This window comes from Saccopteryx leptura, chromosome 3, assembly GCF_036850995.1.
Source record: "Saccopteryx leptura isolate mSacLep1 chromosome 3, mSacLep1_pri_phased_curated, whole genome shotgun sequence".
Lineage (NCBI taxonomy): Eukaryota > Metazoa > Chordata > Mammalia > Chiroptera > Emballonuridae > Saccopteryx > Saccopteryx leptura.
Genome location: NC_089505.1, coordinates 106,829,480 through 106,890,427, shown reverse-complemented (window position 1 = coordinate 106,890,427; position 60,948 = coordinate 106,829,480). Strand labels below are relative to the sequence as shown.

The following is a 60,948-nucleotide window of genomic DNA, read 5'->3' as shown; positions in this document are numbered from 1 at the left end:
GATTAATAAAATTATATGTTTCAAGTGTACAATTCTATAGTACAGTGTGTCCGTAAAATCATGGTACACTTTTGACCGGTCACAGGAAAGCAACAAAAGACGATAGAAATGTGAAATCTGCACCAAATAAAAGGAAAACCCTCCCAGTTTCTGTAGGATGAGGTGGCAGCATGTGAACATGCGCAGATGATGACGTAACACCCTATATACAGCGGAGCAGCCCACGGCCATGCCAGTCGAGATGTGGACAGTACAGAGGAAAGTTCAGTGTGTTCTGTGGCTCGCTAAATTCAAATCTGTGACCAAAGTGCAATGTGAACATCGGCGCGTTTATAACAAAGCGCCACCACATAGGAAGAACATTACTCAGTGGGATAAGCAGTTGAAGGAAACCAGCAGTTTGGTGGAGAAACCCTGTTCTGGTAGGCCATCAGTCAGTGACGAGTCTGTAGAGGCTATACGGGATAGCTACCTAAGGAGCCCTAAAAAATCTGTGTGTGAGCCCACATCGAACTACACTGAATAGGTATGAAACTGGGAGAGTTTTCCTTTTATTTGGTGCAGATTTCACATTTCTATCGTCTTTTGTTGCTTTCCTGTGACCGGTCAAAAGTGCACCATGACTTTATGGACACACTGTATATCATCTTTATATTGTATTGTGTGTTCACCACCCCAAGTCCAGTCTCCTTCCATCACCATTTATCCCCCCTTTACTATCTTCTATCTCCCCCCACCCCCAAGGATGTGTTTAAATTTTATCCTAAGAGTTATAGGAAGCCTCTGGAGAAATTTAATCCCAGGGATAACATCTGATTTACATTTAAGACAATCACTCTGGCTGCTCCATGAAGAATAGAGTGTGGTGGAAAGAATGAAAGCAGAGAGTTGGGTCAGGAGGCTACTGTAACGATCCAGGCCACAGATGATGGCATCTTACTAGGCAATAGTGCAAACAGGGAGAAAGGAGCAGATGTGGGTCTATTTTTGAACTCAAGCAAATGGAGGTGGGATCCTGTATGGAGAAATGGAGGCCACACAAGAATGCCCCTAGGTTTTTCGGCCTGAGAGACTTTGTGGATTTTCTGAGATGAAGGAGAGGAATGGGTTTTAGGAAAAATATCAAAGAGAACTCATACAAGGCAGGCTGGGATATATAGCACAGTGACAGTAGCAAATACAAAGAGAGGCAGGCAAGAGACTGGCTAACTCTGGAGCTGGGGAGAATGTGAGAGTGTTAGGTGGATGATGAGATTGGAACTGAGCTCTGAGGTGCTAGCAATTAGAGGGAGGCTCATCCAGTGAAAGGAGTGGTTTGAGCAGAACTCTGGACAAACGCAGGTGCAATAAGCTCATTTTTCAAGTCTCTACATATTTGTTTCCCACAGTGGAGGAAACTGAGATTCAGAGAGGTGAACTTGCCCAAGGTCATACAGTTAGAAAGCAGTAAAATCAAGATTCCCACTCCATGCCTGACCTGTGGTGGCACAGAGGCTAAGCGTCGACCTAGAATGCAGAGGTCGCTAGTTTGAAACCCTGGGCTTGCCCTGTCAAGGCACACACCCAAAGCAACTATGAGTTGATACTTCCTGTTCCTCCCCACCACCCCACTTCACCCGACCTCCCGCTTTTCTCTCTCTCTCTCAAATCAATAAATTAAAAAAGAAAAAGAAAAAAGGATCCTCATTACAAAGCAAGAGTGCTAAGTGGTAAAACTAAATATAGGAGTACAAGAGTGGAACAAAGACGGGCTGTAAGACCTAAGATAGGAAAGGTGAGGTTGGTGAGGTTGGGCCAGACTATGAAGGGCTTGAAATGTCAGAATGAATAGGTTGGGGCTTATGTTGTAGGTATTAATGAAGAGGAGGAGCCATTGTAAACTGTCCAGTGGGCAAGTAGAAGAATCAGCACTTTGATTTTGGAAAGTGCCTGGCTACATAGATGGGCTGGAAGGATAACACCTCATTAACACTATTCACTTGAAAAAAAATTCAGGGTCATGCATTGTGGTAGGTACTGGGGATATAATAATAAGCAAACCCAGACACGATCTGTGCCCATACAGAAGAATTTAACAAATTAATGAGATAAGTGTGAAAGCAAGTGTAGAGCCTGAACCCCCAAGTGGCAAGTAAGTCCACAACTATGAAGCCACTTGGTAACCAGGATTTGATATATATATATATATTTAAGGGACCAGTGAAGACTTCCCTGCTAAGAACTTGACACCCATTTGTGATCCCTGGAAAAATAAATGAAGACACCTACTAAGAAGGGCTCTTGGTGGCTAACTGGGATCAAATACAAAAGCAGAGCCTAACAGCCATTTCTGTACAAGGACCTCTTATGCAAACTGCACTGAACTGCTCACCTGCACTTCTTTTTGCCCTTATAAAGGTTTCCTGGAATCCTACTTCAACCAATAAGATTGAGGGTTTCTCTATCCAATCAGAGCTGTGTAGCTCTGGGCAATGAGACTGGCTCTTCTGACTAATCAGAACAGTGCCTTTTGGGCCAATCAAACAGTGAAGCTTTGGAGCCCTCATTTGCATGGGGACAGACCTATCAGGGACCAAGGGCAGAGACTTTGGGCAGGCTAAGCAGCTCCTCTCTGGCTCTGGGGGTACACTTCCTCTTTCCATCTGAGAAGGAGGATAGTGTCTCCCTGGCTGAACTGAAACACCACATATGTCTTCCAGAGCATAGTGAAGCAAACCTGTGTGACATAGAGCAGAACACTGAGGAATAGAACAGAGCTGTCTGGCCAGATAGGGGTCTAGGCCCAGGGCTGCCTGGCCCCATTTTGCAATTTTCACAGCTCTACTGGATTGCAGTTGAGCTATTTTGTACTGAATAAAGTTTCCTTTTTCACTACATCCCAAATTGGGGATTCTTGCTGGTGTTGAATTGGTGTCAACAATTGCCCAGACCATGGACCATCAGTTGACACACTGACCCAGTTCTAGGCTACACTCTGCCTCTGGCCCACTGTGAAATATGGCAAGTCACTGCCTCTTTGGACCTGTTTCCCCACTTATGAAACAAGAGTCTGGGCTCTGGCTGGTTTGCCCAGTGATAAGAGTGTCAGACTGGCACGTGGATGTCTCAGGTTTGATTCTGGTCAGAGCACACAGGAGAAGCGACCATCTGCTTCTCAACCCCTCCCCTCTCCCTTCTCTCTCTCTCTCTCTCTCTCTCTCTTCTCTCACAGCCATGGCTCAGTTGGAGCAAGTTGGCCTGGGACGTTGAGGATGGCTCCATAGTCTTGCTTAGTCGCTAAAACAGCTCGGTTGCTGAACAACGGAGCAAAGACCCCAGATAGGCAGAGCATTGCCTGGTAGGGGGCTTGCTGGGTGGATCCCTGTCCCAGTAGAGCCTGAGCTCCACGAGCTCTACGTAGATCAGGTGTTCCAGATTCAACTTGCTCACACAGTGGGGCACTTCTGCTTATCAGCAGGGCTGGCAGCCTCTTGGAGACTACTCCTGAGGCAGCTATGAGGATTCTACTTATCAGTGCTGAGACCAACTGCCACCGGAGGAAAAACATGACCGGCACACAATTTAGTTACAAGAATCACACAAGCAGTTTATTACTTACAAATCCTTTTGGTGTTCCTGGGTACAAGTTAAGGGGGTCTGGTCGGAGCAGCATGGAGACAGTCCATGTTCAACGTTAAGAGTCTGGGCAGCCCTGGCCGGTTGGCTCAGCAGTAGAGCGTCGGCCTGGTGTGCGGGGGACCCGGGTTCGATTCCCGGCCAGGGCACATAGGAGAAGCACCCATTTGCTTCTCCACCCCCACCCCCTCCTTCCTCTCTGTCTCTCTCTTCCCCTCCCACAGCCAAGGCTCCATTGGAGCAAAGATGGCCCGGGCGCTGGGGATGGCTCCTTGGCCTCTGCCCCAGGTGCTAGAGTGGCTCTGGTCTCGGCAGAGCGACGCCCCCTGGTGGGCCGAGCGTCGCCCCCTGGTGGGCGTGCCGGGTGGATCCTGGTCGGGCGCATGCAGGAGTCTGTCTGACTGTCTCTCCCCGTTTCTAGCTTCAGAAAAATACCAAAAAAAAAAAAAAAAAAAAAAGAGTCTGGGCGACTACCACAGCAGAGGGGTCACTTAGCTTTAATATCTTTTCTGGCCTACACCTTCTAGCAGTTGTCAATCTATAGGATTATCACCTCAAACCCCCTTTTTGGGAGTTCCTCGAAGGGAGCCCTTTTTATGTTAATCTACTGAAATGTTACATCAAGCTACTTTTAAGGTGTTTCTAGGGAAGCTTCTTGTTTGTTAACCTACAGAGTTATGACATCAAGTCACTTTTTATCTATATATAACTTCACACACACACACACACACACAACTGGACCCTGCACAAAAGGCAGAGTCTGTTTATCATATCTGAACACGCTATATTAATTCCTATCCAGATGGCATAATTTTATTCAATTTCCTTAACTGCTTCTAATATTATATCCTAATTATTTCTATATATCTTCCACATTTTCCTATATTTCTATATATTTAATGACTATAACATTATATTACTGCAACAATCCCAGGAGTCTGTCTCTCTGCCTCCTCAACTCTCAAGAAAAATTTGAGAGAAATAAGAGTCTCTATATAAACTAATTCTCCTCTCCCACTAGGACAGTTGGGGATTTTCCTCTCCAAAGACCATCAATCCCACTCCAAAGCTAGTAATTGTCCCTGGTGTCTTGACATTAGAGTGAAATATATACTTCCACCGTTGCCTTTATCCTGTGCAGGAGGCCTCTTCGTTGTCACGGTAACTGCCTAGGCACACCTCCGGCGGAAACTTGGATGGACGACAGCAACTAGGCCACTATCATGTGTCCATTTGCCAGGTTAAAACATGGCCACTGCCGCAACACCCCACCTAAGTTTGTCATTAAACACCTGGGGCTGACCTCTACCGCAGGAAAGGAAGCAATAACCGCCCTCAACATAAAGCAAAACTTCCCAAAACCCCATGGGTTCCTTAGCTCCGCCCACCTCGCCGGAAGTACCCGACCAGCGCCCTATAGCGTCACTTCCATTGACCCCTGCCCCCAGGATTGATAGACGCACCTTCCAGTCAAAAACGTGTCTGTCTCCAGGCCTAGGCGGGGGCGGGCTTGAAACCCGAAAGCCCAGCCCCTGGCCGATTGTGACGTCAGAGTCGCCATGGATAGACATCCCTACGCGGAGGTGAGTGTGTGAGGGGCAGGCGAATACAAGCAGGAGCCTCGCCAAGTCCAGGCCCAGACCCTGACTTTGCTTTCTCTACGGTTTCTCCGTGCCCTTCTCACGCTACAGTCGGTTCAGCGAGGTCTAGCGCGGTGAGAAGGGCGAAGGGATGGTCGGTCGCGCCCGTCTCAACGTCAGTCAGGACTACACGTCTGGGATGTCGTGTCGCGCGCCCTTTGACGTTGCGCACGCGAGGATTTGGGGACCTTGTACCCCACAGACTCAGACTCAGGCTGGGTTTGGCCTGGGCCCCATGCTTTTCGCAAGGCTCCCTCAGGGTCCCCGGGCGGGATCATCAACGCCGACAGAACGTTTAGAGCACTGGTCCGTCGGTATCATTTGGCGAGTCGTATAAAAAGTACATCCCTGACGTACTGCATGCGAAAAATCAGGAGTCTGGTTTTAGCAGGCTTCACAAGTGACCTTGTTTCACTACTTAGTCCAACACCTCCATTTCAGGCAGGAAAAAAATGAAACACAGAGAAGACACAACGTATCTGAAGTCACCAGGCAGTGAGGCAGCAGACCCTGGGGCTCTCAGCAAATGCTGCTCTTCCACTTGCAAACCCATCTAATTTCCAGCCAAGAACCCCACAGTAGGATGATACTGTGGCTGGAATCTTTTGTTGGATGGTAGAATGGTTGAATGATTAGGTACAGTTTGTTGTCATAGGAAGGTTCACAACTTGGCTCCATCACTTAAAAGTTTTGAACCCCTGAGCAAGGAAGTTATTTTGCCTTTCTGAGTGGAAGTTTCCTCCTTTATAAAATAGGGACAAATAATAGGGTCTCCAGAGCTGTTATGAAGAGTCACGAAGTGATGCTTGTAAGCTATTTGGTACTACTAAGTGTAACAGGTGTTACCTTTTAGTATTTTGATTTTTACTAGACTCTTAGATTGGGGTCCCCAAACTTTTTACACAGGGGGCCAGTTCACTGTCCCTCAGACCGTTGAAAGGCCGCCACATACAGTGCTCCTCTCTCACTGACCACCAGTGAAAGAGGTGCCCCTTCCGGAAGTGCGGGGGGGGGGCGGCGGCGAGTAAATGGCCTCAGGGGGCCCCTTGCGGCTTGCGGGGCCCAGGCCGTAGTTTGGGGACGCTTGTAAGGTCAGTGCTGGAAGGGCCTTCAAAATATCCCTTCAGCCTCACCAGGCGGTGGCGCAGTGGATAGAGCATTGGACTGGGATGCAGAGGACCCGGGTTCGAGACCCCGAGGTCGCCAGCTTGAGCGCGGGCTTATCTGGTTTGAGCAAAAGCTCACCAGCTTGGACCCAAGGTCGCTGGCTCCAGCAAGGGGTTACTCGGTCTGCTGAAGGCCTGCGGTCAAGGCACATATGAGAAAGCAATCAATGAACAACTAAGGTGTTGCAATGCGCAATGAAAAAACTAATGATTGATGCTTCTCATCTCTCTCTGTTCCTGTCTGTCTCTGTCTATCCCTCTCTCTGACTCACTCTCAAAAAAAATAGTCCCTTCATTTTAAAAGGAAGAAATGAGCCCAGAAGGTTCCAGAGTTATCCAACATCACACTAATTTAGGAGATAAAACCCACGTGGGAGAAATTGTTAAACAAGATCATATGAGATAGTACAAAGTGCCCAACTGAGTATAGTTAATATAACAAAAGTCCAAGAACCCTCTGGGAGAGTGCAGCTGCGGCGAGTTTTTGTATTTGAATTTTCATTATTTCAATCATGGAGGCCCAGTAGACATGCTAGCAGGGACTATTACCCCCATTTTGTAATCGAGGGACCACCCCAAGGAGGTTAAGTGCTCAAGGTCATATATAGTAAGTGAGGGGAAGAGGGCAGGACTGAACTTAAACTCCTTTCATTGCATACTTCGCAGAGGTAGGAAAAAGAGAGGCTAGCATGGGCTGGAGTTAGGAGGAGGTATAACCTAGCAACGTTTCCCAAGCTCTGTTCCATTTTCTGAGTCTTGTGAGATGTTAATAGGTATTGCTAATAGAAGAGGATTCTGTGGTTAAACAAGTTTGGGGAGTACTCTGTTAAATAGAGCTGAATAAGTTCACAGGGCATCTCAGAATTCTTAATTTGTTAATATACATTGTAGCCTGACCAGGCTGTGGCGCAGTGGATAGAGCGTCCGACTGGGATGCGGAGGACCCAGTTCGAGACCCCGAGGTCGCCAGCTTGAGCGCAGGTTCATCTGGTTTGAGCAAAGCTCACCAGCTTGGACCCAAGGTTGCTGGCTCGAGCAAGGGGTTACTCCGTCTGCTGAAGGCCCCCAGTCAAGGCACATATGAGAAAGCAATCAATGAACAACTAAGGTGTTGCAACGAAAAACTAATGATTGATGCTTCTCATCTCTCTTCGTTCCTGTCTGTCTGTCCCTATCTATCCCTCTCTCTGACTCTCTCTCTGTCTCTGTAAAAAAAAAATAAACACACACACACACATTGTAAGTATGCCAGAGAGGGCTAGAATATGCGGTACAGTGGTCCCTTGTCTATCGCAGGGGTTAGGTTCCAGAACCACCTGCAATAGGCAAAAATCTGCGAAGTAGTGATCTTATATTTTATTTCGATTTAAAATTCTTTATATTTTTTATATAGTTTTTGAATTTTTAGGCTAGAAAATGCTTATTTTACTGCAAAAATAATTAAAATGATAAATATATAAAATACTTATATACTGCAAAATCCCACAATGTAGCGAAAAAATCGTGATACAAAATTAGATATATACAGTTTGAAAATCCACGATACAGTGAGACTGCGAAAAGTGAACTGGGATGTGGCGAGGGATGACTGTTATTTCTTAACCTTATTTAACCATGGGATCTCCCACCTCTTTTTTTTTTACATATTTTATTTATTCACTTTTTTTTTAGAGAGAGAAAAAGAGGAAAGAGATAGAACAGGGGAAAGAGCAGGAAGCATCGATTCCCATATGTACCTTGACCAGGCAAGCCTGAGGTTTAGAATCGGCAGCCTCATTATTCCAGGTCGACGCTTTATCTGCTGCGCCACCATAGGTCAGGCATCTTTTTTTTTTTTTTTTTTAATGTCTGGTCAGTTTTTAGATAACACTAGCGTTCCTGAAAGAGTTTGGGTAAACATTGCCATAGTGTAGTGTTTCTCAGTGGATGATCTGCATCAGAATCACCTAGGAGCTTGTTAAAAAAACAAACTTCGGGGTTCCACCTTAGACCTGTTCACCTAGAAAGGGCCCTACGTTTTAATAAGCTTTTGGAGGTAGTTTCTATGTGTCCTAGAAGAAGTGAGATAGAAATTAAGAACCTGGACTTCCAGGTTAGACTGAATTAGGCCAGAATACCTAATCTACTACTAAATAGTTTTATACCCTTGAACAAATTATCTAAGGGCTTAGAGGTTCAGTTTTCTACTTTTAAAAGGAGAGAACTAACACTTCATTGGGCTGAAATGAGGATGAAATAGAAAACCGATAGGAGCTTAGCACACTGCTAATACATAGTGTGTGCCAGTGCATGAAGGCATAACTCTTGCTGCTGCAGTTGCTGTTATCATGCCATGCAGCCTGGGCTTATGCTCAGTGAAATATTGGGAAGTACAGAGAGAAGCATGTCTAGAATAGAAGAAGAAATGAGTTTGTTCTTCCATTATACTCTTGTCTACCTGTTCAGCTCCTGGTCTGTGGTGTCCCAAGAAAGGAAATGGGTTGTTTTTAAAGCATTCAAAGGCTTAGCACAGTGGTTCTCAAAGTGTGTGCCAGGGTGCACTAGTGCGCCCTAGAAGATTTCCAGGTGTGCTCTGTGGTATTCCAGAGAAATATGTGCCTGTTGGGGACCAAAAATTCAACAGGGGTTTTGGAGTTTAGATTTCTGGGGGACAGAGGTGTGGGGAATTGGCTATAAGCTGACAGTTGGCCCAACCCCCCACCTCACTTGCCTGATTAGGTTGCAAAAGGCTGTTAAGCTGTGGTGCTGGATTGTTTACACTACCCCCTCATGTTCCCCAGAAAGACTGGAGGCAAGTTTCTTCTATCCTTTGTTTGGTGTAAAGTTAAGATGATATGTATGCTAGGGGTTTTCTGAACTCAACACAATTAAGAGTAAAAAGAGAGGAATTCTTCAATGTATTGATGAGGAAATGAGAGTTTGCCTTTCAGATATATGCCCAAACATTGAAGAAATCACTAGGACACATCAGGCTCATGTTTCTCATAAACACAAGAATGAAAAAACTTAACACATTCACGCCAGGACCTGCCAAATTTACTAAATCTTACTAAGAATGTATCTATAATATATATAAATATATAAAGAGATAACTTTTTTGTCATTTTTTAAATTTTTTAACCCCTCTTTTTTACAAATTCTAAAAAGCATAACTCAAAAAATGTAACATAAAAATGCTTTTAATGTCAATAAATTTAATTTTGTCATATTTATTTTGTTTAATTACCATAAAAGCACGCTTGGACTTTATATTTTTTTCTTTAATATTTGACTTAATTATTATAACATATTTCTCAGAAATTTGCATATAGTGCGCCTACAATTATTTGTAGGATTTTAAATGTGCCCCGACTTCAAAAAGTTTGGGAGTCACTGGCTTAGTGTTACCTCCCTTCCACCTAGTACGTAGCCCTGGAGGATTCCAGCTTATTAGGAGTCAAAACTAGTTTTCCACTGCCTCTGGCCCCAGGGTACTCAAGCATGGACTGGGAAGTTAGAGTAGTAAAACTCAAGTATCCTTTGGTCCTGGGGAGGAGCCAGCCTGATTGGTTTCAACACTTAAGAGCTTAGTCTCTGAGGCCAGAGAGATTTCAAATCTCTGTTCTGCCATTTCCTTGTAGAAATTTCTTGGAAAAGTCTGAGGCTTAGTTTTTCCTTTTTTTTTTTTAATTTATATTTTTCTGAAGTAAGAAGCAGGGAGACAGAGAGACAGACTTTTCCGCATGCTCCCGACCAGGATCCACTCAGCAAGCCCATTAGGGGGCGATGCTCTGCCCATCTGGGGCGTTGCAACTGGAGCCATTCTAGTGCCTGATGAATCGAACCTGGGACTTCCACACGCCAGGCCAACGCTCTACCACTGAACCAACCGGCCAGGGCTTAGTTTCCCTTTCTTTAAAACGGGATTATAAGAGTACCCACCTCAAGTTACTGTAAAGATTTAAACAAGACAGTCCATGTAAAGTTCTTGATATAGTGTTTTGGCATATAGTAAACTAGAAAGCCCGGCGGTCATACGAAATGACCGCTGTTCTAGATATTATAAATTGTAATTAAAATAATTTGTGCAAAGGTGTCTGCTAATTCAAACTGAATTACCCAGGGCAGGCGGCGAGGACGCCCCTTTGCTTAGTGCCCCACGGGGTTTCCTAAGTAGAGTGCAATGAAGGAAACCACTGGCGGTACATTTCTTAAGAGCCACCGCTAGCTCAATAAATAAAGGTGATTTAAATAATAAAATGTTAATTCACATGTCAAAGATCTCTTTGTACACAACATTTCTTGTGTAGATATTTCCATCATTTTTAAGCTCGCCTTGCAGAGGACCATCAATTATTTTTAATTTTACGTCCGTTCTTTCATGAACTCTTGAACAGGCAACATAAAGTTGACCGTGTCCAAATGCAGGCTCAGGTAAAAAAATGCCAACACGCTTAAGCGTTTGGCCCTGAGACTTATTGATGGTCATAGCAAAGGCAAGTTTTACAGGAAATTGTCTACGTCTCAATTGAAACGGCAACCCTATTTGAGATGGAGCCAAATCAATTCTTGGAATGACATGTATTTCACCTTTAGAGGAGCCAAAGACTTAGCTATTATGACATTATTTTTCAATTGGAGAACCTCTAGTCTTGTACCATTGCAAAGACCCCTTCTGGTGTTAAGATTTCTTAACAGCATAATAATTGTTCCAGTCTTTAACCTCAATTTGTGAGGTGGCATGCCAGAAGGCGGGACTATTTGAATGCCATGGCAACTTCACCCCATTGGCTAGTACAGTTACGCAAGCAACCAATAAGCTATCAGCGACAAACAGACACTTAAGCCGCATATAATAGAGATACTCTCAAATGGAAGAGGGATGCAGATATGTAAATTGTAGAGTCAGTGTGATAAGTATTAAATGGTAATCAGTGTAAGGTACTAGGATAGCACAGGAGGGATACCTAACTCAACCACTGGGGAAGGAAGATTTCTTAAAGGAGATGACATTTAAACCCAAAATTGAATCTCCAGTAGGAGTTAGCTGAGTGAAGAAAGGAATGGTATTCCTGTAAAGGAAATAGTATGCACAATGACTAGGAAGCAAATGAGAGAGCCCAATATTTTGGAGGACTTTAAGAAGATCAGTCCACATGCTGTAAAGAGGGGAAAGGTAAGATGAGGTGAGAAGGGTAAGCAGAGATCAGAAGCCTTTTTGAGGAGTGTGGACTTCGGCCTAAGAATAATGAGGGAATTGCTAAGAGTTTTCTTCCATTTGTGCTTTGGAGCTATTACCATGGGGCGCTGTGAAAATGGGTTGAAGCAGGAGAGACTGGAGGCAGGGAGAGCTGTTTCAAAGCTATTGAACTAATTTAGGTTAGAGAGAACAGTGACCTGGTGAAAATGGTTTGAGAAGCATTTGGGAGGCAGAGTTGATTAAACTTGGTGCCTAATTGAGGTTTCGGAGAGGAGGAAAGGGAAGGTGCCCAAGAGGGCACTAGGGTATCTCATCCACTGAGGGGAACGCAGAGAGGAATAGATTTGGAGGGAAGGTCTGGGAGGTTGTTGGATATGTGGGTCTGCAGCTTATGTCAGATTATGCTGGAGGGAAACATTTGGAATGTCAGCACAGACATGGTAATTGAGATTTTGGGACAGTTCTTGGCTCACTGTTTATTGGCTACAGGTTTCTAGCCTTTAAATATTTTAGGAGGCTTTGCTGGTGAATGTGTGAACCACTTTTTCTTTTTTTTTTTTGACCGAGACAGACAAACAGAGAGAGGGACAGATAGGGACAGACAGACAGGAAGGGAGAGAGATGAGAAGCATCAATTCTTCATTGTGGCACCTTAGTTGTTCATTGATTACTTTCTCATATGTGCCTTGACTGGGGGGCTACAGCAGAGCAAGTGACCCCTTCCTTGCTCAAGCCAGCAACCATGGGGTCATGTCTGTGATCCCATGCTTCAAGCCAGTGACCCCGCACTCAAGCTGGTGAGCCAGTGCTCAAGCTGGCAACCTCAGTGTTTTGAACCTGGGTCCTCTGCGTCCCAGTCCGACACTTTATCCATTGCGCCACCACTGCCTGGTCAGGTCTCTGTCTTGTGATTGTTTAATCCTTTTGTATGGGCTCTAGCCTCCTCCAGCAGGCATTTGAGGGATAGCTCTGACCAAGCAAAGGCTTGTCTTGGCAATGCAGTCTACTCTCTTCCCCATCAGGACTCAGTGTGGACAAACCTTTGACCCCTTCGAGCTTCACAAGGGTTTTGGAAGTAAAAGAATGAGCTCTCAGAACCAAAAGAAAATATAGGACTTTCTGAGTGGATTATTTAGGATGGGGTGAGTTCCCCCCCACCTGCAGGAATACAGCCAGAGTCCAACATTGACTGAGGTTGGACTGTAGAGTCTTTGGGATCTCTTACAATACTGTGGCTCTCAAATTGGGTCTAGAAACTGGGTTGAAAAAAAGAGTAGTTCTTCTGAGTCTCAGTCTCAGTCTCCCTGATTTCTGCGCTTGAAGCCTCTGAAGAACACTAATCCAACCCTTCTCCCTTCAAACCTTTCTGTAGAAATCGTGTGTGTGTGTGTGTGTGTGTGTGTATGTGTGTATGTGTGTATTTGACAGATATCATTTATGACACTCCCTGGCACCAGCACATGCTAGATTATAGGAAATGCGGTTGAGAATAGGCTAGAGGCCAGAGACCCCTTTGGGCAAAAGCCCAGCGCTGGGACAAAGTCTAGGGGTTCTCTGATGTTCTTGCTGAAAACAGCAAAGCAGGATTCTATGAGCATGAAGTTAACCTGAGGAGTCAACATGTTTCTTGCCCTTCCCTTCACTCCCCCCACCCCCAAAACTCCTCCTGTTGTTTGTTCCCCCTAATAAATATCTGAGCAAGACTGTGGTGGGCTGGGCTGTCTGTCCTCTGGATTCTCTGTGAGAGGTCTGGGTGGTCTCGGTGCAGCTCATCTGGTCTCCGAGTTATTGTCGATTATGCGACAAGTGGTGCCCTGAGTGAGGAGCAGACCAACCTCCCAAAGCCTTGCAAAGGAAAAGAATGTTTGTTCATCCTGGTAAGGGACACGAGTGGCAGAGGACAAGCCCCTGTATGCTCGTGGTGAGGTCTTAATAGAGATCAGATCAGGGGATTCCCCTCCCTTTCCCCACTTCTCCTTCATTTGCCCTCTAGCATGGGAAATTTCCTTTCCTTGGAGCATCGTAATCAATCACAAGCTCCAGCTGCGGGGCCTCTTGCAGGCTGAGCAATGGTGAGGGATAGAAACCTTACAGCTCTCTTGCTAATGATTTGTCAACAATGCCCTAGGTACCCCAAGGAAGGCAGTCTTGATCTTGAGGACTAGGAAAGGGTCAGGCGATGGTTGCGGAATTCCATTGGCCCGGTTACAGTATAACATTTCATTGATTGGAATTCCTACTGGCTAGCACTTCGCCCAGTCCCGATGAACCTTTGGCACCCAGTAAGTCTAACACCCTCCCCCCAATTCTCCCTTTTTGCCTCCACCCCCTGAAGAAAGTATGGTCGAGAAGTGCTTGCGGAAAGGACCTGAAAGGGAAGGCGAAATTACACAGGCTTTTCCCATTGTTAGAACTCCAGGACAACCGGATTGACATGAGAGTCTCCCTTTTCAAGTCTACAAAGAGTTTCACAAAAGTCTAACTGAAAATGGGTTGCAAAGCTTCTTTACTAAAGGCATGTTAGAAGCCATTGGTACAAGTTATGAGATGACCCCATGGGACTAATGAGCTTAATAAGAACTGTCTTAACAACTGCACAATTTAGCTTCAAGACTTATCAGGATGCTGCTAAGCACTTGGCCATGCAAAATTTAGGAGCTGGCATTCCTATTGGTATTGATATGTTAACTGGACCCATTTGCTCCCAGTCTTCAATGTCCAGGCTCCTTTCACGAGGATACCAAGGACGCTGTTGCCAAATAACTAGGAGTAAATCAGTGAGTTGTTTGTCTGGTACTCTACAGCCAGCTGCTCATAAAAGGCCCTGTAGTTGGAGCTTATGATTTTGCTGCTCAGGGGTCAGGGAATTCCTCACAATGGTCAGGGGAAAGAAACAAGGAAAGGGAGGGATAAAATGGGGAGTCTCCTGGTCTGAAACCTATTGACCTTGCCGCAGATGTTCAGAGGCTATTCTTCCATCACCTGTGTCCCACTTACCAGGGTGGATTGGGCGTCCTTCCCCTTTTCCAGGTTTTGGGAGGTCATTTCGTTCTCGTTCCTCACGTGGGGCACCACTTGTCGTGAAGACAGTAACTAGTCAGAGATGAGATGGAGTGGAATGCGCTGAGGGACCTAGGGGAGACCTCCTCACTGTCCCTCATCCTGGTTTCATGAGAATGGCCGGACCTCCAGTCCCTATGGGTATTGATTGATACAAATAGAAGCAGAGACAAGAATGAGGAAGTCAGGAAGGGGGAACTTCTTAGAGCAGATAAAAAGGCAAGGGAAGTAGCTCATCTAGCCCACATATTGATTAATCAGAATGCTGATTCTATCCCTAGAACGTGCTGTGTTCGTGTACTGTGTGCAGTACTCTCCGCCGGTGACGCCGCTGTGGCTTTTGCCTTAGGGCACAGAACTGTGTCCCTGTTCTGTGTTCCTATTCAGGGCCGTTATATTTGTTTACTTCGAATTTTTTAAACATTTCTTCCACAGGATTGCCACAGCTGAAAAACATTTCTGTCTTCCCGTGGACAAACCAAAACCATTAGTTTTGTATCGGGACCCTGTTGCAGGTCCTGATTGGAAGGGGCCCGTTGAGTTGCTTACTTGGGGGAGAGGATATGCTGCTTTTTTTGTCACTTACAGGTCCTGTGTGGATTCCTGACTGATATGTTAAACCGTGCCATGAGTCAGCATCAACCCAGCGGGGACCCCCTACCACCAAATACCCAGCAGCTGGTACCCGAACAGAGCACTCCCCCAGACATGAAAGCCTCACGGAAGAAGAGGAAGCGGGAGCCTCTGTCCTCAACCGCTAATGCCTCCAAACTTACTTGGGGCAGTTTGAAGAGCCTGACCAGCCAGGCTGAGATGGTACTGCAGAGCACCAGGACTCCCGCCACCCCAGAAACCCTCTTTCTTTCTATGCTTTCCGTTATTACCCTTGAGTCGCAAGCAGGAAAGGTAAAACTTTTACTTACCCTTTTGCTCTTTATTTACAGTAAGTTCACTTCAGCCTTTAACTTACTGGGCTCATATTCTAAATCCTATATTTGTGAAAGGCAGAAAACGTGGGGCTAGTGTGTTCCAAAAGGAAATTTTATTTGAAAAGCACCTGGGTGCAGGCAGACTAAGACCAGCACCAAGGGAGGGATAGGGCAGGGTTTATGTGGACTTGGGCAAGGGAAGCTGAGGCTGCTGCTTCTGACTCAACTGTCCCTTATCAGCATCTAGCTGCAAGGGAGGTCTGAGCCAGATTACTAAGTAAGCAAGTCCTTTTTCCCCCTTCAGGCCTGCGTTGTTGTTAAGATGGTGGCTGAGTAGCCATTTTACCTATCATTTTGATGTTATTGCCTGGGAGAACCCTGAACCTCCTATTTCTTCCAGTGACTCCCAAATTACGGGGGCTTCATGACTTCCCTCCTCAGGGCCTCTCTGCAGTTGTGGAGATACTTGTGGTTAAGAAGGCTATCATAGTGGGTGGTATAAGATCCCCCAAGCTTGTTTTTTTTTCTCTCTCAGAGGAGCTTCCTCTATGTTTACAGAATCGCTCCTCTCCCGAGAATGGAAATTCTTCTTATCAGTGTATTCCTTTTCCTCCATAATGGTGCATGAACTACATTTATCATAATTTAACAGACGAGGGGCCTCTCACCACCAAGTATTTGTTCAAGCAATTGGTGTTCAGGGTACCCCATAGCAGGGAAGAAATCACTCAAAGACTCATGTTCCTATCTGTCTCCATCCTTGGCTTTCTTTCAAAGATGCTACAGATGTGAGTTGAACAATGTGTCATTCTGTGAATTTTTCCACAGTTCCCTTAGTTGGCAGTAGAACACTGAACAATTGGGGACCTCAAGATCTATTAGTCCAGCCCTCCAGTCACTCCTGGAATTGGAATATGCCTTGTCATTCATTATATTAATGGGTGTCCTTTATGGAACCCAGGTTTTGGGGGCTCCTCTTGAGGCTCCTTTGCATTTACCTAGGGAAGTCAATCTTTTCCCGCCTTAGAAAATATGTATGTAGGGCTGTTCTACCTTTCTCCCCTAGAATCTTATGATGTGGACAGTACAGTTCCACTACATGGGTAACTAATGATAGCATCACTCAAATTATTATATGTACTTATATTTTTCATATGACCTCTAACCCTCCAAATCTTACCACTGTCAACTTCACCTCTGTTGTGGAGCGACGTAGGGAACGTTTTAATACCACATTTTTCACTAACGTTACTTGGATTACTCCCTGCATATCACACCATAATGTACTACCCTCTACATAACCCACTTGTATAAAATCTGCCAGTGCTCACAGGCCTGGGTTCCCGTTAACCTTACCAGGCTATGGATGAGTAATTCTGCCCCTGAGCAAGTCACTTGGGCTGGTGAGAAGGTGCAGGTAAAAGGGTTGTGCAAATCCTAGCTGCCTCTATTGTTGCTGCCACAGCTCCAGCAGCCACGGCTGCTACCACTGCGGTGGCGCTTTCCACTCAGTTCAGACTGCCCAGCATGGTAACCAGCACCGTCAGGTTACTTCGGAACTTCTTAGCACAAACTGAACAAGAAATCCTACAAAGGCTAGATGCTTTAGAGGCCACTGTTCTCTGGATTGGAGAAAGGCAACAAGCTATGTGCGATCATCAGCGGCTTGTTTGTGACACCGAATTCCATACTGTGTGTGTCACCCCTGTTCCCTTTAATTCCATGAAATCTTGGGAAATACTCAGAGCGCCAACTTCATGGCGCCTTTCGTTCCCCTTTGGGACAGCACATACGTGATGTCCAAGTTAAACTACAAAAACAAATGCTACAACTCAAGCAAGAGGCACAAAATTTAACTTTTTTTTTTCTTCTGTATTTTTCTGAAGCTGGAAAGGGGGAGAGACAGTCAGACAGACTCCCGCATGTGCCCGACTGGGATCTACCTGGTACGCCCATGGGGGGGGCGCTCTGCCCACCAGGGGGCGATGCTCTGCCCCTCCGGGGTGTCGCTCCGTTGCGACCAGAGCCACTCCAGCGCCTGGGGCAGAGGCTGAGGAGCCATCCCCAGCGCCCAGGCCATCTTTGCTCCACTGGAGCCTTGGCTGCGGGAGGGGAAGAGAGAGACAGAGAGGAAGGAGAGGGAGAGGGGTGGAGAAGCAGATAGGTGCTTCTCCTGTGTGCCCTGGCCGGGAATCGAACCCGGGACCTCTGCACGCCAGGCTGACGCTCTACCACTGAGCCAACCGGCCAGGGCCACAAAACTTAACTCTTGCCCAGCTTGAAGGTATCACTCACTGGTTAGATCCCCATAATTGGTTTTCAGGTCTTAATCTATGCCTTTGGCTTTTTATAGTAGATGCCCACTCATTTATTGAGTGAACACACAGAAGAGGGTAATGTAGTAGAGTCATCAGGTGGACCCAGATGAATACCAACTCACCTATTCTAGCTGCATCATCACAGGCACTAGATTAAACTCTACACGGTAAAATGGAAACAATAGCACGTACATGACTGAGGATCAGTGAGAGCCAGTTGAACTAGAAGCGTTGAGCAGAGCTTCAATAAAATGTTAATTGCCCCCTCCCCACAATATGTCTGTGATGCTTTGGAAACCATGGTTACCGGACTCTTCCAGCCTTTTCTTTTCTTCTTTCATGATCTTATATTTATCGGCATGAAATGCTCTTGGAGCAACTCTCAAAAATGTTGGCAGCATGGAATAGTGACAGGTGTCCCCAAACTACAGCCCGCGGGCCGCATGCAGCCCCCTGAGGCCATTTATCCGGCCCCTGCCGCACTTCCGGAAGGGGCACCTCTTTCATTGGTGGTCAGTGAGAGGAGCACTGTATGTGGCAGCCCTCCAGCGGTCTGAGGGACAGTGAACTGGCTCCCTGTGTAAAAAGTTTGGGGACCCCTGGAACCTGGAATCAGGGACTTTGGTTTTCATTTCTGATTCAGACCTCTATTAACAACTCTGATGCTGGGACCGTCTTTCCCGGCCTGGATTTTGCCTCAGTTGGTGGCTCCCCTTCCTTCGTGTTCTTGTGCAGCTAGAAACCTGCGTCATTCCAAGCATTTCCCTTTCTTCCCTCCTCTCACCTCCCTCCCTTTAGCTCTTCCCTAACCTAATTAGTTGCCAAGTCATGTCTAGTCTATCTGAAATAGCTTCAGAATCTGTCCTGTTCTCTTCCCCCTCCAGGTCTGCTGTCTGGTTCAGGGCCTGCTGGCCCAAGGCGTAGCCTCCTGCCTCCCCCACTAGCTCATCCTCCACACCGCCACTGCTTAATGCTTTAAACAAGGCTCTGATCATGTTTCTCCCCTATTAGAAACCCTTCTATGGTGCTGTTTCCTCCAGCATAAAGCCCAAACTCTTTTGAGTGGTATTCATTTGTTTAGATATTTATGGAGGCTTGCAGGTGCCAGACACTGTGCTAAACCCTGGGGCACTGTGATGAATGAGGCCAAGTGTCAGCCCCTCAGGAGCTCACTGTTAGGTGGTGGAGACCATACTATGCTGGGGTCCCCAAACTTTTTACACAGGGGGCAGTTCACTGTCCCTCAGACCGTTGGAGGGCCGCCACATACAGTGCTCCTCTCACTGACCACCAATGAAAGAGGTGCCCCTTCCAGAAGTGTGGCGGGCCGGATAAATGGCCTCAGGGGGCAGGCCGTAGTTTGGGGACGCCTGAGACAGAAACTAAGACACCAGTTATTCACCAGCTAACAAATGCATCAGGAGAGGTGCTTGGACAGGGAGTATGTAATGAGCCTGCCATTCTGAACTCCTGCCTCTGCCCCCTGCATTTTAGCCTATTCCTTGACCACTCCAAGCTTGCTCATAGGTCTGGTGCCTTTGTCTCTCTTCTTCCTTCTGTCTGGAATGTCCTTCTTTGTCTTCCTTTTTTTTTTTACAGAGACAGAGAGAGAGTCAGACAGGAATGGAGAGAGATGAGAAGCATTAATCATCAGTTTTTCCTTGTGACACCTTAGTTGTTCATTGACTGCTTTCTCATACGTGCCTTGACTGCAGGCCTTCAGCAGACTGAGTAACCCCTTGCTCGAGCCAGCGACCCTGGGGCTGGCTCAAACCAGATGAGCCCCCGCTCAAGCTGACGAGTTCGGGGTCTCGAACCTGGGTCCTTCCGCATCCCAGTCAGACGCTCTATCCACTGCGCCACCACCTGGTCAGGCTTTGACTTCCTTTTGGAGAAGCCTATGCATCCTTCACTACTGGCTCCAATATTATTCCTGCCTCCTCCAGGAAGCCTTCCTTGACCCACTTCATGCATTTGTTATATTATTGCTCATTTATCATTCAACAGACAACAAATTCCTCTGCCCATGCCTCCTTGATAGCATTTAAGTAGATTTTTCTGATAGCACTGATCAGACTGTATTGTAATTACCTGTGGGCTCCTCGAGGTCAGACCCTATTTAGTTTTGTGCCTCCAGGCCTACCACAGAGCGTAGGACAATACTGTTGCTTTGTAAATGCTAGCTGAATAAAGTCTTTTAACAGTTGTGCACCTCAGGTTCTTCATCTGAGAATGGGCCTATAGTTTTCTTCCTTTTTTCTGTTAAGAGGATTGTTGACAGGATTCTGCCAGTAGCACTTGTGTGCATATGAAAGTGCTTTGTAGATTGTGCATGAAGGCGTTAATGCAGGATGGAAAGGAAGGGGTTTAGTTGCTGCCAGGGTGCACCAGGCCTCTAGAATGTGATAGGGAAGGCCAAAAGACCTGTCTGTCAGCACCTGCTTTGTTGTTCATAGGACTTATTGTGGAGTAGCTGCAAGAAGACTTGGTGTTCAGCCTGTTCTTTGGGTGTGCCCAGACTCTGCAGAATCCCCACCCCCTTTCTGTCCTGCGCTGGAGTCCTGTTTTCTATTGCTCTGGGAAAAAACTATGGCAGGAGGCAGTGGGAGTCCTTGGGCGTGGGTGTGGGTGTGGGTGGGAAGTGATCAGGCTCCATCTCCAGCTCCAGCTCAGTGTGACCTGAACAAGTCCCTTCCCCTCTCTAGGCCTAATTCCTTATCTGTAAGCCGAAGGGGTTAAGTTAGGTGAGTGGCCTCCTGGGCACCTCTTCCATCGTGCCTCTCCAAGTTCCTTGGGAATCTTTTTTCATTCTTCTAAGTCTCAGCTCAGCTCAGATGCTGCTCTCTTACGAAAACCCTCTCTCTCCTTTGTGATCCCATGGTACATGGCCTCTGCATCCATTTTAAACACCGGTTTCCTTATGCTGTTTTGTTAGGTGGCACAGAGAGTGTTTCCATACCTCTCCTATTAACTGAGCTCCTTCAGAACTATTCCCTCTTCTCTCTGTGCCTTCTCCAACCCTGAGGTTACCTGGCTTGGGGCTTTTCTGGTAATAATATCATAATAACAGTAGCTGCTGTGATTTATTGTGGATTTCCTTTATGCCAGACACTATTGGGAGAACTATTTTTCTTACGTTAATGGTTTCAGACTATCTTTGAGTCAGTGAGGGTTCTGCTGAGCTCCCTCACAATCTAGCCAGGGAGGGGCCCTCAGGTGGTGCTCTGAACCCTCCACCTTGCTTCAGCCAGAGAAACTTTCTGAAACCATTTTTTAAATTTTTGTTTTATCAAAAGATGGCTTTAGCTCAAAATTAAGCCAATAAAATTCTGCATTTATTTCTTATAATCTGCAGAACCGTTCATTGAGGAAGGAATTATTATATTTTACTTATAAGGAAAGAGGCTTAAAGTGATTAAGCTGCTGTCCCATGGTTGTGAACTCAGCTGGCAAGAGCAGAGTTTTGAATTGAGATGTGCCTATTACTTCATTGTCTGTGAAGGGGTCTCACATCTAGCTCTGGCAGCTCCTAGCAGAAGAGCTCCCATGATGCCGAGCGGGGAAGGTGGAAGGGCCTGCTTCCTGTGCTCCCTCAAGAAGCCTCCCTTCCTCAAGCAGGCAGAGCCTTGTTAGATAAAGTGTGAATTTGTTCTTAGCCCTGAGGATAACTGTCCCAGAAATTATGAAACACAATAAAAAGAGAAAGTCCAAGCTGTCAGTGGCTACACCATTGGTGTGCCTTGCAGGTTGAGCTGGACTAGAACACGTCTAGGTGTTAACCACCCTCACGGCTCTCAGAGCTTGGCCCAGCTACTCTCTGTGCCCTCAAGCTCAGCCTCTCTACAGATGTGTTGGGGCTGTGCTCTGCAGGGCCTTTTGCGGGCTATTTAGGGAGTTGGCGCTGAACACCCTGAGCCTCAGGGATCCCTGGCCAGAGGCATGGGGATATGGACAAGAACGGCGTGCTCCTCTGTGTGCTCTAATGTACAGATGGCCTGGGCTTAGCAGACAGAAGACCTGGATTCTGGCATCAGCCCTTCCACACAGTCGTGATTTTTCTAGACTTGAGTTTCATGCTCTGTAGAACGGTGCTGTTATTAATGTGTATTGAGTGCTTACTCTGTGCTGAGATCTGTGTGGAAGTGCTTCATGTGACTGGTCTTATTTCATTTACATACCAACCTAGGCAGGGACTACTGTTATTTCAATAGATGGGATTCAGCCGGGTCACACTGGTTTGGTAGAACTGATAACTAATTTTTTGTTGAGTTTGGCAAACTGGTTGTTAAAATGGCACCTGTAATCAGGGTTCTCTTTAAGGTGGGCACCTGGGCAGCTACCCAGTGTGGAAATCACAAATTTACATTCCTTACTCTTCTTTTAACATTCATCTGCGCAACAGCATATTATAAGTGCCTGTAGTAATGTTCATTCCGTCCAGAGGTGAAAAGAATTGCAAGTGAGGACGCCAATCAAGAAGCAATAATGGAAATATCTTAAATAACAGTTTTATTGGGTTTTTTGTCATATATTTAATATTTTAAAACTCATAACATAATCTAGTTGTGTGTACCTGTTTTATTGTTCTTATTTAAGTATCAAGTGCATGAAATAATAACTACCTCTCATTATATCGTCTTTTTATACTTAAAACGGTCGTTAGGGTGGAGAACTGGTTGTTAAGTTATTTGAATCCCACCACTGTGTTCCTATTTTAAAGCACAGGATATTGAGGCTTAGAGAGGCTAAGTCATTAGACCAGTTAGTAAGTGGCAGAGCCTGAACTGATCTTTTTGTCTCTTCACCATTGTCCTATATTGCCTTAGGAATAGGGTCATGCCTGCCTGGCTCATACTTCCATGAGTGAGGGTGGGAAATGTTTTTGCATCGTGGGCTAGAGTGGGGTAAGGAAGCATGCTAAAGGTGACTCTATGCATTGGATACACCGTTTGTGACTGAAGAGAGACACTTCTGTACTGTGAATTCTGCAGATAGAGATGGGGGTACCACAGAGTGAGGATTTGTAATTCTATTTGATTCATTTACCTGCTCATTCCTGCACTGGATATTTACTGAGCATTCATTCTGCACTGGGGGCTGTGGACAGAGTCTGGCAAACCAGACATGATCCTAGCCCTGCAGAGCCCCCTTGGCATGTAAGGAAGGGGTGCCAAGGAGGGTAGGATTCCAGCCTTGGCTGTAGGATCAGTTGAAAGAATGGCAGTGCTTTCAACTGTCAGGTGCCATGCTGTGACTGGTTTCTCACCCTGTCATTCTGACTGATGTCTTGCTCTTGCAGGGCTGCCCTGGAGCTGGAGGACAAGCACCCGGGGCCCCTCCAGGTGGCTCCTTTCCTGTTGAAGGACAGTATGGCAGTGGGGTACCCCCTGGTGGCGGTTATGGAGGAGGAGGTCCTGCCCCTGGAGGGCCTTATGGACCTCCCAACCCTGGGGGGCCACCCTCTGGAGCACCAGGAGGACCATATGGCGGTACGGCCCCAGGGGTCCCCTATGGTCAGCCACCTCCAAATCCCTACGGCACCCAGCATCCCTGGTCTTACGGACAGGGACCTCCTCCAGGTAAGTCAGGATTTTGGGTTCCAAATGCCTCTGACCTTGTTCTGAGTTATCCAGAGCCCATCCTTGCCCTTTCTGTGGATGTCCAGAACCTGGTCTCTGACACCTTAGCATCTTGATTCTAGCTTTACTTGCATTAGCAGAATAAGAAATCTGTTGGTCGGCTTTGCTGTGATAACAACAACTCCAAAGTCTCCGGTTACAGCGGTAAACGTGATTTCTGTTGCTTGCTCACAGTCACTTGCTCCTGCTTCCCTGTGGGCAGCTGTGGGTTTGGTTGCTGAGGTTCTGCTCCACGTGTCTTTTCTTTCCAGGATCCAGGCTGGAGGAACAGCCCTATTTGAGATACGTTGTTCTTGTGGCAGACAAAACAAGCAGGAGAGCTAGCAGCAATGCGTGATGCTTCTCAAAGCTTATGCTTTCAGGGACTTTATATCTCTTCCTCTTGTTCTGTTGGCCAAATTACACCAACAGCCTGATCAGCAGGGTCCAGCTCCCCTGGAGGGGCTCTGCAAGCCACCAGGCAGTGGAGAGGACGTATAGCGCTCTGACAGGGAAGGCGAGGCTCGGGGAGTAGATTAGCAAATACTTGGAGATAATAATACAGTCTGTCATGGGAGAAACCCCATTTCTGTATAAGGGAGACTGCTCTGTGTAGAAAGACAAGATAATGTAGTTGTTAAAAGCTTGGGCTTTTGAGATCAGACCACCTACTGACCTGACCAGATTACTTCATCTCTTTAAGCCTCAGTGTTTACATCTGTAAAATGGGTAAATATCTCCCACAAGATTGCTAATAAGGATAAAATAACGTACGGGTAAACATAGGCACTGTATCTGGTACATTGGAAGGGCTTATTAAGATTCTGAGAGAGGACTTAGCAAAGATTTGGCATTTAATGTGATTGCAGAGGTGCCAAAGGCCTTTCCACTGAAGATGCTGAGGCAGGCAGAATGATGGATGAGCTGGGGGAGGGATAGAGAGCAGAGATACTGACAGTGAGGTACTGGACAAGGCGGGGTATGGGCCGGGGCTTGGCGATTCAGTGCAGGCAGACAGAGACTTTCAGGTGAGGCCTTTGGGGTCAGACCTTTGGAAAGATTGCCCATGGTCTCAGACGGGGTCAGGGAAGGTGAGTGCCCCGTCCCCTGCGTCCTCCCAAGCCTATTCAGTCAGCCTCTTAATGGAGTGCTGTTCCCAGGAGACCAAGCCAGCAGCAAGGCAGCCTGGGGCCACTCTGGTGCACCTGCAGGGCCCCCAGGGAATGGCAGTGCTGGGAAGCTGTGGCAGCTTCGCATACATAGCCCAGCAGGAGGCTCTGAGGGAGATGTTCAAACCTTGGGGTTTCTAAACACTGTGTGCCGTGGCATTTATCTTGTCAGAGCTCTGGCCATTTGCTTTTAGCTCAGCAGCTTCATGGTGGATTTTCTCATCCTTTTAAAATCTTGTGTCTGTGCCTACATGAGGTCCTTGCAGGGAAAGGAGCCCCTGGCTGAGAGGCTTATCCTTCCCGGGTCTGAGGCCAGAGGTGGTCTCTGGGGCTCCAGAGGAAGGAAAAGATGTGCCCTTGGCTCTTAGCTGCTGTTGGGCAGATAAAATATATTATGCTCACTTTGTTAAAGAGGACACTGCCCACGTGGAGGCCTTTGCCCAGGTGATATTAATGTGTGTTGAGAATCCTTGTAGCCTGAGGCTTGGTTTTGGGATTAAGCCTTTCCTACCCTTTTTGATGTGGGGCAGTACAATCCAATCATGCCTCAGAGAAGTGACTTTGTATTAGAGACTTCCCTATTTTGTATATTGGATTAAAGGTTTTGAATCTACACTATAAAATGGGGGCAGAACGGGAGCTTGCACTCTTGGTTCCTGGGATGATTAGCATGAGAGAGCAGAGAGCAGAAAGAGGCCATGTGGCCAGGAGAAGCAGCCAAGATGGCGGACTGCTGAGTGAGATGCCAGTTTGTGTAGTGTTTGTATCTGGGATAAGGAAGGAGATGGGGAACTGAGGAGAATAAGTCTGGTGAGCTAGAAACCTTTGATTCTAGGAAACTCGGATAAGTCAGTAGCTTTGTGAGCACTGCATGTGAGTGGGTTTTGGAGCCCAGTGTGTATTTTTACTTGCCCGCTGGGTGCAAGCTAGAATTAAAGACTATGGCCCACCAGTTTGTGGCTCCGTTGTTTCTTTACCGACTGTCCGAATCCAATGCGAACCTGCATAGGCCAGAAGGCTGCTGTGATAGTGGCCCTGGCCTTGGCTTCTGGCTTTACAGCTGCTCACCCGCTGCAACTTCCCATCACCTGGCCACCATTGCCTCCTCTCCAGTGCAGCTGGTGGCCTCCTGGAACAGTGCTGCTTAAAGCATGATCCCTCTGTCACCTGTGGTGGTCACCTGAAGCCCCACCTCGGCCCCACTGAACCCATGATCTAAGGTTTGAGCACCACTGCTCTGTAAGGCAGGTATGACCATGCAGATGCCCGCTGCCCACAGGAAATAACCTAAAGGTACTCAGACCCAAAGGGCCTTTCCAGCCTCCTCACCTGAGTCGCTCCTCCTTCCCATCTACCCAGGAGCTCTCAGAGTACTCTGAACACCTGTTGTGCCTCTAACACGTGCTTTTCCTTCTCCCCATCTCAAGTCTTTATCGGCCTTCAGATCCAGTTCCTTCCTCTGGAACCGGGACTGCACACATTCCAGGCTCTTTGCTAAATCTTCCTTTTGTTATTTTATTTAATCATCACAATCACCCTGGGAAGTAAGTCTATTTTTAGAAATGGGGAACTAGTACTCAGAAAATAAAACAATTTGGCTGAAGCCACACAAGTTGGTAAGGCTCAGGACTCTGCTTCCCGAGGCCCACCTCTTTGATGCAGGGACTGCATGCTACAGAGACTGCCCTTCTGGGGGCTGTGGCCCTCACTCCCCCATGGCAAAGCTGCTGTTTTAGGAAGGTTTCCTGTACAACGAGGTCAGGTAGTCCCTCAGTCGGGCGAACCTCTGGCCTCACCTTTGGCACGGTGGTGGTTTCTGTGCTCCGCATTGCCCGTGCTGCCTCTGAGAGTACGTGTGAGAAGGGCCCTTAATGTGGCCTGTGCAGTCGGTAGCTTTAGCAGTACTGTGTAGCTCTGGCTTTTCCTAAGTCTTCTGTGCTTCTCCACTTTCATCTACCATCCTTTCCCCTACATTCCAGCTCACCCTGCATGTCTTTCCAAGTGATTGATCCTGTCCTCCCTGTACTGACACACACACAGCAAGCTGCTTGCACGCACCAACAGACACAAAGCTCATTGAACCGCAACAGCACTAATAATCAGCAGTTGTACAGTGCTTAGATTGTGGCAGGTGCTGATTTAAGAAATTTCATATAATTATATCTTCCCAATTGATGAAGTAGATGCTGTTGTGTCCTCATTTTGTAGATAAGAAAACTGATACCCAGAGAATTTAAATAACTAGGGCTACAAAGTGGGGCTGAGACTTGAATTGAGACCAACTCTAGCATGAATTGAGCACCTTGCCTTTCTGTGTCTGGCTTGGTGCTAGCCCCTGGGGATTCAGAAATGAGTTAGGCTCCTGCCCACATGTTGCTCCAAGTCTAACCTGGAAGGTGGTTTGGAAATGTGCATAGTGGAGTGAGCAGGGCCGTAAGAGGGAAGGAGTAGAAAGGAGAGGGGAGGAAGGCCTTTTCAGGGACAGAAAATAGGAGGGCTTGCCTGACCTCTGGTGGCGCAGTGGATAAAGCGTCGACCTGGGAACACTGAGGTTGCCAGTTCAAAACCCTGCACTTGTCTGGTCAAGGCACATATGGGAGTTGATGCTTCCTGCTCCTCCCTCCTTTCTCTCTCTCTCTCTCTCTCTCTCTCTCTCTCTCTCTCTCTCTCTCTCCCTCCCTCCTCTCTAAAATGAATAAATAAAAAAAATTAAAAAAATATTAAAAAAAAAAAGAAAATAGGAGGGCTTTATGGAAGGAACACATTTCATTTGGGTCTTGAAGGGTGCAAGGAAAAGGATGGAAAGAGATGAGGGCGAAGAGGAATGAGGCAGAGACCAGGAGGGCAGCGGCTCTGAGGTGGGAGTGTGCCGGCACGGTAAGAGCAAGTGTACTGCTGCATCTGGGCCAGGCCAGAGATGGGTGGCGGCGGGGACCAAGGGGGAGAGGTGGACGGGAGTAGGCCCCATTGTGGGCGCCCCTGGAATGCTATTTTAAGGGTGTTGGACTGTTTTGAAGGCAGTGGGAGCCTTTGAAGAGTTTTGAGTTGAGGTTGGGGGGAAATTGGTGAGAACAGAGATGAATCTTACAAAGATTACTCGGTAGCAGGTGAAGAGTGGTGGAAAGTAGCCATAAGGTCGGTGTGGTTAGGCTTTTTGGTTTGTTACACATTGCAGGTGGGAGGTGTCTGAACCTGGGCAGGTGCAGGACAGAGAGGAGATGCCTGTGTGTGGAACTGACAATCAGCTCCCAGATGTGTGGGATGAGATGTCTGGAGAGAGTTTCGGAGATGGGGTGCACAGCGCACATCAGCGGTGACTGGGAAGGGAGAGGGGTGGAACTCTGTGGCCCCCTACACTCTGATACCATCAGCTCCTGATAGACTGTCAACTCCCCATTGTGCCAGGGCAGTCAGACCTGGTTCCTGCCCCGATGGCTCCCTGCTGCTGGGACTCTCAGATTACTTGTCTCTGGGCTATGTGTGTTAGGCGCTCAGCAAACATTTTTGGGTCTCCAGCCTCTGGGGAAGAAATAATCCCTCCTTTCAGAGAATTCTTAACCATCTGGACAAGCCCTTTTTCCTTAGAAACTTAAAACCAGATAGACAAGTGACTAGAGCACTGTTAGGAAAGCCGATGGATGCAGAGTAGAAATCAACCCAATACTCATGAGTGTACACTGAGGGTCCCCTTCCATCAGAGTGAGGGCTTTGGCTTGATGGAAGATGGGTAGGTAGGTTTGTGAGACTGTGGATAGGGAGAACCCGTGGTCAGGGAGGCACTCACTGGCCCTTCACAGCATTTTTGCAGATTGGCCTGGGTGGAGACCTTCATTTTTCTCCCGGGGTTTGCGCCCCTTCCTGCAGGTGGCGCGCCTCCCAATGTGGATCCTGAGACTTACTCCTGGTTCCAGTCAGTGGACTGTGATCACAGTGGCTACATCTCCATCAAGGAGCTGAAGCAGGCCCTGCTCAACTCCAACTGGTCCTCATTCAATGACGAGACATGCCTCATGATGATAAGTGAGTACTAGCCCCTCCCAATGGTCGGGCTTGGGGCAGAACCACCTGATAATCTGAGACAGTAAGCGGGTGGGTGACCATGCTGAGGAAAAATCTTTTGGCCAGGGAGGATTTCAGACAGGAAAATGGGTTCAAGGTGAGATATTCCCCTTAGATCTTTTCTCAAGTTCTAGGCCCTACTGAGTCACAGGCTAACTCTGTTCCCCATCCTGCAGAATGGGGCTCCATGCTCGGGTAGGAGATGGCAGGGAGGGGTCATCTTACAAGCCTGCAGAGAAAATGCAGTTCTGGAAGGGGTGGCCAGGGGCAGGGGCTGGTGTGGTGATGATGAGGGTATGTCTTGGGTACAGACACTGAGCCTCAGGTCTGGGGTTCAATGGAGTCTCCTACTCCATCCAGCCTGGGGAGAAATGCTGCTAGAAGATCATTGCCCAAACTCAAAGCCTCCTTCCCTCCTTTCCCTTCCCCCAAGACATGTTTGACAAGACCAAGTCAGGCCGCATCGATGTGTACGGTTTCTCGGCCCTGTTGAAATTCATCCAGCGGTGGAAGAACCTCTTCCAGCAGTATGACCGGGACCACTCGGGCTCCATCAGCCACACAGAGCTGCAGCAAGGTGAGGGCACGGCAGGGCCGAGCAGGGTTCTCTTCACTCCCCAAGGCAGAGCCAGGCTTTTCTCTAGCCTCTGGCCACCGGGGTCCAGCTGCACTGCAGCCTGCTGCCCTGAGCCCAGGCCTGCTCTCCGCCCCTTCTGTGGCCTGGCTGTGACCGAGCTTCGAGCCAAGATCTAGGGCAAGGGAACACCTGGGTCCAGGACCATGGCTGGACTCCTGGAGCTGGACTCCAGGCGGTGCTAGCGAGACAGGCCCAGCCAGCAGGGGCCTCAGGGGTGGACATGTAGTAGCGCAGGGTACCGCGAGACCAGTACGTGTGGCTGGTGTGGCATGCAGAGTGGAAAGAGCCCTGCATAGGGGCTCAGAAAGATGGCTTATGTTCCTGGCTCTGCTAGAAAGCAGTTACCTTCCCAACTCTGGTCCCCGACCACTGTCAGTGCTGCAGCTGGGTAAGATGACCTGCGCCCCAGTTCCAGGTCTGGTTCCAGCTCTGACTCTAGAGGATGAGTGGTTAGTGGGGTGTGAGCCTGACGGGGAGCTTGCCGGAGAGAGTGAAGGGGTTCCCCAGAGAGCCCAGCCCCGCCCTGGCTGCGGGTTTCAGTCACCTCAGGAGCTCTGTGGGTGGGCTGAGCACACCGCATCTGTGCCCTGGTAGAAAGGATAGGAGGCGACCTGTACCGATCAGCTACCCTTGTGGGGTTCTGTCGTAGAGACTGGTAAGGGTGGTACTCTCACAGCAAAACAAATATTTATTGAATGAATGCTGGCTGTGTGCCAGGCACTGTTATAAGCACTTTAAATGTGTTACGCCATTTGTTCTCCCCGTGTGATAGTTACTGTTTATTTTCACCCTCCCCTTAGCTGAGGGATCCCTTATGATTGTCCTTTCATGGATGAGAAAACTGAGGCTTGGTATCAGTAACATGCCCTTGGGCCACATAGCAGAAGGGGAGCTGAGACTCTAGCCTGGCAGGTAGGCTGTGCAGAGAGGAAGGAAAGAAGCCTCCCAGGTGGAGGGATGTGGTGGCAGCACAGGCTGTGACCTTGGAACTGGCCAGCAGCCTCGCCTGGGGTGATGCTGATTTTAGTACTTGTAACAGTACTTACTGAGTGCCCGTTCTGTGTCAGGCACTGTGCCCATGCTTCACAGAACCTTTCTTCATCCTTACTAAACCGACCAGGTAAGTATTACCCCCATTTAAGGATAAGTCAGAGGTTAGTAAGGTTAATAAGTAACTTGCCGAGGGGCTATTTTGACTTTAGAGTAGGCCCTCGGAACCCTACCCCGTGCTGCCTCTGGTGTCGCACTGGTCAGTGCGGCCCTAAGGGGCTCAGGTCTCCTTCCATAATGCAGACGAGTCACAGAGCAGGGACAGCCTGGTGTCATTCTGGGGCCCAGGAGTCCGACTAAACAGAGGGTGATGGAGATTTTGAGAAAGAGAAATGAGGCCTTCCAGCTAGGGGAGCGTCCAGGCAGAGCGCCCTATTGTGCTCCTCCCATCCTGACAGACCCTTGGGACTTCTGTCCTCTGTCTGCCGCGGTGCCCCTCCAAGTCCCCTGAAGTGCAGTGCCGTGCGCAACTGGCCGATGGCAGTGCTCATGTGCTCGTGTCTGCTGTGTGCCCCTCCTCTCCAGCTCTGTCCCAGATGGGCTACAACCTGAGCCCCCAGTTCATCCAGCTCCTGATCTCCCGCTACTGCCCGCGCTCCGCCAGTCCCGCCATGCAGCTAGACCGCTTCATCCAGGTGTGCACCCAGCTGCAGGTGCTGACTGAGGCCTTCCGGGAGAAGGACACAGCTGTGCAGGGCAACATTCGGCTCAGCTTCGAGGACTTCGTCACCATGACAGCTTCCCGGATGCTATGACCTGCTCATCATTAAAGAGTGCTATGCACCGAGGGGCCTTTCCTGGCTCTTCAGAGTGGGAGAGCACGTGGGCCTGTCCTATTCCTGCCCTTCCTAGGAAAAGATTCTCCCTTGACTGATGCCGCACCCTTCCCCAAGAGGGCTGGGTGTCCTGTGTCATAGCCACCAAATAGTGGGGTCCTGGGCCAAGGCCACACAGGTAGGGGCCTGACCGAGAAGAGGACTGAAGTTAAATGTCCTTACAGACCCGAGCATTTAAGTGGCACAGCCTTGCAGCAGGAGCAGGATGCCAGTTGTTGTAATGGAGTTTGTGTCCCGTTGACTGGGCCCCACCTTTCACTCTCCCTCCTGTGCCCTGACACCAGTGGCCGGCCTTACCATTAATGCTTGTGTCCCCTCACCCATGCTGTCCTGTCAGAGCCAGTTTCTCCAGAGTGGAATCTGACCAAGCATGAAAGAGATTTTCCCAAGGGACCAGTGGCTTGGATTCCCCAACCCCACGTCCACAAGTCCATGTGTTAACTTCTGGCTGCTTAGGGGCCGTCGCTGCTCAGGGAACTTGGGCAGTCGGCTCCCTGGGCATCTTGGGTCAGGTTCCTGCGCTCTTCAGCTCGGACCCCTTGCTCGCTTGCCCACCATTCTCGGCTTGGTTTCAGCCCCCAGGGCACAGTTGCCTCCTCCCACTGCCAATGCCTTTTTGTTCTTCATTGGGGCCAAAAGTTCAGTGAAACAGTAAGCTTCAATAAAAGGATAAAACTCTGTTCCACTTTTCCCACCACACCTTCCCAGCTATGTATATGCTCATCCATTCAGTCACTTATTCTTTCATTAAACAAATATTTAAATACATACTATATACTGCGCCATGCAGAAAGCAGCAGGTGAGGAGAACATCGTCTACTCGAGGCCGCTGTCACTGACCAGGGTGCAGTTGAAGGCCAGGGGTCTGGGGGCTTATGACTGTGTGTTTTGTAACAGTTTTAGGACTGGCATTCTGGGCTGGAAGCAGCCACCTCAAAGTTTTTACAGCCCGGCCTTTTTGTTATCTCAAGCCCTATTTTTATCTTTCAGACAAACTGCATTTATTAAGTCATAACTTTCCCCCCATTTTTATTAAGCACAGACATCTGTACTTGCCTGATGGGTCTCCAGATCAGTGTGGTAAGGAATTTACAATGAATGTTTATAGTGAGCTGACAAAATTTCAGCCAAAAGCCAAGACACCAGACATTCTGGTTTGCTTGGGGGACCTTATCATGGGTAATAGTGTGATAATCCTTTTGTTTTGGGGGGTGAGATAAGAACTCCAGGCCCTAAGCAGGGCTCCCCTCCCTTCAGTGGATGGTTGGGAAAAGAAACTTGGGCTGTTTGGCAGCTCAGTGAGGCCCAGCAGATATGTTGAGCTCAGCAGTTCAGTCCCATTGTCACAGAATTAGATGGAATCAGTTCCCAAAGGCCAGCCACAATCCAGGGCTGGGATCCCTCCATGGCCCCACTGTGAGGTCAGCCTCTGCTTGGCAGCCTCCAATGACAAGGAACTCAGTGCCTCTCCAGGTAGCTCATTCGTCATGCCAACCTCTAGATACCGGGAATCTGTCACCACATTTCTGCCAAGTCCTGGACTCAAGTAGCTCTTCGCTGAGCATCTCTCCCCTTGTCATCCTGGTCACCCCCTGGAGGTCACCCTGCTTCGGAGGCCTAAGGCTCAGCATGGCTCTGGATTCAACCAGCAGAGAATAGAGTAAAAACTGTTGCCATAAGGGGGGAAGCTTCTGTTGTTCCCACTGAGCCAAGTGTCTACTGAAACCCATCTTTAGAACGATGCCAATCAAAAATAGCCTTGTGCTCAGCTGGGGCTGAGGAGCCCGGGACCTAGGTTGGTCCTTGTGGGCATGGTTGGTTCTGAGCTTGGGGGCCAGCTCTCACACCTCGTTCTGCACACTGCACACTCCAAGCCTGGCTGCAAACTTGACAAACAGCTTTGGACCCTAAAGCCCACAGGAGTCCGAAATGAGTAGGACAGCCCAGCCCGCCTGGCCACAACTGCACATCTGTGGAAATGTCCTCGAGAGCAGGCTGCTAAATCATCTGGAGAGTAGGATGACAGATAACACCTTCCACCTGCCCTGGTGGTGCCTAAGAGGAGGGCGCTGAAGCATTCCTGGGCTGGGCCCTGGCAGGACCATGGCTCTGCCCCACTTCCTGAGGGCCGAGGTCAGGGTTCCTTCATTAATCAGGTTAAGCAGACCTGGTGGTGCGCACGGCTGCACTGGCCTCTGCCAGATGTCTCCCGCTGCTCTCGGCAGGGCAGTGCTGCAGGCTGGGTTCCACCTCCTCCTCTGGCAACAAGGATCAGGGCCTCTGGCAGCCCTCTAATCATCTCAGTGGCAGATGGAGAACATCTAGCCAAGTCTGTGGCTTTCTCTTTATCCTGTGAGTTCAACAGAGAATAAACTCCAGCCCTGATTTCTAAGAAGGTGAAGATAATAGTACGTCAGTCTGTTAACTCTGCTGTCTGCCCACCCTACCCGCCTTATCTTCCGTAGGCCACTGGGCCGTGAGCAGACAGATGTGTCAGAGAACTGGCAGTGCCTGAGGAAGCAGGACCACATGTGCTCTGAGGCCTGGCCAGGAGCCCTCCTGGAGCCAGTGTATTGGGGGATGGGAGGCGGGAGTAGTCAGCAGATAACAGCATCCCGGTGCTGCGCTGTCTTCCCCATCCTCCGCCCCCACACACCGCCTTCCCCACCTTCCTTGCTCCTAGCCTGAGCAGCACAGATTTTGTGCAATGACAAGGAAAGGGAACATTCAGTGCCAGGCTTTTAATTACAATTGCTTTGGGCTGCTGGCCTCCACGTCAAATGGTCACATGGAAAGTGTTTTATCACACCACAAAGCCACGGGGATCCAGTCCATGGTGCGTGCGCTTGGCACCTGGTGAGGGTGGGGCTGTTCCCGCAGGGGAAGGGCTGGGCCCAGCTTCGTTTGGGGGCAGCAGAGCAGGGCTGCGCCTAAGCAGCCTGGGCTTGAGAGAGCCGCTGGGCCCGGTGGAAATGCTGCTGGGGCCCTTCCAGTGGATTTGAGAAAGGCCTGCAGTCGGGTAGGAGAGGGGTCTTTGGGAAGAAGGCCAAGCTCTGGGAGGATGATAAGGATCGATGGTACTGTGAGGTATAGCCAAGTGAGAGGAACACAATGATAATCTTGTCCATAACACTTTACAAAGAGCTTTCCACTTTCTTGAACATGCTTAATCTTCACATCAATCCTGTTTAGGGGACACCGCTCAGAGAAGGGACAGTACTTGCCCAGAGTCAGTCAGGTAGAAAACCAGGACCGGAGTGCTGGCCTCGCACCGCATTCAGCAGTCTTTCCGCCAGGAGTCAGAGCTGGGCCCCCGGGAGCCCAGCAGCAGCCCGTGCAGGGAACAGGCTGCACCCCACGGAGCCACCAGGGCAGCCCTCGCTCAAGGCAGCACCGTGGTGACGCTGGTGAGCACCACGTGCTCTGAGACTTTGGAGACGGAACACCGGCTCTGCAAGGACAAGGATTTGTGCCTGGCAGAGGAGCGAGGACTGGGGGCCTTCAGAGAGCCGCAGGGTCCCAGGCCAGGCAGGCAGCAGGAGAAGGCAGCTTTAAACTGCTCCCGGAATTTGCCTTGGTTGAGAGACAGAAGACACAGCTATAAGAAGATGGATGCGGCAGGAAGGGGCCTTGGGCCCAGGGACAACCACGCAGCTCAGACCAGGCTGCCTGTGAGGGGGCAGGAGGGAAGAATAGGGCTGGGTTGAAGAGAGCTTCAGGGCCACCTCCTCACTGCCAGGGAGAGAGAACAGAGGCCCCAGAGCCGGTTCCCAAGAAGAAATGCAATTTTTATCTGATTCCTTGACTGCACTCTGGCTCTGAGCCCAAGTCTAAACAGGGTGTCTGGCTCAGGGGACTCAGATCATCTCTGTCCCTCGTGGTGTGTAGGTGCAGGGCCTCAGGGCTCACCTAGGCTTTTCCATCTCTGTCCCAAGGTAAGGAAAAGGACAGCAGCAGCAGCCCGCACACCAGGCACCATGCTGGGTGCCTCAGCACCCAGAGAGGCTGGGTGGGGTCCTTCATCCTCCTGTGCACTGGCTTACCCGAGGCCATCCACCTAGAAGTGGGCCCTAGTTCTAACACTAAAGCCCTTTGTTTAAAGGGGAAGACGCAGTGGGGAAGGAGGGCCTGCCAACTTCTGCATGTTCAGCAAAAAGACACCAGGGAAACAGTATCTGGAACCGGAACCTCCTTGATCATTTCAGGTGCCCAGCAGAGGGCCAAGCACACAGTAGGCACTCAGTAAATGCAGACCAAACAGAGGCATGTAGCATGTCATCTGCCGCAGCACTCTTCTGTTCTCTCCTCTGAGTGGAAACTGCCAGCCTTTGAGTAATCCTTGAGTCTCGTTGAGGGTTATAATAGTGACCCCTGGTTCCTTTTAATCTTTTCTTGAAGATTATTTTTGTCTAGGCTTGGACAGTCATCCGGACCAGTTCTTTAGGCCATGTCCCAGAGTTAGAGATCTGGTGAGTCACACGTTTGCTGGGCTAGGGGTGGGGAGCTGGGCATGCACCCTGAAATGGAACTAGAGGGAGGGCGTGGGAACTGTGGGACAGCAGAGAGGAGGCCTGGGTTGGGTAGGGGACCAGGAGGGCTGGGTTTCCAGAGGGAGGAGCAAAAGAGATGACGCTGGAAGAGGGTGGATCCAGGGGGTAGCGCCTCAAATTCTGACTCCTCTGCCAGTGTGTCTAGCTGGGCATGGGGCAGCTCTCTCCCTGTCCAGGACTGCCTCCGCTGGTGACTCTCCCTTTGCCCTGATGCCTCGTTCATGCAGTCATCCCTCAGGCCCTCCTCCCACAGGCCCGGCTCCCTCTGGAGCCCTGTTGACCAGACAGCTGAGTGGAGGTCCTGCCCTGCGGGCACCTGGCAGGGTGGAGACGAGCTGGCCAGGCTGCTGTCCTTCCCGCCCACTCACTGATCTGCTTAATCTGCAAAGCTGGGTCCTGGGTGCTGCTCAGCTTTCTTTGGCCTCAGTTGGGAGTGTGGCCAGTCTCCCACTCAGACCAGGGCTCCTGGGTGGGGTTAAGTCTTCCGCCTGAGTGGGAGTCACCAGAACAGGGTCACGATTCCCAGGAAGGAGCAGTTATCTTGCCCCCTACCTACCGCCATCCTTTCTGTAGTCTGGACTGGGGACGGGGAGACTATTGTCCTGGGGACGACTGCTGCCCTCAGTCACTGCCTCCCCAGCCCACTCACCACTGAGGAAGTTGTAGATGATGGGGTTGGCAGCGCTGTTGGCGTACACCAGCCAATGGGCGAAGGTGAAGCAGGCGTAGACGGCTTCTCGGTCACTGGCTTGGCGGAACAACCCGAACACCCTGGGACCGGGGTGGGGACGACAGCCAGAAATAGGGAAGACATATGTATGTGAGTTGCTCATAGAATTCAAGATACAGGGCTATAAAGTACAGGAGTTCCTGCCCTTCCATCTACCCGGTGGCCCTTCCCTGGGCCTGAGTCTGGGGTCTTGACCAGTTTTGGGTTCTTGAACAGAGAGTATAACTAGAGTGGGCCCAGGGAGAGGCACCAGGGCTCATCTGCTCAGTCACCAGTTATCTGATCCCCTGGGTCTCCCCATCCACATTTTCATCCATCCTCACAGCAACATGATGAGTCATAGACACTATCCATTTTTCAAAAAGGGAAACAGGCTCAGAGAAGTCAAGTGACAGGCCCAAGATCACTCAGCAAGGAAGTTGCCAAGCACAAACTCACACTGAGATTGTCTCGTGTCAGTCAGCCCGTGTTCTTCCCTGCACCCCGCGGCCTCTCACCTGCTGTGCCCCCGTGCTCCCTCTGCTTAGCATGCTGGTCCTCCTGCAGGGCTTGGTACCTCGCTTTGGCTCTCTGCCAAATGCCACTTCCTCTGAGAGGCCTTTTTATTTTTTAATAACCATATTTTTAAAAAGATTTTTTTGAAAAACCTCACCTATCACCGCCACTCTCTATGCACTTACCCTATTTCACTTTTCTTCATAGCCATTATCTACCTGGCTTTATATGTTTATTTCTCCCTCCCACTGGATGTAGCTTCCCTGAAGGCAAGGACTGTCTTGAGCACTGCTCATGGTGTTCCCAGCCCTACCATCTGACAACTGAGTTTTCACAGTAGCCCTAGGAGGTCAGCATTGTTACTATTCACATGTTACAGAGGAAGAGACTGAGGCTCAGAGAAGAGAAAGGACCTGCCCCAAGGTCACACCATAGCCTTGGGGTGGAGCCAGGTCTTTCTCCAAAGCAGAGGGAGCTCCTTCCTCAGCCCCCCACAACCATGCCCTCACCCCAACCCCTCTCTCCGAGTGCTCTCACCTCTTCAGGACGTTGAGGACACTGATGGGCAGGTAACAGAGGGCAAAGACCAGCAGCACCACCATCAGCATCTTGGCTGTCTTCCTCCGAGCACGTATCTGTTTCACCTCGGCCAGGAAGGCCCGGGCCCGCAGCGGGGGCTCTGCGCCCACGTTCTGCCCCTGCTCCTCCGTCTGGTCTGAAGACCGCTTCCAGTTCCTCACCAGGGCCGACGTGGTGCCCGGGATCTGTCCACACACAGAGACAGCAACGGTGGGAGGAGTTCATTGGGAGGTCAGTCCCCTTTGCTGGGCCCTGCTTGGGCTGGACCCTGGGGCAGGTGGAGGGGGGTGAAGGGAAGAAACCCCTGCAATAGGAAGGAGCCTAATATTCCTGATAGAGACCAACACTCTGGACTGATGGTGCACAACCTACTTTTATTTTCCATTAGCTCATTATGAGGCTCCACCGTCTTTGGGAAAGGTTGTTGACCCTCTGTTACAGATGAGGCAACTGAAACTCAGTGATGCAGGGGACCCTTGACAACATCCTCCCAGCGCCCATCCATCCTCCTTAGATCACCATCTCTGTCCGACCTAGGGGGCGGGGTGGAGGTGAATTGTGCCTCCTTCTGGCCCATGCCTGCCTGTAGGGAACCTTTGGTAAGGGGTAAGCAGGTGAGCAGCATGGAATGGCCTGGGCCTCAGGGCACAGGTCCTGCCCTGGGTCGGTGCCCATAAACCTGTCATGGTCCCGGCCCCTGGAGCAGCCATAGATTTCCCCGAAGCCTCTCCCACCACTGGACACCTGAATCACTCACAATATAGGGCATGAGGCTACAGTCCAGGAAACTTGGGGTCTAGGGCTAGCTCAGCCATTCATGAGCTATGTGACCTTGGCCAACTCACTGTCTTTTTCTGAGCTTTAGTTCTCCTGTCCGTTAGATGAGGAGAGTGACTGCTGCCATCTTGACTGGGGGCTGTGAGGAGCAGGTGTTGGCGGAGTGAAAGGCTGATCATGTTCTGGTCTACATGCTCTAACTGCCCAGACACCGGCCCAGGAATCACTCCTACTGGTGCCAGGGGCCTCTGAGTACCCTCCTACCCCCACAAAAAAGCCCCACAGAACCTGCCATGGGTGAGTTTGTGCTAGAGGAAAGAAGGAGGGCCCTGGAACCAGAGAGGTTCCACACTCATTGGCTGTGGCGAGTTGGTTGCCATTACTCAGCATCTGTAAAGTGAGTTATATCGCTGCTTTGGTTAGATGGTTGTGAAGACATCGGGAGCAAAGTGCATAATTTGGCAAGCAACATGGAGGTGCCTCTATTGTGGCACTGACCAGAGCACTGAAGCCCACCAGTCTGGGTTTGACTCCCTGACCTTCCCCTCTCTGGCTGAGGGATTTGGGGAGTTGCTTTGCCTCTCTGACTCTGTTTGCTCATATATTAGGTTGGGAATAATATATGGTGGTTAAGAGGATGCAGCACTAGCTGAAAGTGCACGGTGCAGTCAGTGGCAGCTACTATCCTAGAATGGTGTTAGACACTACGCAGTTCTAGGGTCACCTCTAGCACTTCTGGCCTTGAGTTTGAAAGTCCCTGGATCTTGCCTCTCTTGATCGCAGTCAGGACGGCATGTTCTGAAGGTAGAGGACTACTGACTCCCTTAAACCAGTACCCTATCCCCTCCCAGCCCCGACAGTGACACCAGAGTGGGCCTCACCTGGCAACCCCAGAGCTTGCGGAAGATCTGGAAATAAGCCATGGCCATGAGGCCCAGCGGGGCCAGGTAGGTGACAATGAAGAAGCAACTGTGGTAAATCTTGGGATAGAATTCATCTGCAGGGGTCAAAAGATACAAAGGTTGGGCCCTCAGCCTGCCCTGCTTGGCAATGCCAACTGGTTCCAGCTATGGCCAAAGCAAGCAGCTGGGCCCCCTACAGGCACCATGGCAGAGAGCCCCTGGAGTTGCCCGACCTGAGTGTGCCCATCCCGGAGGACCCCTCGCTAGCAGATGTCTATACTAGAGGAGGTACCCACCCTGAAGGTATCCTCGGTAGATGCCTGCTATAAAGTGTCATCTCAGGAGACTCCCTCCCTGGGTGTTCTGACAGATGCCTGCCCTAGGGGGGTGTGCCCCAGAGGTGCCCACTTTGGGAATGCCTGCCCAAGGCTACCACCGTTACCTGCCCAGCGTTCGTCGCAGACAGAGAAGAGCCAGGTACGGTTGGCTAGCTCGGGCAGCACGCTGCTGCATTCCATGACAGCAGCCTGGGGCACCATGACAGCCAGCGACACAGCCCAGATGCCCAGGATGGAGCCACGGGCCCGCCGGACGGTGCTCTTGAACAACAGTGGGTGGCAGATGGCATACCAGCGGTCCAGAGCGATGAAGCTGAGAGTTAGCACTGCCACGGACACAGACACAGCCTGCCCCATGGAGACACCATGTCAGTCTTCTTGGGGGCCACCCAGAGATGTGGAGGGAGGGAGGGGGCTTACAGCCCAGAAACACTGGGCAGCCAGGTGCCGTGCCCATCCCTACTCCACCACTTACTGGCTGTGTAGAGTTGAGCAAACCACTCCCCCTCTCTGAGCCTCACCTGTGGAATGGGAATATGCCATTCACCTAGCAGGATTCTCATGAAAATAAATGCAACCATTGATAGAAAACATCCACCTCCTGGCTTGAGAGTAGGTATTCCCTACTATGAATAACTTATACTTACGGAACTTACTACGTACCAGACACGGTTCTCATATCCTCACAACAACACTATAAGGCAGAGACTCTCACCCCATGTTACAGATAAGAAAACTGAGGCACAGAAAGGTTAAATACCTCACCCAGGGTTGAGAATATTTAATATTCTCAGGATTGCTATAGTTAATCAGTTGATGGAAAATGTCAACAATGAGCATTCAAAAGGCATTTCCCTCTGCCCTGGGGTGGCATCCCTTCCCCAGGCTGTTAGGAGAGAGTCCCCATTCTGGGGGCAGAGAGGCGCCAAGGCCTGAGGGATGGGTGAGCACTGCCTTCCGGAGTGCCCCTGCCTCGGTTACAGGGAGAGGGTGGAGGGCCTTCGGCCAGCCCTATTCCCACCCCACCCCACGGGGTTGGGGGGACTTTACAGCGAGGCCCCTCAAATCTGCCTTCTTTGGGATCAGGAAGCAGGCCCAGAAGGCTGTGGTGTCTGTCACTGTGGGCTGGTGCCTCTTTCCTCCACTCTGTGCCGTGTACCTGGAGGTGACTGTGCATGTGTCGGCATATGGCTGTCTGAGTCTGTGTGTGTGATCAGGGGGATCTCTGTGTGGGTGCGTGAGGCCGTGTCTGTCCTCCGGTGTGGGGCTTGATAGCCTGCACTTGCTGACAGTAGAGAAGACAGCACATGGGTACTGAGCCACTGTGTTCTGTCTGAAAGGCGGGTCTGAGGGTCACTGAGACTTAGGGAAGGCCATGGTTTTTGTACTTGGTGTGACAGGGGATAAGGAGGGGCACCCGCAGAGCTCACCTGTAGATAGGGGATGACCTTGCAGAGGGCATGGCCGAAGAGCCAGGACTCAGTTATGTCCACCAGAAGGCTGACCGGCAGGCAGATGGCCGTCACCAGTACATCTGCCAGGGACAGGTTGACGATGAAGTAGTTGGTGACGGTCCTCATGTGGTGGTTGCGCCACACGGCCAGGCAGACTGCGGGGCGGGGCAGGGATGAGGGGGAGCCAGCGGCAGAGCCACACCCCTCCTAGCTGGAGGCCCATCAGCGAGCGCCCCTCCCACACTACCCAGCGCCGGGAGAGAGAAGCTGGAGGGAGGGGGAGAGAATCCAGGCCCAGGACTCCTTCCGGTCCGCAAGGGAACCCCGTAGCATCACAAGGACACGGGAACTTACCCAGCATGTTGCCCACAAGGGCCACGAGGAATACAGCCACGTAGGCTGCGATGAGGACCCACTCGTATTGCTTCGGGTACAAATAATCGCTCCACAGATAGCGAAGAAACTCGTCTTCATAGTCGGGAGGCACCGGAGACGATTCCCCGCTGGCAGTGGGGACCCCAGTCTGGGCCTCTGGGGTGGCCGAGGGCTCCATGAGCTCAGGAGCCGCTGCGGCCAAGGGGCATCCTGGGCTCCCAGGAGGGAGGGGAGCCGGGCTGGGTCTCAGCCCACTTCTCTCTGGGAACCCGGAGTCTTGCACTCAGGTCTTTTGGGGTCCCAGCCCCAAACCTCCTGAAGGAAGTGAAGGAGTGAGGAAGAAAAGAAACATTAGGTAGTGTGCCAGGCAATTTGCATATAAACTCCTTTAATTCTCACAGTTCTGTGCTGTGGGTTATGGTGGAGAGGGACAGACCGCACCCCGTCCAGCCTCGGATGCCCCATCTGTTTAATGGAGTAATGACCATACCTACCTCAAATGGAGAGTAATGAGCTCCAAAGCATGCCTAGTGCTTTACCCAGAAAGTGGTGCGGGAAGACGGCTTCCCCAATGCTAGCGAATCCTGCTTTGCAGAGATGAGATGGAAGCTCAGAGGGGTTGAGTCCCTTGCTCAAGGTCACAACGCTACTTTGCCAGGTCTGTCTGAATCCACCAAACACCACAGATTTGAGAGGGGAAGCCATCCGATTGCAACTATTCTCCCTTCAATCAGGCCTGAATTTTTGGTTGGATAAAAGGGTCAAAGGAAGCTTTAGAGACCCAGGCCACGTCCACAAGACCGGTCCAACCCTCCTCGGTGGACACACACACGCACGCACACGCACACGCACACACGGTGAGGGAGGGGTGCAGGGAGGAACTGATGACCTATCTGGAAATGGGTGGAGAACCCCAGACCCGGCGGCGGGGCAACTCGGCCCCCAGACTAGCCCATCTTGAATCCCCGGGGCCGCGATGCGCCCCGGAGGCCGCCAGGGGTCGCTGGGGTCCGGCTCGCAGGACGCTCCCTCCATTCATAAATCCAGCCTCGCTCCCCGCCCCTCCTGTCGGTTCAGACCCCTCCTTCTCCCGGGCTGGGTAGGGACGACCCCGTATTTGTGTAGGAGGGTTGCACTGGAGACCCCTTGGGACAGGGGGAAGGGGCTCCTTCATACCCCACCGAGCGTTGGCGAACCGGCTCCCTAAGCGGGACCTCCCTGCACCTCAGGAGCTGTGAGGGGGCTGCAGGGCTGGGCGGGGTTGGGGGAAGAGAGCGCTTTAGGGGTTTTGCACGAACCTGCCGGGAGGAAAGCCTGCTGCGGACTCAGCTTCCCAGCGCCTAGGTTATCCCTCGAGATTCTTGGCTCCCGCCGAGGGTCGTTTGGAACCCCCACCCTGGGTCTGGGGTCTCCCACACCCCGCACCTGTTGGCTCCGGGACCCCGGCGTCCTCAGTTGCTGATCCCTGGACCTTGCACTGGGGACTGCGCCTCCCTGCCCCGAAGGCCGGGCTCCTGGGGGTGCTGTGGCTCCAAAACGGGCTGTGGCTGGCGCGGGCTCCGCTGGGCTGCGCGCCGCCAGCCGGGGTGGCCAGGGCGGGAGGGGCAGGGTGGGGAGGGGAGCCCCCCAGCCGGTCTCCTCTTCATGTTTCCCAGCCTCGATACCCGGAGGGCGGAGGGAAATGCTCATTCCTCCTCGTCTCCCACTTCACGCTTCCATTCATTACACTTCCGTTCATGCATCCCTCTGTTTAATCATACCTTTCGCATTCATTCAATATTTCTGCCTCCTGCCACTCCGCATTCAGAGCGCACCTACTGTGTGCTGGCGGGCCCTGCCTGGACAACTTCGGAGAGTCACGGAGCAGAGGGGATCCTAGCTCCACCTCTCTTCGCTGCCCCACCTAGCTGAGGAGGAGGATGGCACAGGTGGGTCACAGAGTGAGAGACGCCTGCACTACCTCCGGCCAAGCTCTCGCTGAGGTTGGAGCTGGCTGGAGCCGCTAGCTCCCGGTGACGTGAGAGGCCCTGCGCCCATCTCCCAGCCGCAAATATCCCCGCCTCCAATCATTTTTGTTCATACCTATGTTCCCCTTCTCAAAACAGACACCATAGGTGGGGGCAGGAAGTAGAAAGTCAGAGGGGTGATTGCTTAACAAACATTTACTAAGCAGTGTGCCAGGCAATGAGATACAATAATAAAGCTGCCACTTGTATAGTCCGGTGAGATAGTTGTTCTTGTCCCCATTTTATAGATGAAAACATTGCGCTCGTGTGGTTCAGTGACTTGCACAAAGTCACACCGCAGAGGCACAGTTGGGATTCAAGCCTGAGAGCTTCTCTCCAGGTTTATCTGCCTCCTCACCAGACAGAAGAGCCCAGGCTGGCCTGAAGTTCTCTATGGTGTGAGGAGAGCTGTGAGGGAACCCAAGGGGGCTGTGAGGCACAGGACAGACTGATTCAGTCAGGACATCAGGACAGGCTTTCTAGAGCAGGAACCAGTACATGCAGATCTGAAGAATGAGAAGGCGGCTCTGCCCAAGGGTTGTGATAGCAGCAGAGAAAATTCAAGGTGGAAGAAACAGCAGGTGCAAAGGTTTGGAGTTCAGGCCTTCTGGGAAACATAGTAGGTGAAGGGTGACCTCCAGGCATCAGGCAGTCACCTTGGCTGTCTCTTGCCTCAGGACAGGACCTGCCTAGCACATCAGACCTACTCTCCCCTCCCTCTGCCCCACACCCCAGGTGATGCCTGAAATGTAACCTCTATCTTCCCTATTGCAACCAAAGCTCCCTTTCAAAGCTCTGGAGCTGTGCTGTTAGGAGAGCTGGGGCGGCACAGGGGAGATGGGACCTTCCCCCTTCCGGAGCAGGAGGGAGAAGTGGAGGTAACCCTAAGGCAGACGCTGTCCTGGGCAGACACTGCATCCGCACAGAGGATGATGTGTCATGGATCCCTCTGGCTGCAAAGCTCTGTCCTGCCTGCCCAGGTGCTGGCAGAGGTAGGGGAGGGATGAGGCAACACAGAGGAATGGCTGGTGTGTGTGTGTGTGTGTGTGTGTGTGTGTGTGTGCGTGTGTGTGTGCGCGCGCGCGCGCGCCATTTCCCTGCACTTGAGCCTGCGCATATGTGTGTGTGTGAGTGTCTGTATTCGAGTAAGGGCTGTGAGTGTTTGTCTGGGGAATCCTGTGTGTGTGTTTGTGTCTCTGAGTGTGTGTGGATAGGGGACAGGCTCTGGGTTGATGACTAGGTAGGGGAGGTCACCCTGTGTGGGATGTGTCTGGATAGGTGTCTGTGTGTATTTGGTGTGTCGGTGTTTGTATATTCTGAGGAATGTGTGTGTGTGTGTGTGTGTGTGTGTGTGTGTGTGTGTGTAGGTGTCTGTTTCTATGTGTCTGGATGCACAGCATGGCTTTGACGAACATTGGCCTCCCAGTGTGTTCTCTGTGAGTGTGGGCATGCCTTTGTCCACGGCTCTGTAAGCGTGTGTATGTGGAAGTTGGTATGTCTGCCCCTACAGGGATGACTCATCTAATCCCCCCACGCTCACCCCACCATCTAAAGCTGCTGGAGTCTTTGCCATGAGGGGAGAGGGCTGCAGTACCTGCGGGATGGGAGGTAGATCACAGGAGACGCTGAAATGACAGTTGCAGATGTGATGTGAAAGGCACAGACCCGTGTGTGCGCGTGGGCGTGAGCGGAGGGCACCAACGAGCCAGCACAGCCAGGCTTAGAGCTCAGCTCGTAGTTCAGGACTCCACAATTCAGGCACCCTGGGCTGGAGTGAGCAGGGGCTCCCTGGGCCCCCCAAATCCTTATATAGGGGTGCATGTGTCTGTGGGGAAGGAGACCAACACACAGCGGGAGAATCTACCCTCTCACCCGCAGTCCACTTTTACAGAACCAGTTCCATCCGTCCTTAAGAGGGATTCCATTGCCAACCCCTCTTCACCCAGTGGTACCCAGAGATGGCTGCTCCCCAGGACAAAGCACCGGGAGTGGTTCCTGCTACCCCGAGGTGGCAGATCTTTCTTCCTCCTGTATCAGACCCTGGCCAGGCAGGAGGCTCAGGGTCCCCAGGGCCCTCTGGTCCTGAGTCTGGCTCCCTCAGCCACAGTGGGGCGGGGGGTGACCACATATTCATCCTAGATGGGCATTAGGAAGAGACCCCAGGTGCAGACTCAGAGGGGACCCAAGGGGGGCCAGTAATGCTATGGAGACCCACAAAGAGTTGGGGTGTTTTGGTCCTTGGGCCCAACAGCACGGGCCTCTGGGAGCTGCTGGCAAAGTGCCATGTCAAGGGACCCAGGGACCTCATGTCCTCCATTTCCAGGCTGGTCACTCAGTCCTGACACCTCCTCCACCCAGGGAGGGTGGCCTGAAGCCTTGCTTTGCCCGAGCTGTCTGTCACCCGGTGGCCACATGACCTCTTGTTGATCTAATCCTGAGCCTCTGAGCCACAGATCCCTGTCACATCCATCTTTGTCAGCCCCAGCGCTGGCCCCAGGTGCTATCCCCTTTCCCTTCCAATTCCAGTGTGACTTCAAGTAACCTCTGTCTGGCTAGGACTAGAGTAATCGAAATGTAATTAGGTTTTCAACTTGCTAATGCTGCCACAGACCTGGGATGTGGACGGGAACTCTCGGGGCAGGGCAGAGGTGCTTTTCAGAAGGACAGAGATCAGAAAACAAGCAGAGGTGTGGGGTGGGGTGCGGGAAGGCCAGCAGTGACTGGGCTGTGGGCCTGGAAGGAGGATTCTAGTCAGGCCACTGAGGCAGTGGGGGCGTTTTGGTCCTCGGGTCCAATGGCTCTGGCCCCTGGAGCCCCATGGGAAAGACTCAGGGACCTCATGGTGCTTAACCTTTGTGCCTCTTCTCCCTGGGGAGGGCTGGCCCTCTTTCAGGGTTTGGGTGAACCAACATCCACTGTGGGAACAGGAGGCTCAGGGCCCAGAGTCCAGCGTCTTGGGGGCTTCACAAGCTTGAGGGCATCTTTAAACTATGGGCAGGGGCAAGAGGGAAGGTGCTGGAGACAGCAGTCTTCTATCTGTTCCTTCAGTCAGATCCTTAGTCAACGAACACTGGCAGGTGGACTGCAGAGACGGGGCCCTGCTGGTTAGGCTGGGGGACCCCAGGTAAGCAAATGGCTGGGTGTGGGTATGAAATGCATTCGGAGGGGAGCCCGTGTAGTCAGGGCAGGGGGGGCCAGGTTGAGACTGGGGCCCACAATGATAGTGCATGTGAACGCAAAGGAAAAACAAGCCAAACACCCCTGTCTGTTAAGTCTTGTGTGTGTATTTTTGTTTTTGTTTTTGTTTTAGTGTGTGTGAGAGAGAGGAACAGACAGGGACAGATAGGCTGGAAGGGAGAGAGATTAGAAGCATCAGATTTCATTGTGGCATCTTAGTTGTTCATTGATTGCTTTCTCATATGTGCAGAGCAAGTGACCCTTTGCTCAAGCCGTCGACCTTAGGCTCGGGCCAGCAACCATGGGGTCATGTCTATGATCTCATGCTCAAGCTGGCGACCCTGCGCTCAAGCTGACGACCCTGCACTCAAGCTGGTGAGCCCGTGCTCAAGCCAGCGACCTCAGGATGTTGATCCTGGGTCCTCAGCATCCCTGTCTGATGCTCTATCCACTGTGCCACCACCTGGTCAAGCTAAGTCTAGTGTTGAAAGGAGGTTAAGAACACAGGATTGGGGGCCAGAAAGGCCAGAAAGTTCCTGACTCTGTTGCTTCCAGCTGTGTGATCTTAGACTAGTCACTATACCTCTGTGACAGGCTGGGTAATGGCCCCCCAAAGATGTTCACATCCCCACCAAAAAAACGTTCACATCCTAACCCCTGGAACCTGTGAATATGGTTCATGGCAAAAGGGACTTTGCAGATGTGACAAAGTTAAACATCTCGAGACGAGGAGACTATCCTGGGTTATCCAGATGGGCCCATTGTAATTACAAGGGTCCTTATAGGAGGAAGGCAGGAGGGTCAGGAAGAGAAGAAGTGATGGTGAAGCCGAGGTTGGAGTGATGCCAATGCTGGAAGGAGCCATGAGCCAAGGAGTGTGGGTGACGCCTAGAAGCTGGAAAAGACACCAGATTCTGCCCCAGAACCTCCAGAAGGAACACAGCCCTGGCGAGTCCTTGATTTTAGCCTCAGAAGATTCATTGTGGACTTTGAATATCCAGAAGTGTTAGTTAGAGAAAAAAATTGTGTTGTTTTAAGCCACTAAGTGATAATCGTTACAGCAGCCATAGGACTCTTGTACAACCTCTCTGTGCCGCGCATCACTGGTTATAAGGCAAGAGCCCCAGGAGCCTTTGCCATATCAAGTTGTGGAAGGGTTCACGCAATGGTAGGTGTGCAGAGCCGCAGGGGCTGGGCACCAGCAAGATGGAGACTCATACTGGTTTAAAAATCATTTAATATTTAAAAAAAACAGAGAGGTCACTATGGGAAGAATCAGGACTTTGTCAGACATCCTTATGCTTATCTTGTCATTTGGTATTTATTTTGAGTCATATGTGGTACAGGAGGCTGCTAAAGATCTAAATCATAAAATAATAATAAGTCATATTAGTAATAAATGATGATGTGATGGTTATTTTGAAACAGGAACACCCAAGGAGAAAGAAAAGGAGCAGGCTGATTTTTCTGGGAGATACTGTATCGTGTGTGTGTGTGTGTGTGTGTGTAGACTGGTGGGTTTTGAGCTATGTCCTGAATTACTGGATATTTGTGGGAAATATTCAATAGGACAGACGAAGACCAACATGAACAGAAAAAAAGTTTCAGAGGCAACTTGCGCTGGGTTTTGAGGGATGAATAGGAGTTTAAAGATGGGCTTTAGGCCCTGGCCGGTTGACTCAGCGGTAGAGCGTCGGCCTAGCGTGCGGAGGACCCGGGTTCGATTCCCGGCCAGGGCACACAGGAGAAGCGCCCATTTGCTTCTCCACCCCTCCGCCGCGCTTTCCTCTCTGTCTCTCTCTTCCCCTCCCGCAGCCAAGGCTCCATTGGAGCAAAGATGGCCCGGGCGCTGGGGATGGCTCCTTGGCCTCTGCCTCAGGCGCTAGAGTGGCTCTGGTCGCAATATGGCGACGCCCAGGATGGGCAGAGCATCGCCCCCTGGTGGGCAGAGCATCGCCCCTGGTGGGCGTGCCGGGTGGATCCCGGTCGGGCGCATGCGGGAGTCTGTCTGACTGTCTCTCCCCGTTTCCAGCTTCAGAAATGGAAAAAAAAAAAAAAGATGGGCTTTAAGTGAATCATGCAGGAGTGGGAGAGGAAGAAGGGATGAGAGTCCAAACATGGAATTCTGAGGGGACAGTATGAATAAAGGGCTGTTCTGGGGCCACTGTAAACACTAGTTTGGCCTGATAGTGCTCCCATGAAGAGGAGCAATGAGAAATAGGTAAAGAAAGTGCTGGCCTTGAGTCTAGGCTGAGGGTGTTGGACTCAATTCCAAAGGCAAGAGGATGCACAGAAGGTTTAAGCAAGTTGTGATTTGGACAGATTGGCCGTCAGGCCCTCAACTTAAAAACATTTGAAATAAATAAAGAGTATATTTTCCCTTGTAAAAGATTCAAACTATTTGTAATAAAATAAAGTAAAATGATTATTTTTTAATTTTTAGAATAGCTAGTGACTTCTGTATTAGAATACAATTACTGTAACAAAGACTCTCCAGAAGACAGTGGCTTAGAAAGATGGAAGTTTATTTTTCTTTTCTTTTTTTTAAGATTTTATTTATTTATTTTAGAAAGGAGAGAGAGAGAGAGAAGGGAGGAAGAGCAGAAAGCATCAACTCCCATATGTGCCTTGGTAAGCCCAGGATTTTGAACTGGCAACCTCAGCATTCCAGGTCAATGCCCTATCCACTGTGCCACCACAGGTCAGATGGAAGTTTATTTTTCTTTGCAGACCATCCAGGGCTGGCCAGGTGGCTCTACCTTCATCAGGAAGTTATAATTCTGCCAGAATAGAAGATGATCTCAGTTATGAGCACAGGTTTCGGTGCCAGACTGTCCAGGTTTAAATAATGGGTCTGGGCCCTGGCCGGTTTGCTCAGTGGTAGAGCATCGGCCTGGCGTGCAGAAGTCCCAGGTTTGATTCCCGGCCAGGGCACACAGGAGAAGCGCCCACCTGCTTCTCTACCCCTCCCCCTCTCCTTCCTCTCTGTCTCTCTCTTCCCCTCCCGCAGCCGAGGCTCCATTGGAGCAAAGATGGCCCGGGCGCTGGGGATGGCTCCTTGGCCTCTGCCCCAGGCGCTAGAGTGGCTCTGGTCGCAACAGAGTGATGCCCCGGAGGGGCAGAGCATTGCCCCCTGGTGGGCAGAGCGTGGCCCCTGGTGGGCGTGCCGGGTGGATCCCAGTCGGGCGCATGTGGGAGGCTGTCTGACTGTCTCTCCCCGTTTCCAGCTTCAGAAAAATACAAAAATAAATAAAATAAATAAATAAATAAATAATGGGTCTGCCACTTATAAGCTGTGTGACCCTCGACATTTTACTTAACTTCTCTGTGCTTGAGTTCCATCATCTGTAAAATGGGGATAATGTAGTGCCACTAAGTTTATGCTAATTTATTACAAGAACAATAAGAAATTAATATACATCCTCATTAAGTTAAATAAGTCAATATACTTAAAGCACTTAGAAAGTGCCTGACACATAGTTAGCATATATACAAGCTCTTATCATTTGTGGCAAAAACTCTTGGCCTGGTCACATCCATATTCCAGTTAGCAGGGAGGCACATCGTTTCTACTTATACTTACTAGACATGAATTTGGTCACCTGGTCACATGTAGCTGCAAGGGTGGTCAGGGAATATCATTTGTGTGTCTTGGGGGGGTCACCAGGTGCCTAGTGAAATGTAAGGGTTCGATGACTAAAGGAAGCTGGGGAGATGGTTACTGAAGAACTAACAGAGTCTGGCACAAAGGTCCAGAAGGTTAGCAAAGGTATCCTCCCTCCAGAATTTGAATAGATACACATTTTCCAGCTCGTCTTTCTTGTGCCATTAATTTTATGCACTGACTCTTGACCCCCCACTGTGTAAAAGGAGACATCCTTCATCCTCTTGCCCAGTTCTCCCACCTCCTTCCAATAAACCTCTTCATTTGCATCTCATTCTGTATCCAAATTAATGTCCTGGTTTTGTGTGTTGTCTATCTCTGAATTTCAAAACTTGAAAATCAATAAAGTGTTTTTAACAAATGTTATGACTATGTAAACATTATTCTCTGCAGAGCTAACTAGCATCCTGAGACACAATCGGAAGAAACTATAGGGTTTAAATGTTGCTTAAAGGGAAATGCTCCAAGCTTCAAGTTCAAATATATTTTCCTACAATCCCTCAGATAGTCATGTTAAATTTTAATTTGCTTCATATTTGGAGCATGACTTTCTTATACAACTTTTTGTTCCACTGGAGTTTTTAATTGCTTTTCTCTTTTCTTCTTGAGAAAAGAAACATATGCCTTTTTAAATCAGGTCATTAAAAACCTCCAGCTTGCCTGACCTGTGGTGGTGCAGTGGGTAAAGTGTTGACCTGGAATGCTGAGGTCACCAGTTTGAAACCCTGGGCTTGCCTGGTCAAGGCACATATGGGAGTTGATGCTTTCTGCTCCTCCCCCTTCTCTCTTTCTCTCTTTCCCCCCTCTCTAAAATGAATAAATAAAATCTAAAAAAAAATAAAAAACCCTCCAGCTTCTTTAATTACATTATTTGTTGAATGAAACCCATTTTCTTCTTAAGGACGGTTTTCTCCAAACCCTCTGACTTCCTGTTCTAACTTTGATGATTTTATGAACCTCTGGTATTTCTATTCACTGCACTCCTGGGTTCATTCCAGTGTTTTGTGAATCCGGTATCTCTTTCTTCTGGTTTCATCTCTGTTTTGTTGGAGTATATCTTCAAATAACATTTTAAAAAGGAGTGCATGGAAGGAAAGCTTTGTGAATCTTTGCCTGTCTGAAAATGTCTTTAATTTGTTCTTCCGCTTACCTTATGGAGTGGGAAGACGAGCCAGCCGGGCATGTGGAAGGGGGCAGACAGGCAAGCAGATGCCCCCGGTTGCCAGTCTGGGCAAGACAAGGGGGGATTTACTCTAGATGCCAACACTCTGAGTGGGAACCCTAGTCCTTTTGAGAAAGCATTCAATTCCTCTAGAAAACATTCCTCTCTTGTTCTTTCGTCTCCCCCCCCCCCATGTCTTCTCTGTGTGTATGTTTGCAGGGGAGAGTTGGTTGCAGATGCTGGTTTATTATTCATGACACAGGCCTTTATTTGAATATTTTCCAAACTTTGATTATTCCCACGCCACTGTTTCAATTTTTGCCATATCTTCTTGTTGCCTGTATTAGTATTTACTTGTGGTTTTTCTTCACATTGACTATCCTAGCCTTACACTATACCTGTGAAGTTGCAAGTTTGGTGTTGTATTTGTTTCTCTTATTGTTTGCAACTATATAGTTATATTTTCTTATCTGTAGTAATATAAACACATAACTTTCAAGATGACAGAGGGTTTTTTATTTACCACTAAATGTCATCATAGCAGTGGCGCATGCATGTACCATACTCTGGGGAATATGTCTTCAATTAATTACTGTGTTAATTACCCTCTACTCAGTTGTCTGAGCTTTCTCTGTGTACTCGCCAGTCTGGGCCTCCAAGGAGGTCTCCTTTAAATAGTCCTTCTCCTCCTCGGCCTGATTCTGACATGCTCAGAAATAAACTGAAGGAGTAATTACACGAGACAAAATACCACTTTCATTGTCGATGATAAAGTGAGAGGCCTTAGCTTACGGTAAGAGCTAAAGGATCTGCTGACCACGCCTCCACCATGGCCATCACTGACTGCCGAGGGGTCGGTCTGACCCCTTACATGTGGCGGGCTCGCAGACTCAGCCACGCCTCTCCCATCCACTGCGCTGCTAGCACGTGGCTATGAGTCAGGGATCTTGGGCTCAGGTACAGAGTCAGAGAGCAGACAGTTCATATCTTGTACAAATTGCACCAAAAAATAGAAAAAGGGAAAACTACCCTTTGCATTTTCTGTGGCTAGTACTCAACCTAGACAAGGACAGTTTAAGATGGAAAGATCTTAGGTCCACTCTCAGTTATGAACATAGATTCAAATATGAATATCATCAAACTAAATACAGCAATATATTAAAAAATACATCTTGACCCAGTTGGGTTTAGTCCAGGAAGGCAAGGATATTTCAACATTCGAAAACTGTCATGTTAAGCCTCAGCTTTAACAGATTGAAAGACACAAAACTCTTATGATCATATCAAATTAAGCAGTTTAAAAAAGTTTTTGGCAAACTCAGAATAGGAGGCAACTTCCTTAATGTGACATATGATTAAGAGTGTCTTTCTCAAACCTACAGTAAGCAAACCCTTAATTGTAACAACTGAAAGTGTTCCATTTAAAGTCAATCACCTAAAAGGATGTTCACTATCTCCGGTTCTGTTCAAAGATGTTCTGAATTTCCTGGCTTGTGCAATAAGAAAAAGAAATAAATGGTATAAACCACTGAAAAGGAAGAAACAAAATGGTCATCCTATGTTTGTAGATCATGTGATTGTCTACCTAGAAAATCAAAGAGATTCTACAGAAAAACTAGTAAAACTATTGAGAGGATTCATGTTAGGAGACGAGTTTTCATGGGTCTGTTGCATTTCTGGATGCCTTACAGAGACACTGACTGCCCTTTTGCATTAGACTTTAGTTTGTTGTTTTTTTTACAATCTCTTCAGGGATGTTTGTGTGTCAACTGTCTCTAAAATATAAAGAGTCCCCTTCCGGAGCAGAAGGCAGATTTGCTTACTGTCCCATATAATGAAGATAAAGTGGCCCTCTGCAGCAAAGATCAGGCGGACATGGAGGGCCCTCACTGGGTGGGACGGAGCCAGAATGGGAAGAGATTAGAGATGGGCCCTGAGCCTCCAGATTACTCTGACCCTGGGTCTCATAAATATTAGGGGCAGGCTGAGGACACTTCAGCTCGTTTGCCCAAATTCTGTCTACTTATCCCATCTGCCAGGAACAGACCCCCCCCCCCCCCCGCCCTCTCCTTAGGATTATGTGTGTGTGGCTGTGTGGCCACCTAGAGGAGGAACCCTAGGGAAATGACTGCTCTGGCCTTAGAGACAGGCTCTGCACCCTTAGATGAGGGGAATTTTAAGATTCTGTGATCCCAACCATGGTTTAGAAGAGAAAGAGAAGGGTTCTGGGTAGACTCGAACTCCACATGTGGCCCCCTGAGGCCGTTTATCCAGCCCCGCCGCACTTCCGGAAGGGGGGTGGTCAGCGCGGCATTGCTCACATACAGTACTACTTCCGGTGATGCGGGACGCACACGTCACGGCTCCAGAAGCGCGTCATATCACTTGTTACGGCTAGCAGTGACAAATATGGAACCGAACATTGACCATCTCATTAGCCAAAAGTAGGCCCATAGTTCCCATTGAAATACTGGTCAGTTTGTTGATTTAAATTTATTTGTTCTTTATTTTAAATATTGTATTTGTTCCCGTTTTTTTTTGTTGTTTGTTTGTTTTTTTTTGTATTTTTCTGAAGCTGGAAACGGGGAGAGACAGTCAGACAGACTCCCGCATGCGCCAACCGGGATCCACCCGGCATGCCCACCAGGGGGCGATGCTCTGCCCCTCCGGGGCGTCGCTCTGTTGCGACCAGAGCCACTCTAGCGCCTGGGGCAGAGGCCAAGGAGCCATCCCCAGCGCCCAGGGGAATTTTAAGATTCTGTTGCTCCAATGGAGCCTCGGCTGCGGGAGGGGAAGAGAGAGACAGAGAGGAAGGAGAGGGGGAGGGGTGGAGAAGCAGATGGGCGCTTCTCCTGTGTGCCCTGCTGGGAATCGAACCCAGGACTTCTGCACGCCAGGCCAACGCTCTACCACTGAGCCAACCGGCCAGGGCCCGTTTTTTTTTTTTTTTTTACTTTAAAATAAGATATGTGCAGTGTGCATAGGGATTTGTTCATAGTTTTTTTTTATAGCCCAGCCCTCCAACGGTCTGAGGGACAGTGAACTGGCCCCCTGTGTAAAAAGTTTGGGGACCCCTGCCTTAACCTGTGGAAGAGGGCCAGGGTCTAAGTGAGGTGCTGTGTGCTAACATGGACAAATCTCACACTTCATATTGAATATAAAAGACAGAAGGATATGTACCATATTATATTAAGTTTTAGAATAGGCAAAACAATACTATCACCTGCTCAAGGATGCATACAAGAGGAGCAAAATTATACCACTTTGCATAGAAAGGACATTCATTCTTGGGAGTATGGTGGACTAGGTACGTATTCTGAAAGGCCCTCCCACTCCAAAAGAACCAGATGCTGTAAAGAATAAACCCATAAGTTGAAAAATTTTATTGCTGGTTTTCCAGGAAGTGAAATCTCTGAGGAGATGAAAAACCACAAAACAAAATTGTGAACTGAACCCAGAGCTAATGGGGGCACACGTTCAGAGAGGGGTGTGACCTAATGGCAATTGCTTACTCAGCACAGCAACCAGGAGCACTGAGGAGGCCAACAGCAAGTTGAGTCTGAGTCTGAGATTGCTACTTTGAACAGGAACCCTGAAAGTTTGTTAAAGTAGTTTCAAGTCAGTGGCTCTCTCTAGCTCTCAGATACAATGATCTCAATATAAGAAAAAATTAATTCACCACCAACAAACCTACATTAAAAGAACTTCTAAGTATGTAGCTTAGAAAAAAGGAAAATGATCGAAAAAGACAAGTCTGAGATGTGAATATGGTTCAGAAAAGAAAATGATAAACTTGTTGATAAATCTAAACAATGTATAATACAATATAATGATCATGAGGACAAATTTGAGGGCTACAGAAAAGGGCTAAGATGAAACTTGAATGCAAGGTGAAAGAGAGTTAGTGTTCCAGGTTCCTGTATTGTTTGACAGGAAGATTGTGATATTAAATTCAGGCTTGGTTAAGTGTGTAATGTAAAATTTTAAGGATAGCCACTCTAAGAATGGAGCCAAGTGGAAAGAACCAATGACTTCCAAATCAGTGGACAGAAAAGTGGAATAAGAAAACAGAAACTCAGTTTCTTTTAAGAAAGGACAATAGCCTGACCAGGCAGTGGCACAGTGGATAGAGCATCGGACTGGGATGCTGAGGACCCAGGTTCGAGACCCCGAGGTCGCCAGCTTAAGCGCGGGCTCATCTGGCTTGAGCAAAGCTCACCAGCTTGGACCCAAGGTCGCTGGCTTGAGCAAGGGGTTACTCGGTCTGCTGAAGGCCCGTGGTCAAGGCACATATGAGAAAGCAATCGATGAACAACTAAGGTGTCGCAATGAAAAACTAATGATTGATGCTTCTCATCTCTCTGTTCCTGTCTGTCTGTTCCCATCTATCCCTCTCTCTGTCTCTATATAAAAAAAAAGGACAACAAAAAGCAGAGCAAAAGTGGGATAAATAGAAAGCAAAAGGTAAAACAGTAGAGACAAACCAAAATCATTAGTGATGATAAAAAATTGACAATACACAGTTCTAAATGGGATAGTTCAAAACTCCTACTTTATTATTGATTGATGCATCTAATCAGAAAAATAATAGGAGAGATATGGAAGATTTGAGCAACAAATTAACAAGTGTGATGTATTCACACAAAGAGAAGCCAACACCCAACACCCTCTTCCCAAGCCTATTGACATGGCACATTGACAAACACCGACCACATTATCAGGCCACAAAGCAAGACTTTCTGTCAAGAGTCAACCATGCACGCCATATTCTCTGAGCAAAAGGCAATTAAGTTAAGAAGTGGTAACAACAAACAATTTGCACCTGTTTGGAAATTTAAATACACACTTCTGGAAACAACCCAATGTTCATCAGCAGTCGAATGGCTAAATAAGTTGTCGTATATTCATACAATGAGATACTACACACCAAAATAAATCACACACAAGCAACTGTTGTGGCAGGCAACAAGATGGGAGAAACTCACAGAGTGTTGAGTGAAAGAAGGCAAGAAGAGTAAACGCTCGATAATTCCGTTTGCATGAAATTCAAAAGCGGGCAAAATCAGTCTATGGTGATAAAAGTCAGAATGGTGGTTACGTCTGGGGCAATTTTTGAGCAGGATGCTGAAAAATTCTATATCTTACTCTAATTTAGGAAATAAAAGGGAACAATAAAATAAACCCAATGAATGTAGGACAAAGAGATGATAAAGAACAAAACAAAAAACAAAAAAGAACCACACACACACACACAAAATAACCAGACACAATTGAGAGGATTAATGACGCCAAAAGTTGGTTCTTAGAAAAGATTACTAAATGAGTCAAACCCCTAAGGTTAATTTGTATGAAAATAGAAAACATACAGGTAAATAAATATTAAGAATAAAAAGAATACAATAACTGCAGATCCAGGAGAGATTTAAAAGATAAAAACAGCCTGACCTGTGGTGGTGCAGTGGGTAAAACTTGGACCTGTAACGTTGAGGTTGCCGGTTCAAATCCCCAGGCTTTCCCAGTTGAGGCACATACAACAAGCAATCAATGAACAACTCAAGTGAAGCAACTATGAGTTGACACTTCTCACTCCATCCCCCTCCTCTTTCTGTAAAATCAGTAAATAAAAAAAAATCTTTAAAAGATAAAAACAGCTACTTCTTTAATGTTATTCTTTCTTTCTTTCTTTCTTTCTTTCTTTCTTTCTTTCTTTCTTTCTTTCTTTCTTTCTTTCTTTCTTTCTTTCTTTCCTTCTTTCCTTCTTTCCTTCTTTCCTTCTTTCCTCCCTCTCTCCCTCCCTTCCTTCCTTCCTTCCTTTCTTCCTTTTTGATTTTTTTAGAGAGAGACAAGAAGGGAGAGGGAGAGGGGGAGGAATTAGATGAGATCAACTCATACCTGCTTCACTTTAGTTGTTTATTGCTTCTTATACTTGCCTCTCATGAACAGCATATAGCTGGATTTTGTGTTTTCCTGCATGCTGATCATCTATAAACTGGTGGAATTGGCCCATTTATATATTTTTTATTACCATCATTTAAAATTTTATTTCTAAATCTTATTTTGTGTTTTCTATTTCCCTGTGTATTATCACAAGTTATTGATTGTTATGTAATAAATTACCCCAAAACTGATTGGCACAAAACAACAAACATTTATTATCTCACACAATCCCTTTGGGTCAGGATCGGAGCCACATAGCTAGGCGATTCTGGCTCAGGCTGTCTGGGAGTTTGCAGTCAAGCTGTTGTCCAGGGCGGCAGCCATCTCAAGGGTCTGCTGAGGGTTGGCTTCCAAGTTCACAGACAAGGCTGGGGGCAGGAGGCTTCAGTTCATCGACCTGGGGACTTCTCCATTGGGCTGCTCGTGATGTCTTCCCTGGAGTTAGTGATCCGAGAGAGACATGCAGAGCTCAGCGACAGAGCAACCAAAACAGAAGCCACAGGTCTTTCCTAATAGGATTGCCAGCTTTCGCCAAGAAAATACAGGATGCCCACTTGAATCTAAATTTCAAGATATTTCAATATTCTCATTGGACATACTTACACTAAAAAATTATTCATTGTTTATTCAAAATTCAAATTTGACTGGGCTTCCTGTATTCTATCTGGCAACCTTATTTTATAACCTAATCTTGGAAGCAACATAGGCTACATAGTTTGTGGGGCTCCTTATTTAAATATTTTTAGGAACTTCAAGTCATTGAGAGCAGAACATTACACCACCGTGGAGCCATTCTGAGGGCGGCATTATGTTGGAGAGCACGGGCTGCCTTCCTAGACAGACCACCTGCTCAGAAGTGACATGCTCTCCCTCCTACCATGTTCTACTGAACAGAAACAAGTAACGTTATGGGAGAGGACCACACAAGGGCCTGGGTCCCCAGAGGCAGAGGTCAGTGAGGCCAGCCTGGGAACTGGCCACTGCACCAAGATTTCCTTTGCTTCTTTTGTCATTTCCTGCCTGGAGGTGGACTGATTGGACTGCCTTTATCCCCCTTGTTTCCTCTCTGCTGATTTAGATTACATTCTATTTCTGTTCTGTCATTAGTCATCCTTAAATTTTTAACATACTTCAGTTAACAAAGTCTAAAGTTAATCAATACCCTCCTCTAGAACACCCAAAGGAACCTAGGATGCTTTTGAACTCTGATCAGAGCTTCCTGCCTATAATTTGATTGTTTTCCAGTTCTTTGGTGTTCCTTATTTATTTCATTCTCCCAAATCATTCTTTAAATATTTTTAAATAAATTCCATGCTTCTCTGAGTTTCTCTAGCTTAATCATTTTCCCCACCTCTCCTCTTGCAAACTACTTCTTCCTTCAGGGTTTATTTCCTTGGTTTTTCATATTAGCTTAATCTGATATGTTGCCAGAACTGAAGATCCCTGTGGCATATTTTTTAGTGATTTTTAAAAAAAAAACCTTGGTTGCCTCTCTAGTTGCAACTTTCTTTTTGTTCCCAATATTGTGTATTTTCTGCTAGTGATTTGTGTATTTTATTAAGGCTTTTAAAAGAATTAGTTCAACATGTTGCTTTTCATAGCATTAGTGTCTGCTCTATCTTTATTATTGGCTTTCTTATACTCTCTTTGGGTTTTTCTTATGGTCTCGTCCTCAAATCCTTTTTTTTTTTAACTCATTTTAGAGAGGAGAGAGAGAGAAAAAAGAGTGGGAGGACCAGGAAGCATCAACTTCCATATGTGCCTTGACCAGGCAAGCCCAGGATTTCAAACCAGCGACCTCAGCATTCCAGGTTGACGTTTTAATCCACTGCGCCACCACAGGTCAGGCTTGTCCTCAAGTGTTGAGTTGAATGCTTAATTCATCTGTTGCCAAGCCTTCCTGTTTCTAATAAATGCATTTAAGGCTATAATTTTCTCTCCAAGTTCCACTTTAGCTTATTGCTATGCAGTTTTAAATATCTTATAATTTTCGTGATAATGTTCTCCTCAACCCATGAATTATTTAGAAATGAGGTTTTAAGTTAACAAACATATTGAGTTTCCTTGGCCGGCTTTTTATTGTTGGTTTCTAATTTGATTATATTGGTACTAGAGAATGTGACTGAATGATATTGATTCTGTGAAAAGTGTTTTGACTTCTTTAATGGCCACGTATGTTACATTTTTAAAAATGTTCTATGTCGGCCCTGGCTGGTTGGCTCAGCGGTAGAGCATCGGCCTGGCGTGCGGGGGACCCGGGTTCGATTCCTGGCCAGTGCACATAGGAGAAGCGCCCATTTGCTTCTCCCCCCCCACCCCCCTCCTTACTCTCTGTCTCTCTCTTCCCCTCCCGCAGCCAAAGCTCCATTGGAGCAAAGATGGCCCGGGCGCTGGGGATGGCTCCTTGGCCTCTGCCCCAGGCGCTAGAGTGGCTCTGGTCACAGCAGAGCGACGCCCCGGAGGGACAGAGCATCGCCCCCTGGTGGGCAGAGCCTCGCCCCTGGTGGGCGTGCCGGGTGGATCCCGGTTGGGCGCATGCGGGAGTCTGTCTGACTGTCTCTCCCCGTTTCCAGCTTCAGAAAAATACAATAAATAAATAAATAAATAAATAAATAAATAAATAAATAAATAAAAATGTTCTATGTCAACTTGAAAACAATGGGCAAATTAACTGGTTTGCTACTTGGTTTTAAGAGAGTCTAATGAAAACTTCCCACTTGGTTTATATATTTGTGACTTTCTCCTGGCAGTTCTGCCAGATTTGCTTTATATGTTCCACCAAAATAAATAAATATAAGTTCATGATACCTATCAGTTCAAGGTTGTTATATATTCTTGGCAGATAGTTCCTTCTCAGTGTGTTGGTAAGTGTTCGACTGCTGTTACACAAAACCCTCACAGTGGCTTAAATAAGACAGAAGTTTACATCCTGTTTGTTTCTTTGTTTGTTTGTGAGAGGGAGACAGACAGACAGACAGACAGGAAGGGAGAGAGATGAGAAGCATCAACTTGTTGACTGGGGGGCTCCAGTCGAGCCAGTGACCCCTTGCTCAAGCCAGCAACCTTTGGGTTCAAATCAGCAGCCATGGGGTCATGTCTATGATCCTATGCTCAAGCCAGTGACCCTGCACTCAAGCTGATGAGCCTGCGTTCAAGCTGGCAACCTTGGGGTTTCAAAATCTGTGTCCTCAGCATCGCAGGTCAATGCTCTAGCCACTGTGCCGCCACCTGGTCAGGTGTACTTCCTGTTTACTTAAAGAAAGCCTTTAGCGCTGTTCTTGTGGTATTTGGTAAATGAGGAGCCCAGCAGGCGATGGGAGTGGAGGAAGAGAGTGAGGTTGGAGTATTTAATCCTCACTTCTTTCACCATGAGGTCAGTTCTGCTCTACAGGATCTCTCCATCAGAGCTCTGGCCCCCCTCCCTCCCCTTGGCCCTGCAGGCCTGGGGGTGAGAGCTATGCTGCTGCTAGCCTGAGGCTGCACTCTCTCTTGTGTTGTCATTAATCCTTTTGAAAATAAACTCGGC

At 48.9% G+C, this 60,948-nt stretch overlaps 2 protein-coding genes across 5 annotated transcripts; one reads left to right on the top strand and one right to left on the bottom strand.

The window, feature by feature from the left end:
• The first annotated feature begins 5,062 nt into the window (after positions 1 to 5,062).
• Positions 5,063 to 31,956, top strand: PEF1 (penta-EF-hand domain containing 1). 4 transcript variants are annotated; one of them, XM_066375696.1, is made up of 7 exons: positions 5,156 to 5,198; positions 15,249 to 15,566; positions 23,207 to 23,486; positions 28,559 to 28,714; positions 29,187 to 29,330; positions 30,458 to 30,510; positions 30,966 to 31,101. In XM_066375696.1, exons 1-6 carry the CDS (start codon positions 5,175 to 5,177, stop codon positions 30,499 to 30,501), a joined length of 966 nt encoding a protein of 321 aa, XP_066231793.1. In that variant the 5' UTR covers positions 5,156 to 5,174; the 3' UTR covers positions 30,502 to 30,510; positions 30,966 to 31,101. The 4 variants fall into 4 exon arrangements, with proteins under 4 accessions (XP_066231794.1, XP_066231793.1, XP_066231791.1 ...); XM_066375694.1 differs by lacking the exon at positions 30,458 to 30,510 and having other exon boundaries at positions 30,966 to 31,956; XM_066375695.1 differs by lacking the exons at positions 5,156 to 5,198; positions 30,458 to 30,510 and adding an exon at positions 8,221 to 8,236 and having other exon boundaries at positions 30,966 to 31,956.
• A 2,116-nt stretch (positions 31,957 to 34,072) lies between these two features.
• Positions 34,073 to 42,140, bottom strand: HCRTR1 (hypocretin receptor 1). The gene is made up of 8 exons (XM_066372088.1): positions 41,971 to 42,140; positions 41,456 to 41,791; positions 41,078 to 41,256; positions 39,752 to 39,995; positions 39,289 to 39,404; positions 37,589 to 37,815; positions 36,476 to 36,597; positions 34,073 to 34,849 (listed from the first exon to the last, which is right to left on the bottom strand). Exons 2-8 carry the CDS (start codon positions 41,652 to 41,654, stop codon positions 34,659 to 34,661), a joined length of 1,278 nt encoding a protein of 425 aa, XP_066228185.1. The 5' UTR covers positions 41,655 to 41,791; positions 41,971 to 42,140; the 3' UTR covers positions 34,073 to 34,658.
• Between the last annotated feature and the right edge of the window lie 18,808 nt (positions 42,141 to 60,948).

Coding starts and splice junctions, on each gene's coding strand:
- PEF1 (XM_066375694.1), top strand. CDS start 5,175: ATGGATAGACATCCCTACGCGGAG. Junction 5,199..15,248: donor ATAGACATCCCTACGCGGAG/GTGAGTGTGTGA, acceptor TGTCACTTACAG/GTCCTGTGTGGATTCCTGAC. Junction 15,567..23,206: donor TTGAGTCGCAAGCAGGAAAG/GTAAAACTTTTA, acceptor TTGCTCTTGCAG/GGCTGCCCTGGAGCTGGAGG.
- HCRTR1 (XM_066372088.1), bottom strand. CDS start 41,654: ATGGAGCCCTCGGCCACCCCAGAGGCCCAGACTGGGGTCCCCACTGCC. Junction 39,996..41,077: donor AGGTCATCCCCTATCTACAG/GTGAGCTCTGCG, acceptor TCCATGGGGCAG/GCTGTGTCTGTGTCCGTGGC. Junction 39,405..39,751: donor CTGCGACGAACGCTGGGCAG/GTAACGGTGGTA, acceptor TGACCCCTGCAG/ATGAATTCTATCCCAAGATT.